Source organism: Muscardinus avellanarius (genome assembly GCF_963383645.1).
Source record: "Muscardinus avellanarius genome assembly, chromosome: 12".
NCBI classification, from domain to species: domain Eukaryota; kingdom Metazoa; phylum Chordata; class Mammalia; order Rodentia; family Gliridae; genus Muscardinus; species Muscardinus avellanarius.
In genome coordinates, this window is record NC_137798.1 from 40,972,279 (window position 1) to 41,044,367 (window position 72,089).

The following is a 72,089-nucleotide window of genomic DNA, read 5'->3' on the forward strand; positions in this document are numbered from 1 at the left end:
TTTCAGCATCGTGTAGACATTGTTATAGAATATGCCTAGACAAACCCAGATGCTACCTGTAGTCGGCTACACACCCAGGCTTTACGGTGCACAGAGGCCCCTCCACCACCACGCACGGTGACGGTGTAGCCTGCTGTTTCCAGGGCCACGATGAACAAAACGACATGGGATTTAAATGAGAACAAGAGAAAAATGACAGGAACCAGAGATAAGAGATAAATGATAAGCGGGCGCGGTGGCACGTGCCTGCAATCCCAGTGCTTGGGGGGCCGAGGAGAGCACGTTTGAAAATAGTCTCAGCAGCTTACTGAGGCCTCAGCCACTTAGTGAGACTCTTTCAAAGTGAAAATGAAAGCCGGGCGTGGTGGCGCAGGCTTGTAATCCCCGCACTTGGGAGGCTGAGACGGGGATTGCGTAGGTGTGAAGCCAGCCTCAGCTACTTAGGGAGGCCCTTTGCAACTCAGTGAGACCCTGTTTCAAAATAAAGAATTAAAAGATAGGGCTGGGGGTGTCGCTCGGAAGTGATGGGAAATTTTCAGCCTTGTTATAACCTCGCGGGCCATCATCCTATAGGGGTCTGATGTTGCGCCCTCTGTGGGCTGTGGCTGTTACAGTGACATGGTCAGCCGTCTGGGTCCTCAGAGTCGTGTTGGGAAGATTCACTGTTCATACATTAAAAGCAAGGAATGAGCGGGCGTGGTGGCGCACGGCTATAATCCCAGCACTTGGGAGGCTGAGACAGGAGGATGGCAGGTTGCAGGTTCGAGGCCGGCTTCAGGTCAACTGACTGGGTCCCTCAGCAACTTTTTATTGTTTCAAAGTAAAATAGGGGTGGGGATGTCGCTCAAAAGTAGAATGCCTCTGGGCTTGACCTTCAGTGCAGAAGGAAGGAAGGAAGGAAGGAAGGAAGGAAGGAAGGAAGGAGAGAGAGAGAGAGTGTGGAATGCAGTGTTGCATCTCTTTCAGGTGACCAGGGATCAGAGGAGGCTGGCGAGGCAGGCTCTCACCGAGGTCACGCGACTGCATAGTCAGGACTAGACTCCAGATCTCTAGACATTTGCCCGCTGCCCTTTCCCTCAGGCAGTGGCTGGTTCTCAGACTTCAGTTTGAAGCTCAAGTTGGAGCTTTCAAAATGTCACAGACTGGTTCTCACTCCTCCTCCCCAGACATCTGGGCAGAGGCTTTCCCTCGGGGGAAGTTCATGTTCTTCCTTTTTCTGAGGGGGCTGGGTGCTGTGATTGAGGCATGCTATCTTACAGCTGCACCTCCAGCCCTTTGATTTTTTTTTTTTTTTTGAAAAAGGGTCTCACTAAGTTGCTGAGAGCCTTGCTGAGTTGGTGAGGCTGGCCTCAAGTCTGAGATCCTTCTGTCTCAGTCTCCCAAATCCTGGGATTATAGGCATAAACTCACTATCTTAGTTCCTTCTTTGTTAGCGTTACCTAGAGAGCTTGTTAAAGCACAGATAGCTGGCTGGGTAGTGGCTTATGCTTGGTATTCCAACTACCTAGGAGGCTGAGGAAGGAGGGTCCCAAGTTTGAGACCAGCCTGGGCAATTTAGTGACAGCCTGACTCAGAATAAAAAAAATAAGAAAGTTCTGGGCTGTTTTTCAGTAATAGAGTGCCTCTAGTTTCCCTCCCCAGTACTAAAAGAAAGAAAAAAAGAAGAAGAAGAAAAGAAAACACATGGTTCCTACCCCAGAGATTTTCATTCAGTAAATCCAGGTGGGGCTCGATAATTCCTTTCTTCCATCCATCCATTCATCCATCCATCCATCCATCCATCCGTCCGTCCGTCCGTTCGTCCATCCATCCATCCATCCATCCATCCATCCATCCATCCATCCATCCATCCTCCCTTCTCTCCTTCCATACTGGGGGTAGAACTCATGGGCATTCTACCTCCGGGCTATACCCCTAATCTTATTTTATTTTTTATTTTGAAACAATCTTGCTATGATCCTCCTGTCTCAGCCTCCCAAGTACTGGGATTACAGGTGTGTGCCACCACGCCTGGCTGAGAGGGCATTTTTAACAAGTCCAGTACCTATTGTTTATAGCCCTGGACCACATTTTATTTATTTATTTATTTTTATTTTTATTTTTTTTGTGTGTGGTACTGGGGTTCCTGGAAGCCCTTCTACCTCCGGGCTACACTCCCAGACCTATTTTTTTTTTTTTTACATTTTTATTTGGAAACAGGGTCTCCTAAGCCAGTGCGCGCGGCTGGCTTCGAACCTGCGCGATCCTCCTGTCTCTGCCTCCCAAGCGCGGGGATTACAAGCGTGCGCCACCACGCCCGGGCATTTTTTTTTTTTTTTTTTTTTTTTTTTGGTGGTACTGGGGATTGAATCCGGGGCACTGTACCACTATCTATATCCCTAGTCCTTCTTATTTATTTATTTATTTTTTATTTTGAGACAAACTCTTTCTAAATTGCCCAGGCTGGCCTACAACTTGAAATCCTTCTGTCTCAGCCTCCCGAGGAGCTGGGATTACAGGCACACAGCCCATGCCAGCCTGGGAGCGTGCGGCGAGAGCCACTGGCCTAGAAGCCTGGCCTCACACGCACCTCAGGTTTCTCAAGGGCAGACGGTGCTCCTGGGCGGCTCCATCCGTCTCTCAGAATTCCTCCTTATAATATTATTAATTTGCATGAAAAACATTTTCTTCATGCAAATCGGAATGTCCTTGTGGAAATAGGGATTATGACTATGGATCTGAACTTTTTAAATTAAATTTTATTTTATATTTTGTGGTACTGGGGATGGAACCCAGGGGCATCCGACCTCCAAGTTACATCTCCAGCCCTATTTTTCATTCTTTATTTTGAAACGGTCTCACTGGGTTGCAAAGGGCCTCACTAACGAGCTAAGGCTGTCCTCAAATGGCGATCCTCCTGTCTCAGCCTCCCAAATACTGGGATTACAAGTATGTGCTGTCATTCCCTGTGAACCTGAACTTCTAAATTCTTTTTATATTTATTTTTAATTTTTATTTTATTTTTTGCAGTGCTGTGGTTCAAATTCAGAGCACTGTGAGCCTGCCAGGCAAGCGCTCCTCCATTGAGCCACCCCCTTCAGCCCTGGATCTGAACTTAATTCATTCAAAAGTTTGGAGCTGAACTTAGTGGTGCACAACTGTAATCCCAGAACTTAGAGGCTGGGACAGGACGGTCGCAGGTTCAAGGCCAGCATTGGGTAACTTAGATCCTGTTTCAAAATAAAAAATTAAAAGAGCAAGGGTGTAGCTTAGAGGTAGAATGCCCCCTGGGTTCAGTCCCCAGTACCAAAAATGAACAAAATTCTGTTTAGGGCATTGGAGATAAAGTACAAAACTGCCCTCAGAGAGTTCACCTTCTACAGGAGGGACAAACGTACAAGATAAATAAGTAAAGGAATAGCAAGAGAAAAACGTTTGTTTGTTTTTTTGTTTGTTTTTTGGTGGTCCTGGGGGTGGAACCCAGAGGCCTTCTATACTCCCAGACCTATTTTATATTTATTTGGAAACAGGGTCTCACTAAGTTGCTGAGAGCCTCACTAAGTAGCTGAGGCTGGCTTCGAACCTGTGTGATCCTCCTGTCTCGGCCTCCCAAGCACTGGCAGGAAGAGGTTAATGGGGGGAATTGTTATGGAAACGTAGAACCGGTGAGCAAGTGGACGTTTTAAGTGGGTGGCCAGGGAAGAAGAGGCGGCAACACTGAAGCAATGACTTGGGCAGTACTCAGTAAGTGCAAAGGCCCTGTGGGGGCCTACCTGGGGCCAGCGGGGGCCAGCACGGTGAGGCGGTGTGAGTCAGGGCAACAGTATAGGAAGTGAACTCAGAGGTAACAGAAAGCCAGATCCATGTTGGGATCTTGGGAACTGATGGTTGAAAGGTTTGAGCCGCTGCCCCGCAGGGGGCGGGGCCGGAAGCTAGGAGGCAGAGCCCTGTGATTCCCAGAGGAGACCACGCCCCTCAATTTAAGAGAAGCCCAATAAAGACAGACTGGCGTGCTCTCCCCCACTAGCCCCCGCGAGCTCGCGGTGGCTGGAGGCCGACTCCCCACGAATAAAGGCATCCTTACCACCTATAACGGATTTCCGCGTGTATCTGTGCGCCAATGGGACCCGCGCATCTTTATTTATTAATCATATTGGTGCCGAAGGCCGTATCGAATTAATGGGGCCTTAACCTGGACCTGCCTAATGGACCTGCGCTTCTTGGACCCTCCATCCGCTCTGCCTGCAGCTGACTCTATCTGCGCACAAGCTCGGACTTTGCACAAAAGCACCAGCCCGCGCGACCTGCCCCGGTGCAAGTTGGTTCCTCCATCTGCCAGCCCCCACGCCACCTTCGCGGTGCCCGCCGACATGGTGGTGCCAGCGGGCTCCTCCATCTGGGCAGCCGCCGCGCTGCTGCCTCGTGCCTGCCTGGACCGTAAGCCTTCTTCCCCAGCCCCACACTCTCCGGGAGAGCCCACAGCCATCTTTCCGGCCCCGAGCCAGCCTCCTTGGGTGATGCTGGCACCTGCTCTGCCTGCCGACTGCCTTCGCGGGCCAGGACCTCTGCCTGCTGCTTGGACCTCCTAAAACCACCATTTCAGCCCGGCGCTCTGGTCACCACCGGGACCTCTGGCCGGTTTGCCCCGCCCGCCCTGAGCCAGGCTCACTGGGTGGCGCACAGCCGACCTCGGTATCCGCCACAGTCACCCATGCCAGGCGTAGCTCTACTTGCTGCTGCTGCTCCGTTCCACCCGCTCAAGCCAGGCTAACTGGCAGTGCTCCTTGGGGCCAGCCTCAGCGTCTGCCGTGTGCCCGGAAGCCATTTTGTCTCCACGCCACGGGCCCAGCAAGCCACGCTGCCTGTGCGCCCCCACTGATCCCACCTGTGCCAGCCGCCAGCGCCGTCCACACCAGCCACCGGCATCCGTGCGCCCCAGCTCCACCGCGCCCCCAGCAGCTTCTCAGCGCTTCTGTCGCAGCCAGCGCTGGCCGGCAACGCTTCATTCCGGTAAACTGCCTCCTTCCCTTGGTTAGCGGGTTCTGGACTTGGGTCTTCCAGTCCACTGGGACCCCAAAATCCAAGCGCTTGGTGACCCATTGTCCCCCGGTCCACTGGGACCACCCTCCGGATGACCAGGTCATCCTCCGTGATAAGTAAAATTAAAAATTATGCTAGTAAAATAAAAAAATAATGTGAGTACGGCGGAGTGTGAAAAACACGAGAGAGGTCTGGTACACATGGCATGTAAAGTTTTAATGGCACGGCTCTCCCGGGGATCAGGGCAAGGCACCGTGGGGCCCGCGTGCCTGTCCGAAGCTTGAGGACGCGGGCTCTCCTTTTCAAGGTATGCATCTCGCGAGATGGGGGTTTACTCGCGGGAACACCCAATTCTCGCAGGGGTTTCAGCCCCTCCCTTGCCCTGCAGAGGTCATGTGACACAAAGTCACATGAGTGCAGGACCCAACTTATCATCCCGGCCTTTTGATGGTAGGGATAACGGATGACGATTGGACCCTCTAGCTTCTTCCTGCTGTGAAGGGGCGTCATCAGGGGCCCCAGGCCAGGAGGAGTCAGGAGTCCAGTCCCCCAGAAGGGGGTGCAGGTGGGTGCATAGCTGTAGTGCAAATTGGAGGTTACCCTGGACAGCTTGGTGATGTGCGCTTGAGGAGGCTTGAACAGGCAAGGGCTATTAAAGAAAAAAACAAATCATGAGATTGAGCAGGCGACCAAAAAGGAGACTGGCTTACTCAGTACCTGGAGAGCTACCCCGAGCTGGCAAAGAGGATAGAGGTTGAGGGATCCAGGAGCCATCAGTCTTCAGCCAGGCTGAGTAGGGCCAGCAGTGGGGCCTGGTCTAGAAAGGTGCTCCCCCTGTGTTGAAGCACCTGGGGCTCACCCTTTTCCAAGGGCACTGTTCCAGTGGCCCTCCTGGCCACACGCTGGGCACAGTCTGATTGGTGGGCATGGCTTCGCCCCACTTCAGGCAGGCTCCTGGAGGTAGCCGTTGTTGCAGTCCTCCACACCTAGGTGGCGCTCCAGAGGGCTGAGCCGCCACCGCCAGCCAAAGGGCAGCTACCAGGGATCTGCTTTTTGGCAAAGTCAGAGTGTACGCTCCATCTCCGCCTGTTTCTCTCTGGAATTAAAACTTTAGATGCCATGTTAAGGTTCTGTCAGCTGCGACGGACCTACACTCACACACAAAAAGCGCGTCCCGGGGCGGGTGTCTGGCGAGAATGGCAACGCAGACTCCCCACGGGCAGAGGGTGTCTCCCCAGCCCTGGTCTGGCGTTTCCCGCAGCACCTAGGGCGTGCCTGAGCGGGCCGCTCAGCAAAATTGCAGTCTGGCATGGGCCAAGATGGCGACTGTGACATCACCAGGCAGTGACTACGCGCCATCACAAAATGGCAGCTGGCAGGAAAATAAATGGAAGCTGATGGGGGAGAGCATTTGGAGGGATACCAGACTGCTTATAAAAGTTCCTAACTATTCCTGGGCCACCACAACCCATTTCCCAACTCGTATCAAGGCAGACAGGCTCTCAGGGCATCTGCTAGTATAAAGGTTCGACTCCCCATAATTGGTTGGCGGGCAGAAACGAAGAACAGGAAATGGGCGTCCCCGATTTCCCTGCTCAATCGGTCAGAAACAGAGGTTAAGAGATAGGGAAGAACGTCTTCATCCCTTCTCAAAACTGGAGGATGACCTGGTCATCCGGAGGGTGGTCCCAGTGGACCGGGGAACAATGGGTCACCAAGCGCTTGGATTTTGGGGTCCCAGTGGACCGGAAGACCCAAGTCCAGAACCCGCTAACCAAGGGAAGGAGGCAGTTTATCGGAGTGAAGCATTGCCGGCCAGTGCTGGCTGCGACAAGTGCTGAGAAACTGCTGGGGGGGTGCAGTGGAGCTGGGGTGCATGGATGCCGGTGGCTGGTGTGGATGGCACTGGTGGCCGGCGCAGGCAGGATCAAACAGTGGCACGCAGGTGGCATGGCTTGCCGGGTTTGCGGCGTGGAGACAAAATGGCTTCCAGGAATGCGGCAGTCACTGAGGCTGGGCCCTGAGGAGCACCGCCAGTGAGCCTGGCTTGGGCGGGCGGAACGGAGCAGCAGCAGCGAGTAGAGCTATGCATGGCGCGGGTGACTATGGCGGACACCGAAGCTGGCTGTGCGCCGCCCAATGAGCCTGGCTCGGGGCGGGCGGGGCAAATCGGCCAGAGGTCCCGGCGGTGACTGGAGCGCTGAGCTGGAACGGCGGTTTTAGGAGGTCCAAGCGGCAGGCAGAGATCCTGGCCCGCCCAGGTGGTTGGCGGACAGAGCAGATGCCAGCATCACCCAAGGAGCCTGGCTCAGGGCGGGTAGAACTGGCAGCCTGGTGGCCTGCGGAGCCTGCACACCCCGGTGGTGGTGGCCGCAGCCGCGTTGGCAGTGGAAGATGGCTGCCGGCACTCCGGAAGAGAGCATGTAGGTGGAAAAAGATGGCCACCGGCTCTCAGCAGAGAGCAGGGCCGGAAAGATGGCCGCAGACTCTCAGCAGAGCGCGGGATCAGAAAGATGGTCACCGGCTCTCAGCAGAGCTCGGGGCCGGAAAGATGGCCACCGGCTCTCAGCAGAGCTCGGGGCTGGAAAGATGGCTGCGGACTCTCAGCAGAGCCCGGGGCAGGAAGAAGGCCGCTGGCTCTCCCGGAGAGCGCGGGGCTGGGGAAGAAGGCTTACAGTCCGGGCAGGCACAGGGCGGCAGCGGCGGCAGTGGTGGGAGCAATGCCTGCAAGCGGAGCGCTGGTGTGGGACCTCACAGTCGAAATGCTGGCGGGTCGGAGAGTCTGGGGGCTCAAAAAGAGAGTAAAAATAAAAAGAGAAAAAAGAAAAAAATAGAAAAAAATGGGGAGGGACCCAAGAGTTCTCCCGGTTCGGCACCAAATGATAAGTAAAATAAAAAATAAGTGAGTACGGCGGAGTGTGAAAAACACGAGAGAGGTCTGGTACACGTGGCATGTAAAGTTTTAATGGCACGGCTCTCCCGGGGATCAGGGCGAGGCAACATGGGGCCCGCGCGCCTGTCCGAAGCTTGAGGACGCGGGCTCTCCTTTTCAAGGTATGCATCTCGCGAGATGGGGGTTTACTCGTGGGGGTAGTTGTTCTACCTTTGAACTACACCTCCAGCTCTTTTTATTTTTAATTTAATTTATTTATTTATTTATTGCAGGTCTGGGGATGGAACCCAGTGGCATTCGACCTCTGGACTACAACTCCTAATTTTTTATTCTTTACTTTGAAATAGGGTCTCACTAAATTGCAGAGGGCCTCACTAAGTAGCTGAGGCTGTCCACAAACTGTGATCCTCTGGTCTCAGCCTCCCAAATGCTGGGATTATAAGAGTGCGTCACCATGCCCGGCTTATGTTTTATTTTGAAATGGCCTCACTAAGTTGCTGAGGCTGGCCTCGAACCTGTAATTACATGTACCTGGGATTACATGTGCCACCACTCCCAGCTTCCTGCTTACTTTCGAGGGGACATTGGGTCTCTGCTGTGACCGGGACCCAGGAGCGCCTGCAGCCGTGGGTCTCCCACCACTGAAGAGTAACAGGAGTCCCTTCTACAAAGGGACTGAGAAATGTGCTCAACTGCTGGTTTCAAAACAACTGAACACAGACCGGTCTGAAGAGACAGATACGGAGCTGTGCTCTTTGGAACACACCAGTAATCTGGGTCCTTGGGAGGCTGAGACAGGATTGCAGGTTTGAGGCAAGCCTCAGCAACTTAGCAAAATCCTGTTTCACAATAAGTAAATAGAGCCAGGTGTGGTGGCACACATCTGTAGTCCCAGTCCTTGGGAGGCTAAGACAGGAAGATTGCAGATTTGAGGCCAGCCTCAGCAAGTAGGCTAGTGAGACCCTGTTTCAAAATAAGAATAAAAATTGGTCTGGGGGCATACCTCAGAGGTAGAATACCCCTGGGGTCCATTCGAGTATCCAAACAAAACAAAACAAAACCCAAAAAACCCCAAACACAAATAAAAAGGGCTGGGGGTGTAGCTCAGAGGTGGAATGCTCCCCAAATCCCCAGTACACACACACACACACACACACACACACACACACACACACACACCAGCAATCTTTATGTATTTATGTTCCTGGGCTGTCTTTTTTTTTGGTGCTGGGGATGGAGCCCAGGGGCACTTTACTTCCAAGCTACACCCCCAGACCTAGTTTTTAGTCTTTTGTTTTATGAAAGAGGGTCTCACTGAGTCGCAAAGGGACTCACTAAGTAGCTGAGTGAGGTTGTCCTTGAACTGAGATCTTGCGGTCTCAGCCTCCCAAATGCTGAGATTACAAGCACGTGCCACACGCCCGGCTCTGGGCTGTCTTTATGAGCATCTGGACACCACCTCATCCTCCCCTCCCCATCCCTACCTCCCACCCACAGCCTTCTCTCTAAATTCCAAGAGAATCACCCTGGCAAAGTGGACCACATTTTTTCTAAATTACAAATTACATTGTCTGAGCTTCTTGGAAAAGTGGACCCCACCCTTCTGCACGCAAAGGCTCAGACCTTGGCTTCTTTTTATGGTCAAAAGCTTGGGTCCCGGCCCACCCGGCAACCACCTGTAACAGTGGTTGTAATAGGGGGGAAAAAAAAAGACTCATTAACACGTTAAATGTCAGACATGATGTCTGTCTTTCTGGAAGATGACTAAGCCAATAGAGATCTTAAATGTATAGTATTTGTCACAGTTAAAGTCAGTCTACCAACTGGACTGGGTGGATCCCTGGTCTAAGAAAGTTCTGCATGTTTTAGCTTCTGCATAAGCAGTGTACGACCTGCGAGCAGGGCGTAGTGGTGTGCACACCTGTAATTCCAGTACTTGGGAGGCTGAGACGGGACGTTCCTTGCTCAAGGTCAGTGCACAGTAACTTAGTGAGCCTCTGTTTCAAAAAAAATAAATAAATTAAAAGTTCTGGGGGTGTAGGTCAGTGGTAGAGTGCCCCTGGGGCTCGATCCTCAGTACCACAAAATCAAAACAAAACAAAAACCCCTGTCTAACCTGGGCTAGAACTGGATCTGCAGTCGAGGGAGGCACTTGTCTGTGTGGAGCCAGTGCGATCTGGGACTGCAAAAGATGCCATCCTGGATTCTAGGTTCTGTTCCAAAATAGAAAGGCTCTAGGAGACCTCCGAGAATGAAGACGTTTCTGTGAGAGTTTACATTTTCTCACTGGCACAGGAGAAAGATCTTCTAGTATAACAAACAATTGTCAGCTCCCCTCAAAGTCTGCTTTCCAGCCATCAGAGACTACCTGGACTTTCTCAAACAAAAAATAATTCTGAGGTCATATTGACAAGTTAACAGCATTTATTTATTCATTTATTCATTTATTGTACTAGGGATGGAACCCAAGGGCCTTCTACCTCTCTGGGCTATACCCACAGACCTATTTTTATATTTTATTTGGAATCAGGGTCTCACTAAGTTGCTGAGAGCCTCACTAAGCTGCTGAGGCTGGATTTGGACCTATGATCTTCCTGTCTCAGCCTCCCAAGTACTGAGATTACAAGTGTGCAACACCACGCCCGGCCAATTTATCTATATTTAAAACTCTTGGGCCGGGTGTGGTGGCACATGCTTGTAATTCCAGCATTCAGGAGGCTGAGACAGGAGGATTGGGGTTTGCAGCCAGCCTCAGCTTCTTTTTTTTTTGTTTTTGGTTTTTTTTTTTTTTTTTTTTTTTGGTGGTACTGGGGTTCCTGGAAGCCCTTCTACCTCCGGGCTACACTCACAGACCTATTTTTGCATTTTTATTTGGAAACAGGGTCTCCTAAGCCAGCGCATGCGGCTGGCTTCGAACCTGCGCGATCCTCCTGTCTCTGCCTCCCAAGCGCGGGGATTACAAACGTGCGCCACCACGCCCGGCTAGCCTCAGCTTCTTAGTGAGGCGCTATGGAACTCAGTGTGACCCTGTTTCAAAATAAAGAATAAGGAAAAAAAACAAAAACAAAAAGGCCGGGCATGATGGCGCACGCTTGTAATCCCAGTACTTGGGAGGTTGAGACAGGAGGATCACACAGGTTCGACGCCAGCCGCAGCTACTTAGTGAGGCTCTAAGCAACTTAGTGAGACCCTGTTTCCAAATAAAATATAAAATAGGTCTGGGAGTATAGCCTGGAGGTAGAAAAGCCACTGGTTTCCACCCCCAGTACCCCACCCACCCCCACACACACAAAGGGCTGGGAGGTATCTCTCAGAGGTAGAATGCCCCTTGGTTCCATCCACAGTACTGCAAAAAAAACAAAACCAAACCAAACAAACAAAGAAAAAAAACCCTCGAGTTTTCATTGGTCTTTTTTTTTTTTTTTTTTTTTTTTACCTTTTTCTTCTTCAAACTTGAACTAGCTCCTGGTGGTCCACGTACAGCAGGGGGGCGACTTTCTACAGCCCAACTCTTTAGACCCCTCTGTTCAGGACATCACATGTGGGTTACTTCCACATCCCAGCTTCTTCTGTTCCTAGAGTCTGAGGGACATTTTGTTACTGATTTTGGTCTTGGACTGTGGGAGCTGGAAATGACCTTTACTATCATCACTTTTTGCTTTTTTTTTTTTTTTTTTTTTTTGCTCAAAGCATGCCTTCAACATCCTTGCCAAGTGGTCTAGCAACACTGAGCCAACATCTCGAGCATTTGCCCTTAGAAATAGTACTGGGTGAGCTGGGTGTGGCGGCACACACCTGTAATCCCAGTACTTGGGAGACCAAGACAGGAAGATCGTCCTTTTAAGACCAGCCTTGGCAAGTGGGTGACATTCTCAGCAACTAGTGAGATGATGTTGGTGTATCCCAGAGGTAGAGGACCCCTGGGTCCAATCTGCTATATCACACAAACGCACACACACGGGAAAAAAAAAGAAGAAAAAGAAATAGCATCACGTAAGCTGGGCGTGGTGGCGCACACTTGTAATTCCAGCATTCGGGAGGCTGATACAGGAGGATCGCAGTTCATGGACAGCCTCAGCTCCTTAATGAGGCCCTTTGCAACTCAGTGAGACCCTGTTTCAAAATAAAGAATAAAATATAGGGCTGGGGGTGTAGCTTGCAGGTAGAATGCCCCTTGGGTTCCATCTCCAGTACAACACACACACACACACACACACACACACACACGAAGAAATAGTTTCAGGTGAGAAGGTGGACCCTGATTCCATGGAAGGCCTTTGTGCAGAAGATAAGTTTGGGTGTGGCTAATATGTTCAGTTTAAATGCAATTCAGTTCACTTACGGAGTAGGAAAAGGAGACTTGGCTAATGCCTCTTTTCTTTTGCCAAATGAAACAATCCTGAGGATGGAGACTCAAGAATATCTCTTTGGAGCACAGCTAACTGGCAAACACCCTCTACTTGTATTTCCCATCCTAATGAAAACAATCCTAATGCCAGACCAAAATGGCAAAGTGCTTGCTAGAGGCCCCGGGCCTGGAAGCCTCCGCCCCTCGTCTCCAGCAACACAAACACATTTTATGGCCCAGTCTTTACATGAATCACTCTGTGAAAATGATAGCAAATGTAATAACCCCAGACAGCTGCAATTGTCTAAATGTCTTCCTATTAGCAGTGTGAATGGCTAAAGTTTTATAATCAAATCAGAGTGAATGCTAATTGAAATCGAATAGAGCTTACATCATTGTGATTAGGTATCAGATTTTTTCCCAATATTGTTAAATTACAGATGGGGCCCATCAAGTCACACTAAAAATAAATATTGCAATCTCAGTAGCAAAAAGATGGATGCTCTCAATAAACAGAAATCAAACTCGAACTGGTTTGTGTGGTATTACTGCCACCTACTGGGACTTAGTGAAACAGCAGGAACACTCTTTTGCTTTGATTTGGGTTTGACTATGTATTTGTTTTTCTATCTTGTGTAAGAAAAATGCCCGTGGACCACGCTTGTAATCCCAGCATTTGGGAGGCTGAGACAGGAGGATCGTGGTTCGAGGACAGCCTCAGCTACTTAGGCCCTTGGCAACTCAGTGAGACCTTGTTTCAAAATAAAGAATAAAAAATAGTGCTGGGGGTGTAGCTCAGAGTTAGAATGCCCCTGGGTTTCATCCCCAGTACCGAGAAAAAAAAAAAAAAGAAAAAAAAAAGCCTGCCAATCTGATCGTGACGGCCCACGCTTATATTGCCAGTACTTGGGAGGCTAAGACAGGAGTATCACAGGTTTGCAGCCAGCCTCAGCAACTTAGTGAGACTTGTAGCTTGAGATAGAATCCTCCTAGGTCCGATCCCCAGTACCTAAAGATCTGTAATTTTCTTTTTGTGTGTTGCTAAACTACACTGAATTATTGAAGAACAAAGCACGAATATAAACATTTAAATGAAACTGTTTGAATAGAGTTGGTAGGAAAAGCAAAGAAAGGTTATACTACATCAGGAGCGTATTAAAGATTATTTCAAGCTGGGAGTGGTGGCGCATGTCTGTGAACCTCAGCCACTGGAGGGGCTGAGGCAGGAGGATTGCTAGCCCTGGCAACTCAGCGGGGCCCTATGTCAAAATAAAAAGGTTCAGAGATGTAGTTGAATACGAGTGCACCACTGGATTCAACCCCCAGTATCCCAAATATTAAAATAAATTTAAGATTTATATTGGTGCTGGGAATGAACCCAGAGGCATTCTACCTCTGAGATAACTCCTTCCAAAAAACTTCTCTTTGGGAAACAAGGTCTCACTAGGTTGCTGAGGCTGGATTTTTTTTTTTTTTTTTTTGCAAGTCTAGGGGTGGAACCCAGGGACATTATACCTCCGAGCTACACCTCTATCTTTATTTATTTATTTATTTATTTATTTATTTATTTATTTATTTATTATTTACTTATTGCTGGTCTGGGGATGAAACCCAGGGGCATTCAACCTTCAAGCTATACTCTCTGTCCTATTTTTTATTCTTTATTTTGAAACAGGGTCTCACTGAGTTGCAGAGGGCCTCACTAAGTAGCTGAGGCTGTGGCTGGCTTTGAATCTGAGATCCTCCTGTCTCAGCCTCCAAATACTAGGCTTACAAGCATGCACCCCCACACCTGGATATAAAATTATTTCAATCCGATAGGCAGAACAATGCTTCCCCCACCCCACCCCACCCTAAGGTGCAAGCCCTAATTCCCGGAGCCTGTGTTAGGCTCTGTTAGCTTACTTGGCAAGAAGTCAAGGCTGCAGGTGGAATTAAGGTTGCCAATCACAGGACCTTGAGGTGGGGCGTCCTGGAGAGGGGTCTTGAACGGGCCAGGAGACCCCAAGTAATTCCCAGCACCATCATGAGTGGAAGAGGAAGGCAGGAGAGAAGCAGAGGGAGGCGGGAGAGGGCCTGGGCTGGGGACACAGCCTCCTGGGGAGCTGGAGAAGGGCGAGCAAGCCCCATCTCTAGAGCCCGCAGGAGGAGCCTGGGAAGACTTGACTTCTGGCTTTAAGAACCGTGAGCGCACGCAGCCACTAAGCTTGCGGCATTGACTGTGTCCGAGAGAGGACAGAGCATGCCTGGGGAGACGGGAGGGGACGCTGAGGAGGCAGCGCACCGCACGCCAGTCCTTCCCGGATCGCTGATGGCTGCTGTGTATCCCCGGTCCGTGGATAAGAAGAGAAAAATAGGAGTCCCTCCTCCCAGTGGCTGTCAGGCGGGTGAAATGACACGATCCAGGCAGACCCTTCCCCAGTGCCTTGGGTAAACCCCAGCCCGAGGAGGCCCTGTCACTAACAACTGCTGTGCTTTGATGGTTGTGTTGTGAGTGGTCGTTGTTTATTTACAAGTTTATCTGTACGACATATACATAGGCAACATTCTCGTGTGAGGTAATGCAGATTAAAATTACATTAGAATTTGGTAAGCGGCCGGGCGTGGTGGCTCACGCTTGTAATCCCCGCGCTTGGGAGGCTGAGACAGGAGGATGGCATGGGTTCGAAGCCAGCCTCAGCTACTTAGTGAGGCTTTCAGCAACTTAGTGAGACCCTGTCTCCAAATAAAAAAGAAAAAGAAAAGAAAAGAAAAAAAGGTCTGGGAGTATAGCCCGGAGGTAGAAAGACTATGGGTTCCACCCCCAGTACCACCAAAAAAAAAAAAAAAAAAAAAAGAATTTGGCAAGCGAAATTGGGTTTGAACACCAGCACGGCAAAAATAAATAAATAAAAACTAAAAATAAATATAAAATTAATTTAAAAGTTCAGATTCACGGGGCACGGTGGCACATGCTTGGAATCCCAGTATTTGGGAGGCTGAGACAGGAGAATCCCAGGTTACCAGCTTCAGCTACTTAGTGAGGCCCTCTGTTACTTAGCGAGACCTTGTTTCAAAATAAAGAATAAGGTTCTGGCTGCGCTGATCCGCAGAGGCCGGGCTCGTGGGGGTCGGGGCTGTGGATCCCGGCGGCGAGATGAGGAACCTGGGACCATGAGAGGTGGAATGATGGGTTACCCAAGCCACATAGCTAATTAAGTAGCAGAGCTGGGATTAGAACTCAGGGTTCCTGCCTCCCAAGATTGGTAAAGTGAGTCTGCGGAAGCAAACCCCTAGTGACTTCTTAAAGTAAATCACCGGACGGCCAGTTGTGGTAAAATTAAATTCTGGAGTGGATTATCGAGGGGTCCTGGCTTGCCTGGATGGCTACATGAACACAGCCCTGGAGCAGACAGAAGAATATGTAAATGGACACCTGAAGAATAAGTATGGGGGTGTGTTTATCCGAGGAAACAACGTACTGTACATCAGCACGCAGACGAGAGGGAAGTGAGACGCCAAGGGAACACCGCCTCTCATAGCTGAATACATTTTTTATAAATTTTTTCTAATTTTTGCTTCTTTGTGGTAAAAGTATCCTCTTTTCATAATAGTTGCTGATTTTTCACTGACATATGAGTAAGACAAATATATAAAATTGTGAATTGAATTGTAAAGCATTTTTCATATTTAAGTTCAGTTCTTTTACTTCTGTGTCAGTATAAGAGTGCTTAAAAATTAAAAAAAGGACAGAAAACAACAACAACAACAACAACAACAACAACAAAACAAAATAAAGAATAAAAAAATAGAAGCCGGGTGTGGTGGCGCAGGTTTGTAATCCCAGCATTTGGGAGGCTGAGACAGGAGGATCGCGGTTTGCGGACAGCCTCAGCTACTTAGTGAGGCCCTTTGCAACTCAGTGAGACCCTGTTTCAAAATAAAGAATTAAAAAAAAAATTAGGGCTAGGGGTGTAGCATGAAGTAGAATGCCCCTTGGTTTCAACCCCAGTACCATAAAAATATAAATAAATAAAAGGATTTGGCATATAACAGGGCTGTCATTTTCTTTTGTGTGTGGTACTAGACATTGAAGGGGGTCACTACTGAGCTATACCCCACCCCTGTTTGTTTGTTTGTTTGTTTATTGTGAGACTGGGGGTTGAACCTAGGGAAATTCTGCCTTTATGTGTGTGTGTGTGTGTGTGTGTGTGTGTGTGTGTGTTACTGGGGATAGAACCCAGGGACCTTCTACCTCCATGCTACACCTCCAGATCTATTTTATATTTTATTTGGAAACAGGGTCTCACTAAGTTGCTGAGAGCCTCACTAAGCTGCTGAGGCTGGCTTCGAACCTGGCTCGGAGTTCTCCCTTCGAGCTGGTTCTTTTGTTTGGTTTTGGAACAGGGCCTCTCTAGGTTGCTGTGCTGTGGAGGCTGTCCTCTAACCTGTGATACTCCAATCTCAGACTCCCAAGTACTGGGATTACAGATGTGTGCTACCCTTTCTCCCATACCTCCTTATAATAGAATTTTGAGAGAACATCTCTTGAACATGGCCCCTCTGATCACATTTCAGATGAGGCAATTTCTCTGTATATGACAGGCCTCGGCATCCAGAGAGTAAAAACAGACCATTTTATTTAAGTAGTGAGTCTTGAAACCTTTATTGGCAACTGTGGCTCAGGTTAGTAAAATTAAATTTGCTTCTTATTAATCGTGATTACCAGGTACTAATTTAGAGTGCTATTTATTTATTAAGTTTTAGGAATGGCATGGTGGCATACACCTATAATCGCCATATTTGGGAGGCTGAGACAGGAGGATTGCAGGTTTGAGACCAGCCTCAACAACTTAAGGAGACCCTGGAGTTTAACTTAAGGAGTTTAGTTTTTTAAACAAAAACTAAAGCCGAGCGTGGTGGCACACGCTTGTAATCTCCGCACTTGGGAGGCTGAGACAGGAGGATCGCACAAGTTCGAAGCCAGCCTCAGCTACTTAGTGAGGCTCTCAGCAATTTAGTGAGACCCTGTTTCCAAATAAAATATAAAAATAGGTCTGGGAGTATAGCCCAGAGGTAGAAAGCCCCTGGGTTCCATCCCCAGTACCACAAAAAAGAGAAAGAAAAAACAACAACAAAGAAAATCAGGCTGGGGGTGTAGCTTAGAAGTAAAATGCCCCTGAGTTCTATCCACAGCACTGCACATACACACAGAAGTTTTATTAATGATTCAGAATTTGAAATACAGCCTCTAAAGTTTGCAGATGAGAATCCCAATGTAAATTTTTTTTTTTTTCCGTACTGGTGATTGAGCCCAGGGGCATTCTACCTCTGAGCTACACTCCCAGGCATATTTCTTATTTTTTTTTATTTTGAAACAGAGTCTCACTGAGTTGCAAAGGGCCTCACTAAGTAGCTGAGGCTGTCTGCGAACAATGATCCTCCTGTTTCAGCCTCCCAAATGCTGGAATTACAGCGTGTGCCACCACGCCTGGCCCAATGTAAATTTTTTACTTGCTAGTTCTTTTAAACAAAAGCTGGTCACTTCACATTAAACATATTTGATTTATACAATTATATATCATTTGAAACTTTATTTAGAAATAGTTTTATGCTCACAAAGACTTGCAGAATGGTGTCGAGTTGCCCTGGAGCCCCGCCTCGGCTTCCTCTGGGGATGTTATCAAAACCAGCAAGCTGACATGGGTGATGTTCGTGAAAACTAACTGCAGACCTTGTTCAGGTTCTGTGGCTCTCACGTGTCCTGTTTTTTTGTCATTGGTGTTGTATTTTGGAGTACACTGTCATATCAGATGTATAGATTGTGTAACTACGACCAGGAGCGGGATACAGAGTTGTGCCGTCACCCTGGGCCGCCCTCTGCAGTGACACTCTCCCTGTCCCTAACCCCTGCCAAGGCCCGTTCTGCTCTCCATCATGAGACTGGTCACTCCGAGATTGTTAGAAAAATGGAGTGACACAATCAATATGTAAACTTTTTTTTTTTTTCGGGTCTGAGGATGAAACCCAAGGGCATTCGACCTCTCAGCTATACCCACTGCCCTATTTTTTCATTCTTTTTTTTTTTTTTTTTTTTGGTACTGGGGATGGAACCCAGGGGCATTCTACCTCTGAGCTATACCCCCAGCCCTATGTTTTATTCTTTATTTTTTGAAACAGGATTTCACTGAGTTGCAGAGGCCCTCATTAAGTAGCTGAGGCTGTCCATGAACCTGCAATCCTCCATCTCAGCCTCCCGAATGCTGGGATTACAAGCGTGTGCCACCACGCCCAGCTAATATGCAAACTTTTGAGATTGGCTTTTTTTCTCATTTCAGTGTCCCTGAAACCCATCTGAATTGTCGTGTGTGTTAATAGTTTGTTCCTGAGCCAGGCGTGGTGGCGCACGTTTGTAATCCCAGCCTTCAGGAGGCTGAGACTGGAGGATCATGGTTTGCGGACAGCTTCAGCTACTTAGTGAGGCCCTTTGCAACTCAGTGAGACCCTGTTTCAAAATAAAGAATAAAAAAATAGGGCAGAGGGTGTAGCTCGGAGGTGGAATGACCCTGGGGTCCATCACCAGACCCACACACACAAAAATAGTTTGTTCCTTTTTATTAATGCCACAGTCTGTCTATCACCTGTTAAAGGATATCTGGGCTATCTTTAGTTTTTAGCTCTTACAAAGTTGCTATAAATATTCATGTTCAGGTTTTTGTGTGAACATGAGCTTCATGTTTACCCAGTTTTATAAGGTTTAAAGGTTAAATACTTTGTAGATGGCAATGTTCAATTAAAATTTAAGGTAGATTTTTCCAAGTTATATTAATAATGATAAATAGTGATAAAAGGATAAACAATGATGGGAGAGGCTGGGCAAGGTGGCGCACGCATAGAATCCCAGTACTTGGGAGGCTGAGACAGGAGGATCACAGGTTCACGGCCAGCCTCAGCTACTTAGCGAGACCATCTGCAACTTAGTGAGATCCTGTTTCAAAATAAAAAAGAATAAAAAATAAAGCTGGAGTTTAGCTCAGAGGTAGACTGCCCTTTGGTTCAATCTCCAATGCCACAATAAATAAATAAATAAGCCAGCCGTGGTGGCACACACTTGTAATCTCGGTACTTGGGAGGCTCAGACACGAGGATCGCAAGCTCACGACCAGCCTCAACTACTTAGCCTCAGCCCCTCCACAACTTAGTGAGACCCCGTTTCAAAAATAAAGAATAGCCAGGCATGGTGGCGCATGCTTGTAATCCCAGCATTCGGGAAGCGGAGACCGGAGGATCACGGTTTGCAGACAGCCTCAGCTACTTAGTGAGGCCCTTCACAACTCAATGAGTTGTTTCAAAAATAAAAAAGACCAAAAAATAGGACTGGAGGTGTATCTCAGAGATAGAATGCTCTGGGTTCAATCCACAGTACTGAAAAAAAAAATATTAGGGAGGAGAGGTGGTAAGAGTTGGTGGCAGAGGGGACCCGGTTTTTTAATTTTCTCTCCCTTTGGAGAAAAAACAAAATGCAGGAGATGGAGGCAGCCTTTTGTATAGTGGAAATTAGGATCAGATTAAAAACAAAAGATTGCTGTATCTTGGTGCTTGGCAGGACACCGGCCTCTGAATGATATACACAATTAGTAGAGAGAATATTAAAGAGAGACGGACAGAGACAGCAGGTGTGTTCATCTACGCGTGTTTATTGGGCGCCTACAATTGACCGTGTGTGTTTTAAAGCTCTGGGTGCCCAGTGAGTTACTAGACAAAGTCCCTGCACTTTAGAGAGGCTGAGATTAATATTATAACATAATGAACCAACAGAAAAAAGGAAGAAAAGGGAGAGACTGGAGTCCTGCTTTAAAGCAGTTAGGAAGCCCTCTCCAGGAGGGGCGAGAGTGCATACGTTTCAGGGGACCTGGGGACCACATGATAGGAAGATAAGGATCAGGCCAAGATTCAGTTCCGAGATTATTAGAGACATTCCCAGGGAGAAGGAAGTGTGTGTGTGTGTGTGTGTGTGTGTGTGTGTGTGTGTGTGTTAGTCATTTCGAGACACTATTGCATTCCTAACCTCAAGCATCTGTGTCCTGTGCTCACCTAGTAACACAGCTTGACAATGGACAAGTCCTGGGGAAAGTAAATGGATTTGGTTGTTACTGATCTCGTGTCTTCTGTTGTGCCCCTCACATGCCATTCTCTTAGGGGAATCGACACCTTTTAACAAGTACTGTTGTCATTTTATTTTATTTATTTATTTTTTTCGGTCCATGTAGGCAGGCACTGATGTCTACGTTTGCTGGGAAGACCAGGGAAAATAGTGAAATAGCGAGTGAGATGGTCCCACATCACTTGCTGGCAGAGGCTGGTCCCTGCTGAATGCGCTCAGCAGTGTCCTCGGCGGGACGATGAGCTCACTCTCCCACTTAGCCAGAGTAGGAGGGAAGGGCATTGGAAAGGGGTGAGCTCTAGGTCAGTTTTAAAGAAATAAGATATTGTGGATATAGTTAAAACTCCTTTTTTTTTCTTTTTTAGTGGTACTGGGAATTGAACCCAGAGGCATTCTACCTCGGAGCTATACCCCCAGACCGATTTTATTTCTTATTTGGAAACAGGATCTCCCTAGGTTGCTGAGAATCTCGCTAAGTTGTTGAGGACGGCTTTGGACCTGCGATTGTCCTGTCTCAGTCTCCCAAGTACTAGGATTAAAAGCATGCACCACCGTGCCTGGCTCTCAAACTCTTTTTTAAAATAATTTTTTTTGGCCGGGCGTGGTGGCGCACGCTTATAATCCCCGCGCTTGGGAGGCAGAGACAGGAGGATCACGCAGGTTCAAAGCCAGCCGCGCGCGCTGCCTTAGGAGACCCTGTTTCCAAATAAAAATGTAAAAGTAGGTCTGGGAGTGTAGCCCAGAGGTAGAAGGGCTTCCAGGAACCCCAGTACCCCCAAAAAACTTTTTTGGGGGTACTGGGAATGGAACCCAGGGGCATTCTACTCTGAGCTACACTCTCAGCCCTATTTTTTATTCTTTTTATTTTGAAACTGGGTCCACTGAGTTGCAAGGGGCCTCACTAAGTGACTGAGGCTGGCCGCAAACCGTGATCCTCCGGTCTCAGCCTCCCAAATGCTGGGATTCCAAGCGTGCGCCACCACGCCCGGCTTCTCAGACTCTCTTGGAATCCCTTCTCTGCCTTTCTTTTTGCAGTGGTGAGGATTGAACCCAGGGCCTTGTACATGCTATGGGAATGCTCTACTACTGAGCTACATCCCCAACCTTTTTTCAAATTTTACTTTGAGACAGGTTCTTCCTTAGCTGCCCAGGCTGGCCTCCAACTTGGGTCTCAGACCTGCCTGAGCCTCCAGAAGTTGAACCTTAGGACTCTTCACACTAGTCCCAGTGTCTAATGCAATGCTTAGCAAGTAGTAGGCATTTCATGAGTGTTGGTTCACATTGCAAAAGATGCTTACTACCCAAATTTCCAGATTCTCTGGCTTCTACCTAAGAGTGCTAGTTCCCTAAGAGTACTAGTTCTGCTGAAGAAAAGCTGAGATTTTTTTTTTTTTTTCTGTGATGATGGAAATTGAACCCGGGGGCATTCTACCTCTGAGCTATACCCCAGCCCTGGTTTTTAATATTTAATTTTTAGTTTGGAAACAGGTTCTCGCTAAGTTGGTGAGCTGTCCTCCAGCCTGCTGTCCGTCTGTGCACCACCATGCCCAGCTGAGATCATGCTATTTATATATGCCACAGAGCAACCGGGCTGCCCCTGCTGGGTTTTTTTTTTTCGGTACTGGGGATGGAACCCAGGGGCATTCTACCTCTGAGCTACACCCCCAGGGTCTCACTGAGTTGCAGAGGGCCTCACTAAGTAGCTGAGGCTGTTCTCAAACCGCGATCCTCTGGTCTCAGCCTCCCAAATGCTGGGATTACAAGTGTGCGCCACCACGCCCGGCTTCCCCCTGCTGTTTTAAATATTCACAAGTTTCTATAAACATACTGCTCGGGCAAGGTTTGTTAATATACAGTCTGCACTGTAATGTTGTTTGCATTTAGTTTACTTTGTGTTGAGTTCAACTCTGAAATGGTCTTGTGGACTTACTGTGTGCTTTAATAACTTACAAGGGACAGGGACAAGTGTAACATCCCTGTCGTACGACCTTCCCTCGCCTTATAAATATGGCAAGCCGGGTCTGATTTTCATCTGTCACTAATATTTAGGGAAATTGATGGAAATGTCTTGCAAGATTTTTCTTTTTTTATGGTACTGGGTATGAAACCCAAGGGCATTCTACCTCTGATCTATACCACCAGCCCTATTTTATTTTATTATTTTAATTTTTAATTTTTTGTGTGTGGTACTGGATGTGGAACCCGGGGGCTTTTCTACCTCCGGGCTATATTCCCAGACCTATTTCATATTTTATTTGGAAACATGGTCTCACTAAGTTGCCGAGAGCCTCACTAAGTAGCTGAGGCTGGCTTTGAACCTGCGCGATCCTCCTGTCTCAGCCTCCCAAGCGCGGAGATTACAAGCGCGCGCCACCACGCCCGGCTCAATGGGGATTATTCTAAGGGCCCCACTGCGTACTGCAGAGCCTGGGAGGGCTCCCGGCTGTGAAGCGGTGCTGCGGGAGCCTCGCGCGCTAGTCCGGACGACCTGTTCTTTAGGGAGGTCCTCTGCCTCCCTCCTGCTCTAGCTGGCGACCTGCTCTTGTTTTGCTTTGCCTGCTGTGATTCAGGGCCTTGCCATACAATGCCTAGAGGTTCCGTGCAGCCCTTGTCAGAAATAAATGAACCTAGAGGTTATTTGGTTTTAATTACCATCCATTGAAACAATCGATTAGAGGACTGAGTCATTGGAATGGTTGATGGTGGAACATTTAGGTAATTACGACTGTTGAAAATTCTCTTTTCTGCTAATTGTTTTTATTGAACACGATTTATATGCGGGTCTCAGGATTGTTGAGGTGGAGGGTATCACAGGCCAACGGGTTGGAAGGAAGTGATAGGGGAGATCTCCTGGCCTACCCAGCGAGCCCCACCGGCCTGGCCTCAGGATTCAAAGGTGACAGGTGGTTATATGAACAGACGGTCTTGTGGCCATCCTCAGAAGCAGGTAGAGTCGACCATAGCTTTGAGCTTAGTTGCTATAACAGCTCCTCCTCCCCCAGTACTGGGGATTGAGCCCAGGGCCTCACACATGCTAGGCAAGGGCTCTGTCACTGAGCTGTGTCCTCAGCCCAACAGACTGAGATTATGTAAACTGGGCATGGTAGCCTGCACCTGTAACCCCCGATACTTGGGAGGCTGAAACAGGAGGACTGCAGGTTTGAGGCCAGCCGCAGTAACTTAGCAAGACCCTGTTTCAAAGTAAAACATAAAAAAGGCTGGGTTATAGCTCCGAGGTAGAACGTCCCTGAGTTCAATCCTCAGTAATCCCCCCTCCCAAACAGGAGGTAGAATAAGGGCTGAAGGTGTAGCTCAGTGGTAGAGTACTTACCTGGCATGCTTAAAGCCCAGGAGTCAAAAGGAGAAAAAAAAAAAATTACTGTAAAATATGCATGGCCCTGAACGAAATTTTCTGAGTGTAGAATTTTGCTTTGCTTTTCGATGTTTTTCCTTTCTTTTCTTTTCCTTTCTTTTCTTTCTTTCTTTCTTTCTTTCTTTCTTTCTTTCTTTCTTTCTTTCTTTCTCTCTTTCTTTCTTTCGAGAGGGAGGGTCTTACTCTGTTACCCAGACTAGTCTGGAGCTCCCAGGCTGAAGCAGCGCCTACCTCGGCTCCTTCAGTGGCTGGGCTGTAGGTGTGCGGCTGGCCCTCAGATTCGTCTTCATTACTGTTTTTGGTCCCAGGGGCTGAACCCAGCGGCATGACACCGCCTGCCCCCTTTTGTTTTGTTTAGAAACAGGGTGTTGTTAGGTTTCGAGAGTCTTACTCATGGCTGGGACTGTCTTTGAACCCGCAGTCCTCCTGTTTCAGCCTCCCAAGTACTGGGATTGTAGCCCGCAGCCACCAGGCCCAGCTCAGTTTTTCACATACTCACATAATTTTACAATTCGAATCATTTAGTGCTGTTATGGCTGAAAACCTTTTTGTCTGCCCTCTTGGGCTCAGGGCCTCACACGTACTAGGCAAGCATTTGAATGAGGCTTGTACATTAAAACGACAAAAGATGGATAAACCGGAGTCAAGGTAGGATTTTTATGGATGTTAACATTTTTATTTGCATGGGAAATTCACAAAAATGAAGAGCAAATTTGAACTGCTTAGACTTGGGAGCTTATATACTTTAAAAAAAAATTCCCTCTAATCCCCATTATCTGCCCTTCCTAACCAGAAAAAAAATAGGCTTCTATGGTTGGTAAGTTGTAGGGAAATGAGTAGGAAATACATGAAGAAAACTAAGGGAAGGTAAGGGCACTTTTTTTTATTTTTTTATTTTTTATTTTTGGTGGTACTGGAGGTAGAACCCAGGGCCTTTCTACCTCCGGGCTATACTCCCAGACCTATTTTATACTTTATTTGGAAACAGGGTCTCACTAAGTTGCTGAGATCCTCACAAAGTAGCTGAGGCTGGCTGTGAACCTGCGTGATCCTCCTGTCTCAGCCTCCCAAGCGTGAGGATTATAAGTGTGCGCCACCACGCCCGGCTAAGATAAGGGCATTTTAGAATGGTTTGATTTTACAGATTCATCTTGATGTGACATCTTTGTTACCAAAGTCACTCTGTTTTTGGTGAGAAAGAGTGCCTTCCTCAAAGCAAAATTTATGGCCTACCATTAGGCAGGAAAGGCAGACCAGGGGCTTTGTCTCTGCTTATGTTTTCGGTTGCTTAGTTCAAAATCATCCTCAGAGCCGGGCGTGGTGGCGCAGGCTTGAAATCCCAGCATCCGGGAGGCTGAGACAGGAGGATCGCGGTTTGTGAGCAGCCTCAGCTACTTAGTGAGGCCCTCCGCAACTCAGTGAGACCCTGTTTCAAAATAAAGAATAAAAAATAGGACTGGGGGTGTAACTCGGAGGTCGAATGCCCCTGGGTTCCATCCCCACACCCCAAAAAAACAAAACAAAAAAATTCATCCTCAGGCCAAGGTAGTTATTGGGGGTGGCTTATCTTGATTTCCTTCAGTATCTAATCTCTTCATTTTTTGAACCGGAGTGAATTCAGTCTAAGGCCCTGGATTGAATCCTCAGTAGTGAAAAATGAAACGAACAAACAAACAAAAAAAAAAAACTGACGATCTAGTGGGGTAAAAGGATTGTGGTTGAGCTGGAACCAAAATCCTAATCCTGGAGCCGGGAGGTGGCGCATGCTTGTAATCCCCGCGCTTGGGAGGCGGGGTCAGGAGGATCGCGCTGGTTCGGAGCCAGCCTTGCTGGTTTAAGAGACCCTGTTTCCACATAAAAAGTAAAAAGAAAAAATAGGTCTGGGAGTGTAGCCCGTGGGAGTGTATCCTGGAGGTAGAAGGGCTTCCAGGAACCCCAGTACCACACACACACACACACACACACACACACACACACACACACACATCCTAATCTTGTGACCCTCTTTGCTTTTCCTGGCTGAAGTTTGGCAGTCAGCAGGAGCCTTGACTGGGGGCAGAAGCTTAACTCAGGGGAGGCAGACAGCAGCGGCCAATTCCTCCTATGTCAAAAAGCATTTATGCTTTCAGTGTCAATGACAGTTTGGTTTTAGTATCTAATTACACTAAAGATCTTCATATTTCCTCTTTTTCTTTATTGAATAAGAAATAAAAAAATTTACCATTCTGAAATAATACAGTTCTCATTTAAATAGATTTTGGGGGGAGGAGTCCTGGAGTTGAACCTAGAAGAATTATAACTCCAAGCTATACCCTCAGCTCTTTTTATTTTTTAAATTTGAAACAGGGTCCCCTAAGTTGCTAAAGGTCTCACTAAATTGCTGAGGCTGGCCTCAAACCTAAGACCCTTCTGTCTCAGCCTCTCAAATATTGGGATTACAGGTGTATGTCACCATGCCTGGTAAAATAGATATTTTGAAAATATCTTTACAAGGAATTTTTTTTGCTGGTTTAATGATTTCTTCTCCAATGAGATTTTCTCTAAAACAGGATTTACTTTTCCAGTGACATCTTCCCCCCCGCTTAAACATGAAAATTCTAAATACTCTTTCATTAAAAAATTAAATATTAATCCCAGTACTTGGGAGGCTGAGACAGGAGGGTCCCAGGTTCAAGGCCAGCCTCAGCTACTTAGTGAGGCCCTCCGCAACTTAGTGAGATCTTAGCACAAAATAAAGAATAAAAAATAGGGATGGAGGTGTAGCTCAGAGGTAGAATGCCCATGGGTTCAACCCTAATACTGAAAAAAAAAAAATATTAGAGGGTCAGGGAAGTAACTCAATGATAGAACACTTGCCTAACATACACAAGGCCTTGGATTTAATCATTTGCAGTGCCCAAACAAACAAACAAAAAAGCAAAAATAAGCAAACAAAAACAAAATGCTGGGTTTGGTGGTGCTTGCCTGTAATACTAGTACTTGGAAAGATAAGACAGAAGGATCACAGGTTCAAGACCAGCTTCAGTAATGTAGTGAGACTCTGTTTCCAAAAAAAAAAAAACTGTTACAGAAAGCCAGGTGTGGTGGCGTATGCTTGTAATCCCAGCACTCAGGAGGCTGAGACTGGAGGATCATGGTTCGCGGACAGCCTCAGCTACTTAGTGAGACCTGTTTCAAAATAAAGAATAAAAATAGGTCAGGGGGTGTAGCTCAGAGGTTGAATGCCCCCTAGGTTCCATCCCCAGGCCCACAACAAACAAACAAACAAACAAATAAAAAAACAAATAAAAAAACAAATAAAAAAACCTGTTACAAGCCGGGCATGGTGGCGCACGCTTATAATCCCCGCGTTTGGGAGGCTGAGACAGGAGGATCGCACAGGTTCGAAGCCAGCCTCAGCTACTTAGTGAGGCTCTCAGCAACTGAGTGAGACCCTGTTTCCAAATAAAATATAAAATAGGTCTAGGAGTATAGCCCGGAGGTAGAAAGCTTCTGGGTTCCACCCCCAGTACCACCAAAAAAAAAAAAAAAACCCCCAAAAAAACCACCTGTTACAGACATATACAACATGGTTGTTGGCAACATATCATCCTTATTCCTTTCAGATATAATCACTGTGAGTTATATAGTTTATCTCTTTCCAGGTTTTCTGTGTACATATATTAATAAATATTGTCTTCTCCACAAAAATGGAATCAGGTTATTCATACTATTTGATAAAATCGAAGTAAAATTCTTATCACATGAAACTTACCATTTTAACCATTTCAAACTACAGTCCAGTTGGTTTGAGTACGTTCACAGTGTTGTGCAATCAATACCACAATCTAATTACAGAACCATTTCAATCCCATAAACACCCTCCATACCGCTTTCATCTTGCTTCCTGACGGAATGCCTCCTAGGTGAAGAGATGGAGCGCATTTTAATAGCTCCATGGCTTTCCATTGTTAAGTACCACAGTTATTTAAGCAGCACCAATTAATGGATGGTTGGGTTATTTTAGGCTTTTTTTCAGTATTATAAACAATGCTGTGCTGAACATCCTTGGATACGTAATATTTAGGGTGTGTGTGTGTGTGTGTGTGTGACTAGGGATTAAACCCAGGGGCTTTCTGTCTCTAAGATACACTCTAGTCTTTTTTTTTTTTTTTAACTTTGTGATACTGGGGTTTGAACTCAGGGGCATTCTACCTCCAAGATATATACCCAGCTCATTTTCTTTTTGTTTTGTTTTGAAGCAGGGTCTCGTTTGTTTGCTAAGAATCTCACTACTAGCTGAGGCTGTCCTTGGACACGTGATCCTCCCGTCTCAGCCTTCCAAGTCCTGGGATTTAGGTGTGTCCCACCATGCCCGGCTGCCTTTATTATTTTAAGACAGACTCTTGCTGAATTACTGAGGGCTGGTCTTGAGACTTTTGTAAGATAAATTATTAGAAACAAATATAGAATAAAAAAGATGAACATAAAATATGTAAGCAAAATTGTGATGTTTGCCTCCAAATAGAGTTGGACTATGACAATTCTAACAGGAGTATTTCCCCAGTGTTTTCATCGTCTTTTTTTTTTTTTTTTTTTTCCTGTGGTGCTGGGGATGGAACCCAGGGGCATTCTACCTCTGAGCGACACCCTCTGCCCTATTTTTTTTTTTTTTTTGCGCATATCCTTTCACTGAGCCTACCAGCCCCTTGGTCAACCTTGAATATTACCAATATTTATTTATTTTTGTTGTACTGGGGATTGAACCCAAAGGCCTTCAACATCTAAGCTAGACCCCCAGCCCCATTTAATTTTTTTATTTGAAAACAGGGTCTCACTAAGTTGTGATCACTAACCTGTGATCCTCTTTCTTGTCTCAGCCACCCAAGTACTGGGATTACAGGGATTACCAGTACACAGGCTACCAATATTAAATACTGGCCAATTTGAGAGGCAGAAATAATCATGATATTGGTTTATTTATTTATTTTGTACTGGGGATTGAACTTAGGGGTGTTCTATTGCCAAGCTACACCCCTGGCCCTTTGTATTTCAAAACAGGGCCTCACTACCGGGGTCGGAAACTGCTGTGAGGCAAGGATGGAGCTGGGACTTGCGAGACCTGGACAGGAGCCTGCCGAGGTGTTAGGCCGGTGCCAGGGTCAGCGAGGCCGGGATTGGAGCCTGTTGTGAGGCTAGGCCGGTGCTGGGGCCTCTGAGGCCGGGAGAGGAGCCAGCGGAGGGGTTAATTCGGTGCGGGGGCCACCGAGTCCAGGATCAGGGCCTCCCCATGAGGCAAGGCTGGTGCGGGAGCCAGAGAGGTCGGGATCAGAGTCCTCCGGGTGGCCAGGCCACTACTGGGGCCATCAAGAGTGGGATCAGAACTTGCAATGCTGCATGCACAGAGAAATAGCACAGAAAATAAAATCCAGATGCTTCCCCTAATTAGCAAGAACTAGGAGGAAAGGGGTAACAGAAGGAGGTCGAGTAGTAGAAAGGGCCCTATTGAGAAGCAATTAAGGTGACCAATTAGAGGGGAGGGGATGGGGGAGGATGGAATCTCTTTAAAACTCATGAGGTGCATAAACAATTTTATCAAAGATAATCACCAATTAAGCATGGGATAAAGGGAGGGGGAGGGAATGGGATGGGGATTGGATGAGGGCTTATTGGATGATATGTGCTTGTATATCCTCTCAAGTCTTGTATTCCAAAGTGATGTATGATTACAAAAATAATAATAAAAAATAATTGCCACAAAAGAAAACAGGGCCTCACTAAATTGCTGAGGCTGGCCTCAAACCTGTGATCCTCCTGTCTTAGCCTCCCAAATCCTGGGATTATAGATGTGTGCCCACCATGCTGGATTAACACACTATGATTTTAATTTTTACTTAATTAATGATGAGGGATGTTGAGCATCTCTTAATGTTTCTTAGCAACTTGGTGTGTGTGTGAGAGAGAGAAAAAAAATAGTCTTGCCTGTTCATACTCTTTGCCCATAGTTCTCTTGAGTTGTTTTATTTTTCTTATTGATTTTCAAGTAGTTAATAAGAAGTTCTTGTTTTGAAAGCTCTTTTTGGCTCTCATTTTCCATCACCTTTTTTCCTTTCCTGCCCCGGAAACACGTTCTCTCTGATTCATCTGTGTTAAGAGCTTCCAGGCCATTTAGTTAATGAAACCCTTGCCTGCTGGAGAGGCCTCGGCCTGTGATCGTCAACAGGATAATAATACCCGATTTCCTCTTCCTTCAGAGCCGCCACCCCCCTTTCCTCTCACATTAATTGCTTTGTGTTTTCCCTGTTTGATGTATTTGACCTTAGGTTTTATGTAGTTCTTTCTAGCTAATACCCAGCTGCATTCTATCAGAAAATTAATTCCTTTGGATTTTGGAAGTGCTGTATAAGGAAACGCCATTGCATTACCTTTTAAGACTCCTCTAAATTTTTTCTCAACCAACCAAAGAGTTCTCTTTGATTTAAACCTTATTCTTTGGAATACACTTATTATTTTTTTTTCTTTTGATGCTGAGAATTGAATCCAGGGCTCTTCTATCTCTGAGCTCTCCCCCTCGCCCTTTGAAACAGGTCACTAAGTTGCTGAAGGTCTCGCTAAGTTGAGGAGTCTGGCCTCAAACCTTTGATCTCCTGTCTCAGCCTCCCAGGTTCTGGGATTACAGGTGTGTGCCCCCATCCACCATGCCTGGCCACTTATTCTAAATGTTGCTTTCACCAAGACAACCTCACCTCGATGCCAATGGGCAGCCTTTTTTTTTTTTTATCTCTTTGCCAGGCTAACAAGGGCCCCTGAAATTCCAGGTTAGCTGGTCACATGCAGTTTCCTTGAGCTGCCTATAGCGGGAACCCTTTTCTGCTGAATTTTAAGGGCTGTCCTGGGTTTCTGAGCTGTCAGGCAGCGCTTTGCCCCAGAAGCAGCAGCGGTGACCTGTGGGGCTCGATTGAGAAATTAATGAAGCCCTTTGGGACCCTTCACAAAAGAAGAGTTGGCATACACGGGAGGTGTGTTCTAGCTGGTTCTCAGGGGAGTTGAAAACAAACCAAGGATGGAAAAATGCTGCCGCAGCTGCTCTGGCCTGCGCGCCATGCGCGGGTGGGGCGTTGACAACACACGGTCCCCAGAGGAGGCTGGGGCGAGGCGGTCACAGCGCCACCGTGCTTTTCTTTATGGTCCCCGCATTGATTTTCAAATAACGCATTCACTTAGAGTCTAATCTGACGCTCTGCGCGGAGGGATGGTGCGTATGCCAGGCCTACAGAAGCTTTATCATCTCCACCCCGAGCGTTCGTGTGGGAACGAGCCAGGCGCTCTCAGACCTTTTCAGCTCCCAGCTGGTCAAAAGGCTTCGTGCGAGATGAGCTGAGAGAGGCTGGCCAGCAAGAATTGTCCCTTCCACGCCTTTGACAATGGACCGAATGAAGTTTTGTCTTTCAGAGTGAGCCAGCACAGCAGTCCTGAGCCACCTGTCTGCAGGAGCCGCCGCTCGCCCTTGCAGTGGCAGAGTCCAGGGCTTCCGTGGTTTTTGATGTGGCGCCTTAGGAGACTCTAATCACAATTCATTCATTACTTTCTGGCCTCTGGAATTTCTTTGTTTTAATTTTATTTTTATTATTTTATTTTTATTTTTATTTTTTTGGTGGTACTGGGGTTCCTGGAAGCCCTTCTACCTCCGGACTACACTCCCAGACCTATTTTTACATTTTTATTTGGAAACAGGGTCTCCTAAGCCAGCGCGCAGGGCTGGCTTCGAACCTGCGCGATCCTCCTGTCTCCGCCTCCCAAGTGCGGGGATTACAAGCGTGCGCCACCATGCCTGGCTCTTAATTTTATTTTTGTGTGGATCATATTGAAAATAGCATACATTCAGACTGTGCTTGGTGCCCTCTGGCCTCTGAAATTTCTAAGGCCTTACTTGGCATGATCTATTTCTCGGGTTTTACAGTTATTTTGTGTGTGTGTGTGTGTGTGTGTGTGTGTGTGTGGGTCTGGGGATGGAACCCAGAGGCATTTGACCTCCAAACTACACCCCCTGCTCTATTTTTTATTCTTTATTTTGAAACAGGGTCTCACTGACTTGCAAAGGGCCTCACTAAAGGTCCACAAAGGTTCACTGTCCGCAAACCGCGATCCTCCTGTCTCAGCCTCCCGAATGCTGGGATTGCAAGTGTGTGCCACACACTCCCGGATTACAGTTATTTTACAACTAAGTGTTCTTCATATACATATTTATATACATATACATGAACATGTGTATATGTATATGGTGCATGTTAGTGATGAAAAAATATGGATAAGTATAAAAAATTTAAAGTCAACCACAATCTTGGTACCTCATTGCCACTCTTAGTCAGGTGTGGTGGCGCATGCTTGAAATCCCGGTACTTGGAAGGCTGAGACAGGAGAATCGCAGGGTCATGGTCAGCCTCAGCAACTTAGCGAGACCCTGTTTTAAAATAAAAAAGAGCCAGGCGTGGTGGCGCACACTTGTAATCCCCGTGCTTGGAAGGCCGAGACAGGAGGATCGCTCAGGTTCAATGCCAAACTCAGCTGGTTTAAGAGACCCCATTTCCAAATAAAATATAAAAAAAAATAGGTCTGGGAGTATAGCCCGGAAGTAGAAGGCCCCTGGTTTCCATCCCCAGTACCACCAAAAATAAAAAAATAAAGATAAAAAAGAGCTGGGTGGTGTAGCTCAGAGGTGGAATGCCCCTGAGTTCGAGCCTCAGCACACACACTTGTTTATAGTATGAAACAAGAAGGGAGTCTGTGCGGCGGCCTCCGGTGCGCGCTGTGTCTTTGACATGGGAGCCGCGGTTGGTTTCAGCGTGTATCTGCTTGGTGGTGGCTCTCCTGGCTCTGAGGATGCGAAGCTTAAATTTGAAGAGATCGCCAGCAGCGTGATCAACCCAGCACTGGACACGTATTTTCCATCAGACTCTGGAGTGAGAATCGTGGCCAAGCCAGGCAGATATTATGTTGCCTCCGATTTTACACTCCTGGGTAAATCATTGTGTGGAAGGAGCAGACGGGTTCCATGACTAAGTCGGAGCGAACTAGCAGACATTTACGTCCACCGTGAATGACACAGTATATGGATCACTTGATTGCATCCTTTAGGATCACGCACACGTGAAGTTCCCGCTGCAGAAGAGACCAAAGCCCGATGGGCAGGATGACTCACCCAGCATCTGGGGACCAACCTGTGACGGCCCTGACAGGACGGTGGGGCGCCACGGCCTGCCCGAGATGCACATGGGTGACGGGGTGCTTTCTGAGAACGTGGGTGCACACACTGTTGCTGCTGCTTCTACTTTGAATGGATTTCAGAGGCCGACCATCTCTTATGTGATGTTGGGACCAACATGGCAACTCATGCCGCAGATCTGGAGCCATGGCTTCCTGCACGTTGGGCTTGGACGCTCTGCCCGTGTCCTGTGCTCAGGAGAGCAGAATGAGGGGTCACCTGGCAGCATGTGCTTCCACTAAGATCAACGTGTACATACCATTCTTGTAGCTGTTAACTCAAGTTTAGCTTGAAGTAAGGGGATTGGGGGGACCGTTTAACTTAATTACTGACAGTTTTTTTTTTCTGTGTGTGTGTGGTGCTGGGGATGGAATCCAGGGGCTTTTCTACCTGGCTACACCGCCAGACCTATTTTATGTTTTTTTTTTTTGGGGGGGAACAGGGTCTCATAAGTTGCTGAGAGCCTCACTAAGTAGCTGAGGCTGTCTTCGAACCTGTGCAATCCTCCTGTCTCAGCCTCCCAAGTACTGGTATTACAAGTGTGCGCCACCACGCCCAGCAATTACTGCTAGTTCTGAAATGTCTTTGTAAGAGTAGAGTTGGCACAGATGCAGCAATATGGAAAACTAGAAGTTGGGGGGTCACACTTATCTGCGTTCTAATGGAAACTACTTGAATATTTGTTTAATATGGATTTTTATTCACTTTTCAAATATGCTACTAAAGAATGCCCCTCAGCTGCTGAGCAAGCATTGCAGCTTGTACAATGGCAGAATGGGCCAAAAGCTTAGTGTTGTGACCTGTTTTGAAAATAAAGTTTTGTTTTGTTTTGCTTTTATTTATTTATTTATTTATTTTTTGTGGTACTGGGGGTGGAACCCAGAGGCTTTCTACCTCCGGGCTATACTCCCAGGCCTATTTTATAATTTATTTGGAAACAGGGTCTCACTAAGTTGCTGAGAGCCTCACTAAGTAGCTGAGGCTGGTCTTGAACCTGTATGATCCTCCTGTCTCAGCCTCCCAAGCACGGGGATTACAAGTGTGCACCACCACGCCCGGCTAAAAAATAAAGTATTTTGAAATAATAATAATTTTTAAAAAAGACATACTGAGCCAAGTGTGGTGGTGCATTCCTGTAATCCCTGTTCATGGGAGGCTGAGACTTGAGGATAGCAGGTTTGAGGACAGCTTCAGCAAGTAGTGAGACTCTCTTCAACCTAACAAGACCTTTTGTTTTGTTTTGTTTTGTTTTGTTTTGTTTTGGTGGTACTGGGGTTCCTGGAAGCCCTTCTACCTCCAGGCTACACTCCCAGACCTATTTTATATTTTTATTTAGATACAGGGTCTCCTAAGCCAGCGTGTGAGGCTCGCTTCAAACCTGCGCGATCCTCCTGTCTCTGCCTCCCAAGCGTGGGGATTACAAGTGTGCGCCACCACACCCGGCTAACAAAACTTTGTTTGAAATAAGAAATAAAATCAGGCTGAAGGTATAGCTTGAAGGTAGAATGCCTCTGGGTTTAATTCCCAGTACCACAAGAAGAAGAAGGAGAAGGAGAAGGAGAAGGAGAAGGAGAAGGAGGAGAAGAAGAAGAAGAAGAAGAAGAAGAAGAAGAAGAAGAAGAAGAAGAAGAAGAAGAAGAAGAAGAAGAAGAAGAAGAAGACAGACTATTGCTTTGTTTAACTTTAGCTGGGAATGAGCAAGAGGGGAGAGATTTCTGTTTCAAATCAGCAAATGACTAAAAAATGCTTTAAGTATTGATTTTGGCATCACAAATAAGTTTTAGACAGTGCGTGAGTACACAAATAACTGTGGATCACGTGGACCGGGTACCTATAGTGTAGCATTCTTTTCACATCCCAATATATGTATTTTAAGAAGTGAATCCACCATGAGTTATTTTTACCATTTTCTTAATCTTGAATACTGAGTTTGTTTTCAAATTTTTGTTCTTTTACTGTCAACTTTGAATATAGATCTTTGTTCATATCTGTTATTTACTTGGGATTATTCCTAGAAGAGGAGCTGTGGCTGGAGCTAGCTCGGTGGTGGAGTGTGTGTCAAATGTGCGTGAGTCCCTGGGTTTATCTACTGGCAGCAGCAGCTCTGCCATCAACAAGAAAGGAATCTTGATTCTTGGTGTGTGTGTGTGTGTGTGTGTGTGTGTGTGTGTGTGTGTGTTGCTGGAGATTGAAGCCAGGGGCATTCTACCTCCAAGCTACGTCCCCCACCCTATTTTATTTTCATTTTAAACAAGATCCTGCTAGGCTAATGAGTCTCACTCCTTGCTGAGGCTGCCCTTGAACTGCAGGTCCTCCTGTCTCAGCCTCCCAAGCCTGCCTGAGACCAGCTCTGGCCAATCCAGGGGTTCTCAAAGGTGGTGAGGAGTCGGCGACTTGAGGGAATGAGAGACAGCCTTTTTCAGAGGCATGACTCCGCCATTCAGAGTCTATGCTTTATTTTTATATGCTTTTACAGGGAAATATTTGATATTAACAACTTTTGGCAAAACATGTTTTTACACAAATTTCTCAGCACATTTGGGTACAAACAACTTTTTTTTTTTTGGTGGTACTGGGGTTCCTGGAAGCCCTTCTACCTCCGGGCTACACTCCCAGACCTATTTTACATTTTTATTTGGAAACAGGGTCTCTTAGGCCAGTGCGGCTGGCTTCGAACCTGCGCGATCCTCCTGTCTCTGCCTCCCGAGCTCGGGGATTACAAGTGTGCGCCACCGCACCCGGTGCACAAACAACTTTTGGCAAAACATATTTTTCCACAAATTTCTCAGCACACACCTACCCTGATGAGGTCATATATCATAGTTGGAAACCATCCAAATTAAGATCATACAAATCATTCTGCTCATCTAGCCACAAAAATCAATTCTATTTAACATTAACCTAAATGACACTGTAATTCTGCGTAGTTGCAGAACATGTCCATGCCCAAGGCTGAACCAAAAGTACAGAAGACACAGGGTGCTTTTCCATTAGAAAGGACAAAAAGATGTTAAGAGCTCTTTAAGGGGCACAAGGCATTTTACTTTTATACTTCATATTCAAAATACAAAGTACACAACTTATTTTCTTAAATTCTTATAATATTTGGTCAGAAAAGACCAAAAGATGGGGGGGGGGCTGGCCAATCTCTCCGTCACTCATAATAAACTTTAACTAAACTTACCCTTAACTACTAAAAGCTATACTTACTATTTCTACTTCTAAAACTCACTGCTAATTTTACCTGCTATTTTTGACCACTAGGTATTCTATTAACTTATTCTGATCCAACCACCAAACCCATACTGAACTTATTCTATTTCTCTAACATACGATGTCTATACCTATTTTTCTATAATACCTACTAAGTCGTTTACTAAGAGAACTCTTTTGTGCTTTAGTGAGCAGGCACCAAGGAGGTCCTGCCTGCCCAGCCCTCTGTAGGAATGGCAAAGTCTTGATGTCAAGCCATTTCTCCTTAACCCTTACTACCCATTCTCCATTTTTATTATTTCTCTACAGGGTGGTGAGGGGCTATGTACTGATTAGCTCTGGCTCCCTGAAGTGGCAACCATGGGCATACTTTAATCATATAAGCTGGCCTAATTAATTTTGCAGGCATCACGTCAGGCTTTTCCTCAAAAGACTCAGCTTCTATGAACAACTGTAATTGTTTCAGTTTCTGCTAGCTAGATTCTTACTATCTGGGACTTTATGAATTTCTGAGCAATTTCCAGGATTCTTAATACCCTTTTTCCTGTAACATCTTCATATGTAAAAAACAGCCTGTCTCATTAAGACCACCCGGATCATTTGGCCTGATTAATAATCCATTTAGGACACAGAATACAAAACAGGGTCCATGTGAGCTAGTTGTCATTCTCCTCTGGCTGGGACCTTGTCAAACAGCTCAAGGGCACCGGGCGTGGTGGCACACACTTGTAATCCCCGCCTTCCAGAGGCTGAGACTGCAGGATCGCGGTTCGCCGACAGCCTCCGCTACTTAGGCCCTTTGCAACTCAGTGAGACCCCGTTTCAAATTAAAAAGAATAAAAAATAGGGGCAGGAGGTGTAGCTCAGAGGTCAAATGCCCCTGGGTTCCATCCCCAGATTCGCCAAAAACAAAAAAAACAAAACAAAACAAAAAAACAAAAACAGCTCAAGGGACCCGGGCCTCACCGTAAGTACGGGATTACAGGTGTGCACCACCACATCCAGCTTGATTCTAGTTTTTAAAGATAATATTAACAGTTTTGCTTTACATGAGTAATCTTGATGTGGTCCTTATTTTTATGTGCATGAGCACTAGAAAGGTAACTCAGCAGACATAGGTATCCAAATTCCGTGCATTCCAAAGGTCTTCGGGACTGAACTTTGAAGAAGTCTTGGGAGATCGCCTCCAAGCTCTTGGAATGGCCTGCCTGCCAAGGTGTCTTTGTATAGTGACCGTGCTCCACGCCAGAGAGCTTATGTTGACAGTGTGATTTATGGTGAACGCTCTTCTTGTTTTCCTGGGGCCCCGCCACACCCTGTCAGTTACAGCTCTGGGGGGCTGGAGACCGAGTAGCTGGGGTCATCACACAAGTGCTCCATGTCTGTGTGGCTGACTCCTTCCCCTCCCTCAAAACCTTGGAAACCAAGGCTCAGGTGAGTGAGTGTTAACAATCGTTTGTGGTATTGTCGAACACTATAACACGTGACAGAGTTGTACCGTCTGTGTGATCTGTTGGGAAGGAACAACTGACAGACAGCTTGTGCTTGGTTTCTCCTGGACTCTGTTCTATTCACTTTTTTGGGGAGATTTCTCCTACAGTTCAAGGCGGGTTGGATTGGTTTTATCTACCTCTCCTGAATACTGGCCACCGCTGCCGCCGCTGTCTCCGCCATCTTGGTCCGTCTCTTCTTTCTTATATTTTAGTTAGGAAGCCATGGCTATAAATGTCTCTATATATTATCCCGATCAGATATTAAACCAAAATCTGATGTCCAGGGTTTCTCAGAGGAATACCTGTCCTATTTGGCTGCTGCCAGCTATTGTTGCCGTGAAATAGGGCATCATGAGGTTGCTGAGGCCGTCCTCAAATGCCCATCCTCCTGTCTCAGCCTGCAAACACTGGGAGTTGACTGTTCTATCCATTTTTTTCCATGCCGATTTTAATCCTTTTGCTGAGGCTGGCCTTGAACCCGCGGTTCTCCTGACTCAGCCTCCCAGCTATTGGGAATACAGGCATGGAACACTGCCGGCTTGCTGTCATAAACCCTAACCATGCGTATCATAGCGTTGGGTTCTGTGAATTCATCTGGTGAAAGGCTGAAGCTGAGGATGGTTTGAAAGAGGCCCCCCCCACCCAATCCATTATATATTTGTACATACATGCAGGATTCTGTGCACCAAGGCATATATACTTTATTTTATTGAAGACTTACGAGGGTTTTCAAAGGCTATTATACTTGATTTTTGCTTTACATTTCCGTTTGTAGAAGCAGTCCTTATCGGCTTTAATTCCACTATTGAACATCTTTTCAAATGCTTATTGGCTATTTGACTTTCCTCCTCTGTGAATTGTTTATTTGGGTTCTTTATTTCTTCACTGAGCTGTCCTTGAATTTAGAAAACAGTAAGCCCATTCACGTGTACACAAAGGAAATCACATTTTTATTTCCCTGTTGGTGCCTGGAGCTTAGTGCGTTCTAAGTGATTTGCTTTGTCTAAATAATCCCTAAAATTGCTCACCCCCAGGAGTACCAGCTCTCCACTGTCTACTTTTCTGCCATGCCTCTATTGTTAAGACATGTTTATCCTATCCTCACTCTCTCTTAGGGCCTTTTTTTTTTTCAGGGCAACACTTTCATTCACTGAGCTTGGTTTTTCTTTCCTTAATGTGTATCTTCCTTTTTTTTTTCATTATTATTATTATTATCATTATTATTGTTGTTGTTGTGTGTGTTGCTGGGGATTAAATCCAGGCCTTGCATATGCTAGGTAAGTGCCCTGCCCCTGAGACATACCCTAGCTCCTATGTCTTCCGTTTTTTTTTTTTTTTTTTTTTTTTTTTGGTACTGGGGATTGAACCCAGGGCACTCTATCCCTGCGCTACACCCCCAGCCCCATTTTATTTTTTATTTTGAAATAGGGTCTTGCTAAGTTTCTGAGGGCCTCACTAATTGCTGAGGCTGGCCTCGAACTTGTGATCTTCCTATCTCAGCCTCCTAAGTACTGGGATCACAAGCATGTGCCACCACACCTGGCCTGTATCTCCCTTTATATTACCACTTTGTAAAATCAAATCTATAGAATCTCACATGGTATTACATAATTACCTTCCCATGAGTCCAGTAACTTCTACCCTGTCTATCCTACAGAGGCCAGATTAACCTTCTTAAAGCACCAACAACATCTTCCAAGATTTTCCTGTAGTTTCTTTTGCCAGACACGGAACCTCTAGGCCAGACTTGGGGCTCTGGGGGTGCTGGACCCTGAGTTCTTGGCTTATGTATGGAATCAACTCCCAAGAGAAAGTTTCTGCAACAGAGCAGGCTTATTATGCCTGGCAAAGGTGATTCTGAAGCAGTTAGGGTCTTGGCTGCTAGAACTGAGCTTGTCAAGTGTGAGGACGGTGTGGTCCATCACAGTGGGGTTGTATGCAACAGACGCCAGAGCCTTACGGCACTGAGGGGCAATGCTGGGGACCGAAGGCAGGAGAATGCTCATCACAGCTACCGCCGGCCACGTGTGCCTTATGTGTGGCCTCTGCCTCGAGGCACTTCACTTATATTCTCAACTCAGTCTTTGGGAATTGGGGGTAGATTCTGGGCTTCTCCAATTCATTCATTCATTTCTTTCTTTCTTTCTTTCTTTCTTCCTTTCTCCCTTCCTTCCTTCCTTCCTTCTTTCTTTTGTGGTACTAGGGATGGAACCCAGGGGCATTCTACCCTGGAGCTACACCCCCAGCCCTTTTTTTGTTGCTTTAAAACAGAGTCCCACTAGGTTGTTGAGAATCTCTCTACGTTGTCAAAGCTGTTCTTGAACCTGCAATCCTCCTGTCTCAGCCTCCCAGGTACTATTACAGGTGACATTTTTTTTTTTTTTTGGTGGTACTGGGATTCCTGGAAGCCCTTCTACCTCTGGGCTACACTCCCAGACTTCTTCTTCTTCTTCTTCTTCTTCTTCTTCTTCTTATTATTATTATTATTATTATTATTATTGGTGGTACTGGGGTTCCTGGAAGCCCTTCTACCTCCGGGATACACTCCCAGACCTATTTTTACATTTTTATTTGGAAACAGGGTCTCCTAAGCCAGCGCGCGCGGCTGGCTTCGAACCTGCGCGATCCTCCTGTCTCTGCCCCCCAAGCGCGGGGATTACAAGCGTGCGCCACCACGCCCAGCTTTACCGGTGACATTTTAAGCATATATATGTAATTTTCTTTTGCAGTACTGGGAATTGAACCCAAAGGCATTCTCTCACTGAACTATGACCCTAGCCCATTTATTTATTATTTATTTAGCCTCACCAAATTGCTCAAGCTGGCCTTGAACTTGTGATCCTCTTGCCTCAACCTTCCCAGAAGCTGGCGTTACAGGTATGTGCCACCAGACTCAGTTTTGTTTGTTTGCTTTGTTTACAGTTTAAAGATGGGCTTTCACTATGTTGACCAGCTTGGCCTCGAATTCCTTAGGGTCAAGCCTCCCAGTCACTGGGACTGCAGGTGAATGCCACCTGCACCCAGGCCTTTTTTTTTTTAAGCTTCTTTACTAGCCCGGTGTGGTGGAATATTTATAATCCCAGTACTCGGGAGGCTGAGACAGGAGGATCTCAGGTTCGAAGCCAGGCTCTGTAACTTAGTGAGGCCCTCTGCAACTTAGTGAAACTCCATTTCCTAATAAATAAAATTGAGCTGGGGTATGACTTGGAGGTGGAATGCCTCTGGGTTCAATCCCCAGGACCTAAACCCTCACCCCTCCAAACTAAACAAAACAAAAACAAACAAAAAACAGCTTCTTTACTCCTTTCTCTCCCTCTCCAGAACAACATATTCCTTAATATTTTTTTTCTTTTTTTTTTTTTTGTGGTACTGGAGATGGAACCCAGGAGCATTCTTCCTCTCAGCTACACCCCCAGCCCTATTTTTTATTCTTTATTTTGAAACAGTGTCTCACTGAGTTGCAAAAGGGCCTCAATAAGTAGCTGAGGCTGGTCATGAACCACGATCCTCCTGTCTCAGCTTCCCAAATGCTGGGATTACAAGCGCGCACCACCACGCCCAGCTATATTCCTTAATCTTACGGGAGCACCTGTACCTCTTTCTCTTATACCCCAGGGTCTCTGTCGTCAAATATTTTTCAAAGAAAGTTTTTCTTTTTTACGATTCTGGTGCTCTCTCAAGAGAATAATACACGTTCTCTTGTAATAAGAGGAGAGATAAAAAAAAAGTGATACATATACATTTAAAAATTTTGTATTATAGCTGGGCATTGTGGTGCACCCTTGTAATCCCCGTGCTTGGGAGGCTGAGACAGGAGGTTTGAAGCCAGCCTTGCTGGCTTAAGAGACCCTGTTTCCAAATAAAAACATGAAAAATAGGTGTCTGGGAGTGTAACCCAGAGGTAGAAGGGTTTCCAGGAACCCCAGTAACACCAAAAAAAAAAAAAATTGTATTATAAAATAGTTTCATGTTCATTATGAATGTTGGGAAGAAAAAGCAAAATCTGTACAATGATCAAAAATTTGAAAGTTTAGGAGAGTTTATATTATAACTAATCTAAAAACATGGAAGTGCTGCTAATATTTTATATATATTCTAAAACTTTTTTTGTGTGTGTGGTACTGCAGATGAAACCCAGGGGCATTCTACCTCCAACCTACAGCCCCAGGCCTATTTTTTATTCTTTATTTGAAAACATGATCTGAGTTGCACAGGGCCTCGCTGAGCAGCTGAGGCTGGCTTTGAACCTGTGATTTTCCTGCCTCAGCCCCTCAAAGTATTGGATTACAGGCATGCACCACTGCTCAACTGAATACTAAAGTAGTCTTTTATTTGTATGTGTGGTACTAGGGATGGAACTCAGGGGCTTTCTACCCCCAGCTACAGACCTATTTTATATTTTATTTGGAAACAGGGTCTCACTAAATTGCTGAGAGTTTCACTAAGTAGCTGAACCTGGCTTCGAACCTGAGCAATCCTCCTGTCTCAGCCTCCCAAGTGCTGGGATTACAAGTGTGCACCACCATGCCTGGCCTAAAGTAGTCTTTAAAAATAAAATTTTCAAGCTGGGCATGGTGGCGCATGCTTGTAACCCCACATTTGGGAGGCTGAGACCATAGGATCGCGGTTCACGGACAGCCTCAGCTACTTAGTGAGGTCCTTCATAACTTAGTTAGACCCCGTTTCAAAATAAAGAATAAAAAATAGGGCAAGGGGTGTAGCTTGGAGGTCAAATGCCCCTAGGTTCCATCCCTGGACCTGCAAAAAGAAAAAAAATTTTTTTCAGACTGAGCATGGTAGTGCACGCTTGTAATCCCAGCATTCTAAAGATTGAGATGGAGGATCATGGTTTGCGAACAGCCTCAGCTACTTAGGCCCTCTGCAACTCAGTGAGACCCTGTTTCAAAATAAAGAATAAAAAATGTAGCTCGGAGGTCAAATGCCCTTAGGTTCCATCCCTAAACCTAAAAAAAAAAAAAAAAAAGAAAAGAAAGAAAGAAAGAAAGAAAAGAAATTTAGAAATGTAGAAATTTAGAATGTTCAGCCAGGTGTGGTAGTTCATGTAAACCCAGTACTTGGGAGGCTGAGATAGGAAGATTGCAGGTTTGCAGCCAGCTTTAGCTACTTAGCGAGGCCTCCACAATTTAGTGAGACCCTGTTTTAAAATAAAGAATAAAAAATAGGGCTGGGGTATAGTTTGGAAGTAGAAGGCCCCTGAGTTTCATCCCCAGTGCTGGAAAAAAAAAAAAAAAAAAAAAAAAAGAAAAAGAAAAAGAAAAATTTTCAGCTGGCATGCTTTTTGGCTGCATATTTTGGCTACAAAAATGACAATTTCTCTGGATATGGTAGCATGAGTCTGTAATCCCCATATTTAGGAAGCTAAGACAGGAGGATCACAGGTTCAAGGACAGCCTCAGCAAATCAGCAAGCCTCTCCGCAACCTAGCGAGACCTGTTACCAAACAAAAAATAAAATAGGGCTGGGAGCGTGCGTATGCCAGGGGTAGAATGCCCCTGGGTCCAATGCCCAGTCCCACACCACACAATTTCCTACATATACACAGGAAAGTTTATTCTGTGTCTTGCAACTCCAAAGCCTTCGCCATTTGCTTCTCTCTGTGCCGTGTGAATTATGTCTGAAGCTCCTGCGGCGCCTCCTCCCCAGGCTGCCTCTGAGTCCTCTGCACAACGCTGGGCTTCTCAGAGAAGGCTGGAGAGCCAGCCCGGCCCGGGCAGCCTGGGTGGCGGGATGGCCCTGTATCTCCACCTTTGCTCTCACGTTCTCTGCGGTAACCCCGACTGGCTTAGAAAAGTCAGAGGCAGCGGTGGCTGAATCCCGCTGAAGGCTCAGGCTCCTCTGCGGCCTGGGATTCTTGCCGTCCTCTGGGAGACTCTCTTTAAATGTGCCTGAAGTGTGTTTTTTGGCAGATTGTTACAGTAGAATATTGACTCGCTGATCTGAAGCCAGGCTTGTCCCAGAGATTGTCTGCTTTTCTAAGAGCTAATAATGAGAATTGATCAGCAGTGGGGGTGGAGACGAGCGGTGGAGGAAAGAAGAAAAATCCCTCATCCCTCCTCAGAGGATACTGAATCCTGAGACCGCTCGCCAATTTATCTCCGTCATTTTGCCTTATTTTTCTCCTCATCAGCAATGAAGTGAGTTTTTAATGGATGTTATACAATTGAATGAAGGCGCAGGAAAGCAGGCAAAGCAAGTGGAAAGGCTGCCTTTCCTTCTGTGAATCTCCTACGCTTCAATCTCCTCGTCTTCACACCCAAATAGGTCAGGTCTGAGCGGAGCCAGCCCCGGGGATGGCATCATGTCAGTGTAATGGAATCTCATTACTGCCGTGGAAGCCGGGGAAGATGGAGGAGTGGGTCCCGACTCATCCCCTGGGTAAAGAAAGAGAAATACCTACCATTTTGATTAATTATTATTTCTGAAAACAATCAAAGAAAATCTATACACATGAGAAAGAGACAGGATTACAAGTGTGTACCACCACGCCCAGCTTATTTTATTTTTTAGTTTGGTAAGTTGCTGAGGCTGGCCTTGAGCCTGAGTCCCCATCTTAGCCTCTTTTTTTTTTTTTTTTTTTTTTTTTTTTTTCGTGTGTGGTACTGGGGATGAAACCCAGGGGCATTCTGCTTCTGGGCTATACTCCCAGACATATTTTATATTTTATTTGGAAACAGGGTCTCACTAAGTTGCTGAGAGCCTCACTAAGTAGCTGAGGCCGGCTTCGAACCTGCACCATCCTCCTGTCTCAGCTTCCCGAGTACTGGGATTACAAGCGTGCGGTACCACACCCGGCTTCATTTTAGCCTCTTAAATATTGGATTACAGGCATTCACCACTGTGCTTAGCTGAATTCCGAAGTAGTCTTTAAAAATGAATTTTTCAGCCAGGCGTGGTGGCGCACGCTTGTAATCCCCATGCTTGGGAGGCGGAGACAGGAGGATCGCGCAGGTTTGAAGCCAGCCACGCTGGCTTGAGAGACCCCGTTTCCAAATAAAAAAGTATAAAAATAGGTCTGGGAGTGTAGTAGTCTGGAGGTAGAAGGGTTTCCAGGAACCCCAATACCACCAAAAAAAAAGAAAATTTCAGGCTGGACATAGGGGTTACATGCCTGTAATCCTAATACTTGGGAGGGTGAGAAATGGAGGATCACAGTTTTGAGGCCATCCTCAGCAATTTAGTAAAACCCTGTTTCAATATAAAAAAGGGCTGAAGAGCCGGGCGTGGTGGTGCACGCTTGTAATCCCTGCGCTTGGGAGGCAGAGACAGGAGAATCGCGCAGGTTCAAAGCCAGCTGGCTTAAGAGTCCCTGTTTCCAAATATAAAAAAAAATAGAAAAATGGGTCTGGGAGTGTAGCCCGGAGGTAGAAGGGTTCCATCCCCAGTACCACCAAAAAAAAGGGGGGGGGGCTGAAGATATAATTTGGCGGTAGCTGTATGTATTCTGTAAAAATGAAGTTAACAGCTGGGTATGGTAGTGACATCTATAACACCAGTATTGGGAGGCTGAGATAAGAGGACCACAGGTTTGAGGACAGCCTCAGCAATTTAGTGAGGCCCTTAGCAGCTCAGAAAGACTCTGTTTCCAAACCAACCAAAAAAAAAAAAAAACTTAAAAAAAGGGCTGGGGGTATAACACACACACACACACACACACACACACACACACACACACACACAATGAAGTTAATAACCTGCTCTATATTTGACCAAAAAATACCATGAAGAAAAGTGATTGTGTAGTGTTTATGGGGTTGAAGAGAAAGGTTACATGAGCATTAGCTACCTTTCAAACATTGACCAAGCGGGGAAGCAGCGGCCGAGTCGGCGTGCTAGCGGGAGGCTGGACGCCCGTCTTTACTGGCACGCCAACCTTGGAGGCTGAGCGGCCGGCCCGCTGACCCGAAAATGCCCGCCTCGAGCCACCGCAAGATATGGCTAATTGACTAATCACAGGAAGAGAGACCCAGATGACTTTTTAGACTAATTCAGATCAGAGCGGGCATCGACAGGGCGGATGGCGAAAGGCGGACTTTATTTACTCTTTGTTTTTTAGTTTTTGTAATTTTAATTAAAACGAATAACAATAAGATCTTCCTAAGCATTTTTTTTTCTTCTCAGTACGAAAGGTGTTGACACTTCATATCATTGAGTTGGGAAGAGAAAGGCAAGGATTGGAATCTGGTGTGAATTAACATATCACAGGGTCTCCTGTCTGCGAGGTGAGGAAGCAAACACATGTGTTAATGCGACTCCAGCTGCGGAGGGAGACTGTCAAGGCATGTGGGTTTGCTCGGCCAAATGCTGTCGCTTCCAAAAATGTAATTTCATTTGATGGATTTCATTGTAATTAACACAGGGAGTTGCACCAACTCAGGACTCTTAGCTTTAGTGTCTGGGGAGAAGAGCGATAAAATTCGTGCACTTAGGAAAGCGGATTCAGCTTTTGCAGAGGGCTTAGCATGCTAATAGTTCTTGGGAATCTTCTGGGATTGTGTCCTCTAGTTTACAGTGAGGGTTTCTGCTTTGCCATCTCAAGCATGGTTTACCCGGAACGCTTTCTCTTAAGTGGTATTTAATAGAACTTGGGAGCTCTTCAGAGCGGGGACTTCGATTAGTTGTTGTTACCTGTTGTAGAGCATTAAATTCACTTCTAGGAAAAAAACAAAAACAAAAAAACAAAAACTAGCAGCCACTTTTTATTTTCATGGGCTAGAAATTGAACCCAGGGCCTCGTGCATGCTAGACAAGTGTTCAACTACCGTATCCTCGGCCCTTTCTATTTTGAGACAGGGTTTCGCTCAATTGCCCGGGCAGACCTCCAAGCGTGAGCCTCCCACCTCAGCCTCGGGGTCATTGGGATCATCGGGATGTGCCTCCCTCTCCAGCCAGGCAGCCACTTTTTTTGTGTGTATATCTGGTAGAGATTGTCTCTAACGTTTCACAATCCACCGAAGCGTAACGTTGACATGGGTACATTAATGTGTTGAGGGGGTTGGCTATCTATTTTAATAATTAAGAAAAATCTTTGAAGCCGGGCGTGGTGGCACACGCTTGTAATCCCCGCGCTTGGGAGGCGGAGACAGGAGGATCGTGCAGGTTCGAAGCCAGCCGCGCTGGCTTAGGAGACCCTGTTTCCAAATAAAAATATTTTTAAAAAAAGGTCTGGGAGTGTAGCCCGGAGATAGAGGGTTTCCAGGGACCCTAGTACCACCAAAAAAAAAAAAAAAAAAAAAAAATCTTTGAAGATAAGGTAGACAAGATAAATAAACAACAGGAAGACTTACTCAGGGATCTTTCAGCAGCAGACAGGAACAACTCACTCCCGGCGGCATCTTAGCTCCAGAAGAGGGTACCTGGCTACAGGGCGCAGGCTCCCCGGGTGGCATCCACTACCTGCAGGTCTGAGCTCAGCACAGCTTGGCTCCTCAGTCTGCCCCTCCACCCTCTCCTAGGGAAACTAATTACAGAATAATAAAAAGGCAAGATCAACTCTTGTCTTCCTTGTTGGGGCTATAAAAAACAGTAGTTCTAATTAGCAATAATTAAAATTTAATTAAGAAGCTTTTTGCAGTCCCCCCTCCTCCTCTGCCCGCGGCCGCGCGCCAGCTCCGGGCTGTGGAGCTGTGTTTGCTCCTGGCGCTGCACCAGGGCTTAATCACGGCCCCAGACCACTAATCTGCCAGAGCTCTGTGGCCGGCGACAGCGACAAAGGCGCAGTCCAGATCTTTCATAACAGAATGACGACTTTCTTCAATTTTATAATCATCAGTCTTTCCCCTTCTTTATCAGCTGATTACAAATGTCATTGCTTTACTTTTACTTTTATTTTATTATTATTATTATTTTTTTGGTGGTACTGGGGGTGGAACCCAGAGGCTTTCTACCTCTGGGCTATACTTCCAGACCCATTTTATATTTTATTTGGAAACAGGGTCTCACTAAGTAGCTGAAAGCCTTACTGAGTAGCTGAGGCTGGCTTAGAACCTACGTGATTCTCCTGTCTCAGCCTCCCAAGCACGGGGATTACAAGCATGCGCCACCACGCCTGGCCTTTTATTTTTATTTTTAACTTTTTAATCTGTTCACACAGTTGGGACAGAGGACAATAGGAGACCTCAAAGAGGTCTTAATATTCGAACCCAAATGTCAACCTCTGTGCTTCAGAGGAACACAGAAAACTACTTAGAATAAAAGACTGAAACGCTGACGGAAGCCCAGGTTTAATAAACAGTAGTTTTGACTATAGAGGGACCAGGCGTGGGGCTGGGGGTTTAGCTCCATGGCCGAGCACTTGCCTGTGTGAGGCCCTGGGTTTGATCCCCAGCACCTAAAAAAACAGAACAGCACAGTGTAGACAGGTCAAGGAAAGCACGCGTCGTACTGCAGACGCCTTACAAAGTTGACATGATATTCTGAGTATTAGCTTGAATTCAGGATACTTCAGATTGCAAAAGGAGCTGAATGACTTGCATATTTTTAATTTGATTACAAGGGTGAGTTTTATGTGAAATAAATTTTTATCTCAATGGAAAAAAGAATTCAAATTCTAACTTTGTCCTAGTTTTGGGCATGAGGATTAATCACATAGTTTACTGAGAGAAGGCGGGGGGGGGGGGTGGAAGCCTGATAGTTCATTATGAGCAAAAGAAAAAGGAAATAATCAAGAACAGAGGGAAATTAGTTTTTAAAAAGCCACTGGACTAAGAAATATAACCCCGGTTCTTTAATTATTAAGGAAAGGGCTCTGAATCTGCTCCATTATCTTAATTATGTTTCTGGAGCAAACATTATTTCAATGTGATAAAAGATGACATGACACTAAAGGTAAAGCCCGAGCAGATGTTACATGAGGAACAAGCCAACGGGCCACATTCTGGTAATTTCTTCCCCACTAGACATGTTCTCATTAATCTGTGATTAATAGGATTTGAGTATGGTAAATGATGATGATCTATTGTCTGTCTTTGTCGAGCACCATGGAGGGAGTAATTTGTCAGCTCAGCTTTTGTGCGACTATTTAATAGCAAAGAGGGAGAGAGAAAAGACGCTAATCTTCTAATTGGCATCCGTAGAGAAGAGCTGGGAGGAAACTGCCTGTATGGAAAGAACCCGGTGTAATTCCTATGCCCGAGGAAAGCAAATGCAGCTCTATGTGCCTTCTATGTAATTGTGCGTTAGAGGGGAAAAAAGGATGGGGTGGGATACAGGAAAAAAAAAAAAAGCAGTAAGATAATCTTAAGGGATAGTAAAAGTGTATAACCCAGTTACGTAGGTTTTTTTCCCCCCTCCAACTGTAGTGACTTGCTAAAAAAAAATGGGCAAAAGAAAAAAAAAAACAACTTTTGGTTAAAAAAGCAGGTAATCAGAAAGATAAAAGTATGATATACAAAATGAAAAGCCACCACTATCATCACACAGGATACCCTGGTCTTATGATAGTAAAAAGTTTGAATGAATCAGATATTTTAGCTGGGTATGGCGGTGCACACCTGTAACCCCTGTACTTGAGAGGCTGAGACAGGAAAATCACAGGTTCGAAGCCAGCCTCAGCGACTTAGCAAGACCCTGTTTCAAAATAAAGAATAAAATAGGGCTGGGGTGTATCTTAGAAGTAGAAATGCTCCTGGGTTCAATTCCTAGTAACACACACACGTGCACGCATGTACACACACACACACACACACACACACACACACACACACGATATTCTGGACTAAAATAACTTGATATACCCCCAGCCCGTTTAATTTTTTTTTTTAGAAACAAAATCTCCCTAAATTGCTGAGGCTGGCCTCTGATCTGTGATCCTCTTATCTCAGTCTCCCCAATACTGTGATTTTATGTGTGCTCCACCACACCCAGCTCTTTCTTGTTAAGTTTAAAAACATTCTGTACAGCCGGGCATAATAATACAAGCTTGTAATCCTAGTACTTGGAAGTTGAGACAGGAGGATTGCAGGTTTGAGGACGACCTCAGCAAGTAGTGAGACTCTCATTAACCTAGTGAGACATTTTTTCAAAATAAAAGCAAAATATCTGGGAGTGTAGCTCAGAGGTAGAATGCAGCTGGGTTCAAACTCCAGTTCCAAAAATAAATAAATAAATAAATATAAAAACATTCCGTATAGCTGGGCATGATGGCGCATGCCTATAATCTCAGCACTTGGGAGATTGAGATAAGAGGACCACAGGTTGGAGGCCAGCCTCGGCAATTTAGGAAGCTCTTGTTTCTAAATAAAAAATGAAAAGGGCTGGCAGTATATCCCAAAGGTAGAACAACACCCCTGGGTTCAATTTCCAGTCTTCTCTCTCCCTCTCCCTCTCTCTCCCTCTTCTCGCCCCCTCACCCCACACCCTGCTCTGCTCTGCAGTTTTCTGTATATTAGGTCCTTTCAGGTACTTTCCTATTTGCTGGCAAATGAATAGGACACAGTCTCACTGAGAAAAGATATTTGTGAAACTGACAAATCATTAGCAGATGCCAAGCAGAGAAGGGATTACTGACCATCGGCCTCAGACAGAACGTGGCAAAGAATAAAAACAGGCAGTGGGCTGGGCGTGGTGGCGCACGCTTGTAATCCCCGTGCTTGGGAGGCAGAAACAGGAGGATCGCGCAGGTTCAAAGCCAGCCGTGCTGGCTTAAGAGACCATGTTTCCAAAAATAAAAAAAAAATAGGTTTGGGAGTGTAGCCCAGAGGTAGAATGGTTTCCAGAAACCCCAGTACCACAAAAACAAAAACAAAAACAAAAAACAAAAAACCAGGCAGTGGGCGGAAGAGGAAGTCTAATATGAGCAGTGAACGAACATAGGAATGCACTTGATATAACTAATAATCAGGAAATTGTAAGTCAAAACAAATCCACACCCATCACATGGGCCAAAGTTTAGAAAATCTGACTAGACCCAGTGGAGATGCAAACTTTGGGAATGAAAAAACAACCATCTGAGAGGGCTGTCAGTATCTAGTAATTTGTTATCAACTTGTCAATGTTTATAGTGAAAGGTTGAAAATAGAGTTAAGGATTTTAGGAGGGAGGTAAAAACACCAACTGGGTTATCAGAGACGGCTGCTTTATTCGGACCCAGCACCCTCTGGGGAGCCAGCTGGCCAGGGGTCAAGGGACCGACGGGCCACACATCTGGAGAGTTGCGCATAGTCCTGATGGGCCAGCTGAGACACGTGGTGGATCGGAGGCACTGATGTTTTATAGGCATGCCGATTCTCGCGCGACATCTGTAGTCTCGCAATCTCAAGTGTGTCTCGCAGCACCTGTAGTCTCACGATATCTCCGCTTCTGGCTTCTGGGGTGCCTCCTGTTCCCGCTGCGAGGTCACATGGGGGAGGGACCCAACTTATCATATAGCAATTCTACTTTTGGAACTATATACCAAAGATCCTTTGCACATGTGCACACAGGAAATATCTAGAGAAATATCAATTGCAGTATTGTCTATAATAGTGAAAAAGTGAAAACTGCCAACATATTCACCACACACTGGAATATAGTCACACAATGAAATATTATTCAGTAGTATAAATGAATGAATGATTGCTTGTACCAGGATGGATGGGATTTAAAAGCATTAGAGTAAATGGAAAATTAAAGCAAATTTCAGAAGGGTATTTAGGGTATATCATCATCAATATAAGATGTGCTGAACAATAAAATGAATTTATATTGAAACATGTGGCAAGACTGTAAAAACATGGTATGGATGATATAACATCAAATCTAAGACACTGGTTATCTCTGGAAGGTTTCACCAGTGTTTCTACTATTTCCTTAAAAAAACAAAGCCTAGCCGGGCATGGTGGCGCATGCTTTTAATCCTAGAATTTGGGAGGCTGAGACTGGAGGATTGTGGTTCTCGGACAGCCTCAGCTTCTTAGTGAGGCCCTTTGCAACTTAGTGAGATCCTGTTTAAAAAAAAAAAAAGACTAAGCCGGGCATGGTGGTGGCGCACACTTGTAATCCCTGTGCTTGGGAGGCGGAGACAGGAAGATCTCGTAGGTTTGAAGCTAGCCTCACTGGCTTAAGAGACCCTGTTTCCGGGAGTAAACTAGGGCTGGGGGTGTGGCTCAAAGGTAGAATGCCCCTGGGTTCCATCCCCAGTATTGCAAAAAAAAAAAAAAAAAAAAAAGGGTGAATTCGTTCGAACTACCCCCTCATGCTTTAGCTTGGGGCTGTAACTATCTTCTGTATTTCTATCTTTTTAATCAACTCCTTTAAATCTTCAAAAAAAAAAAAAGATCTGCAGATAGGTTTTTTATAATAAGAACTTCTGAGATAGGTAGAAACATTTAAACATTTTGTCTTGTCCATGAAACTTCCAAACCTAACAGAATTCTGCATGGGGTGGTTATTTTTAGATCAGACAAAGAGTGGAGCTTCTTTGATCGCCCATGCTGAGCTGCAAATATACCCCCTAGGGACTTATCACTTAAGTGACTCTGCTCAATGATGATAATCTTGTAGTAAGTCCTTGGTCTGTAGCAATTCTGGACCCATGAGGATGTTAATTCCTGGTTGAAAAAATGATTCTCCTGCAGGACCAGGAGTTAGAGAAAGACAGAATCTTCAGTCCACAAGTGGAACTTGGACGTAGATGATCTCCCAGTTCTCCTCAAACAGTGCACTTTTGTTTGCTGCAGCCTGAAAGGGAACTTTTCCTTTTCCTTTAGTTCAAAAGTCTTTTCCTTAGATTTATTTATTTATTTACTTATTTATTTATTCATTTATTTTACCTTGGCTGAGCATTAGGCTTTGAACATATGAGGTAAACACTAACACTGAGTATATCTCCAGCCCTGCTTTTTCCTTTTTGGTTGGTATGGGTTATAATGTTAAGAAAATACTGTGGCTGGGCCTGGTGACACAAACCCATAAGCCTAGTACTTGGGAGGCTGCGATAGGAGGATCATAGGCTTGAGGACAGCCTCAGCAATGTAATGAGATTCTCAGCAACCTAGTGAGACTCTGTTTAAAAAATAAAAAGGACTAAGTTATAGTTTGTAGGTAGAATGACCCTGGGTTCAATCCCCAATATTATACACACAGAAAAAAAAAAAAGAAAAAGAAACACTGTGGATTGGGGGAGTAGTTGGAAAGAGAGGCTATTTGCCATCAATTTCCTTCTTGTTTTTTGACTTTTGTCCGCACCACTTTACAGAACATATTCTAAAACACTGCTCCTGGCTAAGCCTAATAACTCCCCCATTCCTACACAGCGTCTCCATTTTTATTCTGAATAAATATAGGTTCAGAGAAGGTTATGAAAAATAGTAGAGAGAGGTCCTGTATACTCTCGCCCAGTTTTCCCGATAGTGACTTGTTACATAGTGAAATTTTATATAAAGAAATTGAGATTTCATCCCTTTAAGAATATAATAGTAGCTGGGTGTGGTGGCACATGATTGTAATCCCAGTACTTGGGAGGCTGAGACAAGAGGATCACAGATTCAAGGCCAGCCTCGGGTGATTTAGTGAGGCTTTGGCAACTTACTGAGATCCGGTTTCAAAATAAAGATTAAAAAGCCAGGCATGGGAGACTTCCAGGAAGATGGCAATGGAGAAAAGCGGGATTTACGAGCCCCGCTAACAACCAATCTCTATTACCACAAAATCAGCGCCTTTCATAGCCAGAAAACACCATCAGCAGAGAAACAAAAAATGTAAATACAAGGGACAGAGAAAAAGAGGGCTGGAAAAATGAGACACCAGAAAGAAACCAGACTGCAGTGCTGCAGCTGGAGCCACGGTGCAGAGCGGTGGGCGCCATCTTCCCTTTCCGCTCCAGGCCCCAGAGAGGAGGGGAACTCAGAACGGAGCTCAGAGCCACAGAGGAGCTATGTCGCCCTCACGCCCGAGGACGCGGCAGCAGCACCTTATGGCCAGCGGCAGCGGCGAGTTCACCAGATGGCACCAGAACAACGCACTCAACAGCCCATCAGGCTCCAGAGAGGAGCGGCGGACAGCGAGCCGAGGTGAGCCACTGCGGAACAGCCAGGCGGAATTTGGCAGATTTTTCGGCGCAGAGAGCATCTAAAGCTCTCAGTGGCTGGGCTCAGCACACTCTGTAGGGACTCAGAGCGGAGTGCAAAACCAGAGAAGAAATACGCCAGCCTCATGGTCAAGGGCGTGGCAGCGCCATATTGCCACTGGTGGCAGCAGCAGCGAATTCACCAAGTCCACTACAGCTCCATCAGCGCACTCAACAACCGTGAGTCAAATTGCGCCCCCTAGAGGAGAAATCCCAGTACTGCACTCCCAGGGACTTGACCCGGGGGGGGGAGTGGTGGTGGCAGAGATATCATACCATAGGAGAACGCCTAACCTGGCACTCCCCATGGTCTAAAGCAGCCTCGATAGACTCCCTGGGTCTGAGACTGCTATACAACCCAGTAAAGGAGTAGTGGGGACTGAGATACCACAGACTCGAGATCCAGAGCACCTTAAGTGAAGTCTTAGTGACCCAAGGGAAGAACCCAGAGAAGGCACAAACTTCTGAAATCATGGGAAAGAGGAATAACAATGGAGCAATGAATGCCCACAACCCCACAACATCAGAACCCGATAAAACAGAAATTCAGAGATTTCTAGAAGATCAAATCAGGAAAATAACTGTAGAAATAACAGAGGCGTTTTGAAAAGAATTCAGAGAGAGCCAAAAAGAGATAAAGGATGCAATTAATGAAGTAAAGGCCTCAATTCAAAGTACAAACAACTGATTAGACCACATGGAGAATAGAATCTCGCTCCTAGAAGATGATCACTCCAAAAATGAACGCATAGTTTCTAATCTAGAAAAAAATATCCGACAGCAGGAATCTGATATTGAAGAAATATGGGCCCATTTTAAGAGAGCTAACCTAAGAATAATTGGAATAGAGGAGGGAAAAGAAGGTGAAACCAAAGGGATCAACAATCTCTTCAAGGAAGTAATAGCAGAAAAATTTCCAAACATAGAGCAAGAGGTCGATACACAGGTCCAGAAAACTTATAGAACCCCCGTTAGAGAGGATCAGAGAAGATGATCCCCACGCCACATAATTGTCAAAATGACCACTGTGGAAGCCAAGCAGAGAATCTTAAAGGCAACAAAAACAAAGGGCCAAGTGACATTCAGAGGCAAACCAATTAGAATCACTCCAGACTTCCCAAACCAAGTCATGAGAGCCAGAAGGGCCTGGAGTAACATATTACAAACTCTGAAAGAAAACAACTTCCAGCCAAAAATTTCCTACCCAGCAAAGTGTTCTATCAAATTAGATGGGGAAATAAGAAGCTTCCATGACAAACAGAAACTGAAGGAATTTATGTCTTCAAAACCAGCGCTAGAGAAAATACTCAAAGAGATTAATTACAAAGAAGAAATAGGTAACACACACCAGGACCAGAGAAACAAGATTTTTCCATCCAACAGACAACTAAGATTGGTTTTCTGTGGAGATTCACTATTTATATTAATGTTCTACATATCTCTAAATTGTATTGTTTGCTTTTATTGTTGCTAATTTTTAGGATTTCTAGTTGGAATATTAATATACCTTCAGATATAGCATTTGGAAATATTTTATCCCATTCTATCAGTAACTTTTAACTCTGTTTACATTGTCTTTGGATATACAATTTTTTTTTATTTTTTAGGGAGTTTGTTTACCCTTCTGTCACCTGTGCCATTGAAATCATATCCAAGAAATCACTGCCAATTTCAGTGTTGTGAGGTTTTATGACCCAGATTTTCTCCTAAAAGTTTATAGTCTTAAGATTTATATTTAGGTCTTTTATCTAGTTTGAGTTAATATTTGTATATGGTGTTAGGTAAGGGTCCAATTTTATTCTTTTTCATGTAATTATTATTTTCAACAATATTTAGTTAAAAGATTATTATTTCCACCACCAAATGTTTGTGGAAACATTGTCAAAAATAACTTGACAATATATGGAAGAATTCATCTCTAGGCTTTTATTTAACTCCAATGGTTTATATATATGCCTTTATAACAGTACTACACTGTTTCAATTATTGTAGCTTTATATGGTTTGAAATCAGAAAATATACATCTTCTAGCTTTGTTCTTTTTCGAGATCATTTTGGATATCTAGAGTCCATATTCCATATTAGGATAGATTTTTTTTCTGAAAAATAAATAAATAAATGTATGATAGTTTCACCTAAAAAAAAAAGAAAAAAATATTCTCTGGTAAGAAAGAAAACAAAAAGAAATGTTGAAATGTTATCTTTAAGTCATCAAAAGCTTGGTATCAGACAAATGAAACTGTTATGTGAGATTATCATTGTTAATTTTGGATAAATTGCTATAATACTAGATGTCAACCACTAAGCCAAGCATGGGAAGGAGGGATGGGGAGGGAACGGGGTAGGGATCGGGTAGGGGCTAATTGGGCGATGTGTGCATGTATGTCTACAAAAGTGTTTTTTTTTTTTTACCCCATTATGATGTATGAATACAGTGCACCAATAAAAAAAAAAAAAAGCGTGGTGGCACACACTTGTAATTCCAGCATTTGGGAGGCTGAGACTGGAGGATCTTGGTTCGCAGACAGCCTCAGCTACTTAGTGAGGCCCTCTGCAATTCAGTGAGACCCGGTTTCAAAATAAAGAATAAAAAATAGGGCAGGGGGTGTAGCTCGGAGGTCAAATGCCCCTGGGTTCCATCCCCAGTACTACACACAAAAATTATATATATGTAATATATACACATATGTAATATATATGCATATATAATATATACATATATAATATACACATATATAATATATATACATATATAATATGTATATATAATATACACATATATAATATATATATACATATATAATATGTAAAGAATTGAGATTTCAGCCATGTGTGTGCGTATGGATAGTTCTGTGCGACTCTATCACATGCGTAGGTTTGTGTTGCCACTGTCATGCTCACGAATCGTTCCATCACCACAAAGATCTCCTGTGCCCCCCACTTACAATGGTGCCTCCTGCCTTCCCGCTTCACGAGCCTGTACCCGCTAAGATGTTGGCCAGGTCTGTAATTTTATGTTTGAGAATGTTGCACAGATAAACTAATGATATAAACACGTAAGCTCTTGAGATTGGCATTAGCCTTGCTGCACAATCCTCTTGAGACCTACCCAAATGTTGCCTATATCACTAGCTCCTTACTTTCTGTTCCTGAGTGTTCAAAGGTTTAATCATTCGCCAACTGAAAGACGGGCTGTTTCCAGCCTTTGGGTATTACGAATAAAGCTACCGTGAGTGTTTATGTACAGGCTTACATGTGATGGAAAGTCTTTTGAAATCTTGAGTTCTCTCTATTTTTACCATCACTGACTATCCTGGTTTTTTTTTTCTTTTTTCTTTTTTCTTTTTTTTTTTTGGTACTGGGGATGGAACCCAGGAGCTTCCTACCTCCAGGCTATACTCCCAGACCTATTTTATACTTTATTTGGAAACAGGGTCTCACTAAGTTGCTGAGAGCCTCACCAAGTAGCTGAGGCTGATTTCGAACCTGTACAATTCTCCTGTCTCAGCCTCTCAAGCGCGGAGATTACAAGCGTGTGCCACAATGCCCGGCTTTATCCTGTTTTTAAAACAAAGCAAAAAGCCTGGTGTGGTGACGCACGCTTGTAATCCCCGTGCTTGGGAGGCTGAGACAAGAGGTTCGCGCTGGTTCGGAGCCAGCTGCGCTGGCTTAAGAGACCCTGTTTCCATATAAAAAAGTTAAAAAATAGGTCTGGGAGTGTAGCCCGTGGGAGTGTAGCCCGGAGGTAGAAGGTTTTCCAGGAACCCCAATACCACCAAATAAATAAATAAATAAATAAATAAATAAATAAATAAATAAATAAAACAAAGCAAAAAACTGGGCGTGGTGGCACACGCTTGTAATTCCCACGCTTGGGAGGCAGAGACAGGAGGATCGTGCTGGTTCGAAGCCAGCCGCGCTGGCTTAAGAGACCCTGTTTCCAAAGAAAAAATTATAAAATAGGTCTGGGAGTGTAGCCCAAAGGTAGAAGGGTTTCCAGGAACCCCAGTACCACCAAAACAAAACTAACAAACTAACAAACAAACAAACAAACAAAAAACAACAAAGCAAAACCCTCTTTTGGACACATATGCTAGTTTTATCAGTTGTTTCTCTTGGGCTTGCTGGCTCCCTGACCTGCGCCTGCAGTTCTCTAAGACCCAATTCTTAGTCCTCAGGGTAGTTGCTTTCTAAGCAAGGTTATGCACTCTCACTGCTTAAAGGATGCTGAGGCTCCCCTCCCACGCTTATCTCTCACAGATGGTGTCGGGCGTGTCCTCTGGCCCCTCTCTGGTGAGGGAGCAGGTCCTACAGGATCATTTATTTCACTCTAGTGCTTCAAGACTTGGACACCTTTCTCTGTAGCGTACCAAGGCAGTTCTAGGCATCAACTTCACTTAGTAAAGGTCCATGAATCTCTTGGTCCATCCATCCAAATAAACTGTTTAGAGCCGCTTCAAGATCCTCAAGTGAAGATATAGAACCCAAATCTGTGCTTAGGGGTCAGTGAAATATATAGTCGGCATCCATCAAAGAACAGAGTCCGTTTCCTGACGGAGGACTTCTAAAATCCTTGGAATCTCCAAAGTCATGTCTTCTTATATGTTGATGAGTCAGCTGATAGCTAGCCTCCCCGAGGTGGTTTTAGGGCAGGGGCTGCTGGTCTGGCATGATTAGAAGGCTGGGACTTTCAGCGCCTCCCTCCCCAGCCAGAGAGGGGGTGTGGAGGGGGAGAATGGCTGCTGGTCCAGTTGACCATCAGTGGTCAGTGACTTAATCAGTCACGCTTAGGTAATGGAGCTTATCTGTAAAAACCCAAAGGACACGGTCTGGAGGAGTGCAGGGCAGCTGAAGTTCCCAGGGGTTCTGGGGGGACGGCGGGCTCAGAGAGGGCATGGTAGCACCTTGCTGCTTGCTCCATAACCTGTCTCAGTTCACCTCGTTATCTGGGGGCTCATTGGTCTCTTTTTTCTTTCTTTTCTTTTTGGTACTAGGGATGGAACCCAGGGGCGTTCTGCCTCTGAGCTGTGCCCCTAGCCGTATTTTAGTTTTTATTTGGAAACAGGATCTTGCTCAGTTGGTGAGGCCAGCCTCAAATCTGTGACCTTCCTGTCTCATCTTCCCAAGTACTGGGATTTATAGGCATGGGCCACCACAGCCAGCTCTGATTTGCTTTGTTTTGGGCTGGTGCTAAGGATTGAGCCCAGGGGCATTCTACCTCCGAGCTATATTCCTAGCTTTATTTTATTTGGAGTTTCAAAACAAAAACTTCCTAACTTTGCTAAATTGCTTGAGGGTCTCGCCAAGTTTCCGAGCCAGCCTTGAACCCATGACCCTCTGGTCTCAGTCCAAGTCCTGAGATTATAGGCGTGTGCCACCACTCCTGGCTATGATTTGCTTTTTAATGTTGTAGCTTTGTATTTTCATTTGTAAGATCTACAAGTGGCTGAACTGCTGTCCAAGTAACTATGCCCTAGCTCTCCTTCCTACCATGTCCAAAGCCAAATTAACCCGGAGCCAGGGGTTATATGGGTGGTAGTATTAGCCCATTTGGACGAAATATCAAATACCTTCATGGAGTTTTTTCCCATGGGAATGGCACCCGGGGGCGGCATTGTACCTCCGAGCTACGTCCCCAGCCCTATTTTTTATTTTTTATTTTGAAACAGGGTCTCACTGAGTTACAAAGGGCCTCACTACATAGGGCTGTCCGCAAACCGCGATCCGCCCACCTCTGCCTCCCGAATGCTGGGATCACAAGCGTGCGCCACCACACCCGGCTTTGCGTGGAGTTTTTAATTTTCCTAATTCAGTGCAAAATAGTAAGGCGAAGAGCTGTACTCTTTTCTCAGAAATATCATTTAGTGAAATTATTGTCCTCAAAGAAGGATACATGGACTTTGTCAGTCTTTTTGAATATAGAACACAGATACGGCAAGGTCGGTTGATTGCTTGCCTGATACCAATTCTGTATTCTAAATCAATAACTATAATTTGGATTTCAGTGAACTAAGGTTTCAGGTTATAGGTTGATTTTTCTACTGTGGGGCTAAAGGGGATAGATATCATCACATTTAAAATGATCTCAAGCAGAGACCTTTGGAAGGAAGTGAAATTGGAAGAATAATCCTTAAATCTAGAATTAGAATCAAACTTTAAACTCTGGGGATCCTTTTCTACTGAAAATTATAGGATAACATTTTGATGGTTCAAATCAAATATAACACAGAAGCAATTGCTAAGTGTTGATGGGCAAAGGAAAGGAAGTGTAATTCAATCCACTAGGAAGATTTTGATTCAAAATGAAACGTTTCTCTTCCCGCTAGTCAGGCAGAAACCTAATTACTCTTGTCTGATCTACTATGGAGAAGTAAACCTGAGCGGTATAGATTATGGACAGTTTTATTGATTTTAATCTTAGAAATCAACAAGTGAAGGTTTTACACTTTGCACACAGTTACTTAACTAGTGTTAAGAGTAAAACCCAATCAATAATAATAATTTTTGCTTTACTGTGATTTGTTCTAGTTTCAGTTATGAAGCTGGTTATTTCATAGTCCCTATTTTCTTTCTTTTTTTTTTGGTGGTACTGGGGATTGAACTCAGGGGCATTCTACCTCTGAGCTATACCCCAGTCTCATTTTATTTTTTTGTTTTGAAACAGGGTCTTGCTACATTGCTGTGAGTCCTACTGCATTGCTTAGGCTGGTCTTGAATCTGAGATCCTCCTGTCTCAGCCTCCCAAGTACTGGGATTCCAGGTGTGTGCCACCACGCCTGGCTCATACTCTGTCTCTGTCTCTCTGTCTCTGTCTCTGTCTTTGTCTCTCTCTCTCTCTCTCTCTCTCTCTCTCTCTCTCTCTCTCTCTCTCTCACACACACACACACACACACACACTTGAGACTGAACCCAGGGGTATTCTACCTCTGAGATGCAACCCCAGCCTTATTTTATTTTTATTTTTTGCGGTACTGGGGATAGAACCCAGGGCATTCTACCTCCAAGCTACACCCCCAGCCCTATTTTTTATTATTTATTTATTTATTTATTTATTTATTTATTTATAATTTTTTGGTAGTACTGGGGGTGGAACCCAGAGGCTTTCTACCTCTGGGCTATACAACCAGACCTATTTTATATTTTATTTGAAAACAAGGTCTCACTAAGTTGCTGAGAGCCTCACTAAGTAGCTGAGGCTGGCTTCGAACCCGTGCGATCCTCCTGTCTCAGCCTCCCAAGCGTGGGGATGACAAGTGTGTGCCACCATGCCTGGCTTATTTTTATTTTTGAAACAGGATTTTGCTAGGTTGACTTGAGCCTCGCTATTTGCTGAGGCTGTCCTCAAACCTGCAAGCCTCCTGTCTCAGCCTCCCAAGTACTGGGATTACAGGTGTGCAGCTCCATACCTTGGCTTTCCTGTTTCTTTTGGAACATTTGAGGTGGGCTTTCACTAAGCTGCACAGGCTGGTCTTGAACTCCTGGGCCCAGGCGATCCTCCAGCCTCAGCTTTCTGAGCAGCTGGGGCTACAGGGCTACAGCTCCTGCCATCATAGCCAGCGCTCTCTCCCTCTGGGTGGTGCCAATTCTTGTTCCTGTCTGATGGCTCTCCTTGGTGAGGCTCAGGAATAAACCCAATGCAGATGGAGTCCTGTCCCTTTGTTTTTGTTTGTTTTTGTTTGTTTGTTTGTTTTGTGCAGCGTTGCACTGACAAGACCTAGGCTCCAGACCCGGATCCAGAACCAAGTAACCCGTGTTCCTTAGGAACCCAGTGACCGCTAGTGAAGGCCAGTGTGGCAGCGGCGGAGAATAAGTCTTTATCGATCCGCCATGCCACATTCTATCATTGAAACAACTCTGCTAAGTAAATGGAATTACCCCCCCCCCACACACACACACATACACATACACACAATTATTGAGGGAAACAAACTTCTGCGAGGTTAGGGACATGTCACAGGTAACACAGAAGAGAGGGATTCTGAGGATCAGATGAAATAATGTTTGAAAAAGACTTGCAAGGCCGGGCGTGGTGGCGCACGCTTGTAATCCCCGCGCTTGGGAGGCGGAGACAGGAGGATCACGCTGGTTTGTTGCCAGCTGCGAGCACTGGCTTAGGAGACCCTGTTTCCAAATAAAAAAAAAAATAAAAATAGGTCTGGGAGTGTAGCCCGGAGGTAGAAGGTTTTCCAGGAACCCCAGTACCACCAAAAAAAAAAAAAAAAAAAAAAAAAAAACAAAGTACAAAATAAGTCTGGGAGTGTAGCCCAGAGGTAGAAGGGTTCTATCCTCAGTACCACCAAAAAAAAAAAAAAAAAGACTTGGAAAGTTGTCAATTGCTGCATCCATTTTTTTTTTTTTTTTTTTTTTTTTTTTTGCAGTACTGGGGATGGATCGCAAGGGCATTCTACCTCTGAACTACACCCCCAGCCCTATTTTTTATTCTTTATTTTGAAACAGGTTCTCACTGAGTCAAAGTAGTAGCTGAGGCTGTCCTTAAACCATGATCCTCCTGTCTCAGCCTCCCAAATTCTGGGATTACAAGGGTGTGCCACCACGTCCAGCTCATTTTAATTTTTATTATTATGATTTTTTTTTTGTGGTACTGGGGGTAGTACCCAGGGCCTCCTACCTGCAGATTATGCCCCCAGCCCTATTTTATTTGGGAACAGGATCTCATTAAATTGCTGAAGTTGATTTCAAACCTGAGATCCTCCTGTCTTTCAGCCTCCCAAGTACTAGGAGTATAGGTATGTGCCACCATGCCCAGCTTTTACTTTATTGGTGTACTGGGGGTTGAACCCAGGGGCACTCCACCTCTAAGATACACCCCTAGCCCTACTTTTTTTTTTTTTTTTTTTTTTTTTGGTGGTACTGGGGATGGAACCCAGGGGCCTTCTACCTCTGGGCTACACTCCCAGACCTATTTCATATTTTATTTTGGAAACAGGGTCTCTTAAGCCTTAAACCATGATCCTCCTGTCTCAGCCTCCCAAATTCTGGGATTACAAGGGTGTGCCACCACGTCCAGCTCATTTTAATTTTTATTATTATGATTTTTTTTTGTGGTACTGGGGGTAGTACCCAGGGCCTCCTACCTGCAGATTATGCCCCCAGCCCTATTTTATTTGGGAACAGGATCTCATTAAATTGCTGAAGTTGATTTCAAACCTGAGATCCTCCTGTCTTTCAGCCTCCCAAGTACTAGGAGTATAGGTATGTGCCACCATGCCCAGCTTTTACTTTATTGATGTACTGGGGGTTGAACCCAGGGGCACTCCACCTCTAAGATACACCCCTAGCCCTACTTTTTTTTTTTTTTTTTTTTTTTGGTGGTACTGGGGATGGAACCCAGGGGCCTTCTACCTCTGGGCTACACTCCCAGACCTATTTCATATTTTATTTTGGAAACAGGGTCTCTTAAGCCAACCTCAGCTGGCTTAGAACCTGTGAGATCCTCCTGTCTCAGCCTCCCAAGTGCGGAGATTACAAGCATGCGCCACCACTCCCGGCAGCCCTATTTTATTTTTATTTATTTATTTATTTATTTATTTATTTATTTATTTATTGGTGGTGCTACTGGGGTTCCTGGAAGCCCTTCTACCTCCGGGCTACACTCCCAGACCTATTTTTATATTTTTTTATTTGGAAACAGGGTCTCTTAAGCCAGTGTGGCTGGCTTTGAACCTACACAATCCTCCTGTCTCTGCCTCCCAAGTGCGGGGATTACAAGCGTGCACCACCACGCCCGGCAGCCCTATTTTTTATTTTATTTTATTTTTAAGCAGGGTCTTGCTCTGTTTATGAGGCTGTCCTTGAACCCGTGATCCTCCCGTCTCAGCCTCCTAAGTACTAGGATTCCAGGTGTGTGCCCCGCTACAGCTGCTTCCATTTCCCCACAGGGCATCGGTGTCAGGTGTCCAGTGGCCCCTGTCACGCTGGTGGAAGCGGTCATTTTGGCGAGTCGCTCACAGCCCCAGGAGAAATCCAGGGAGGCCCCCTCTGCCCGCTAGTCCGTTAGGGTTTAAAACCACCCCGCTGTGTTTATCGATGGTGAACTTCACAGTGAGTGTGGGAATCGCTGTGTCACTTTCAGCCGCTTGGGCAGGACCACTCTTGCTCGGAAGGCTTTACTGCCTTGGCTCTCCTTCACACAGCAGCACACACAACCCGTTCCTCAACTTCACGGGCCCTCAGCCGTTCACAGCAGCGACCCCATCATCCCAATGGTTGGCGTGTCCAGGGAGGTAAGACTGGCCTTGCCTGCTGTGAGGCAAGGCTGGTGCTGGGGCCAGTGAGGCCAGGATCGGAGCCTGCCGTGAGGTATGGCTGGTGCTGGGGCCTATGAGGCCGGGATCGGACTCTGCTGAGGGCTAAAGCCAGTGCCGGGGCCAGCAAGGCCGGGATTAGAAACTACTGTGAAGCAAGGATGGAGCTGGGACTTGTGAGATCAGGATAGGGGCCAGCTGAGGGGTTAGTTCAGTGCGGAGACCAGCAAGGCCAGGATCGGGTCTCCCATGAGGCAAGGCCGGTGCTGGAGCCAGCGAGGTCAGGATCAGAGTCCTCCGGGTGGCCAGGCCACTACTGGGGCCGTCTAGAGTGGGATCAGAACTTGCAGTGCGGCATGCACAGAGAAGTAGCACAGAAAATAAAATCCAGATGCTTCCCCTAATTAGCAAGAACTAGGAGGAAAGGGGTAACAGGAGGAGGTCGAGTAGTAGAAAGGGCCCTATTGAGAAGCAATTAAGGTGACCAATCAGAGGAGAGGGGATTGGTGAGGATGGAATCTCTTTAAAACTCATGAGGTGAGTAAACAATTATATCAAAGATAATCACCAATTAAGCATGGGATCGAGGGAGGGGGAAGGATGGAGACTGGATGAGGGCTTATCGGGTGATATGTGCTTGTATATCCTCTCAAGTCTTGTATTCCAAAGTGATGCATGATTACCAAAAAAAAAAATAAATAAATAATTGCCACAAAAACTGCATATTTGAATATTGTAATGTGGTAATCAGAAATCAGATTATCTCCCCTTTTCCAGTGGTTTTTTTTTTTTTTTTTTTTTGTGTGTGTGTGTCTGTGTGTATATGTGTGTATTGCTGTGGATTTAACCAAGGGGCATTCTATCTCTGACCTATACCCTCAGCCCTTTTTTTTTTCAGTACTGAAGATTGAACCCAGGGGCATTCTACCTCTGAGCTATACTCCCAGCTTTATTTTTTATTTTTTGGTTTTAAAGAGGGTCTCACTAAGTTGTAGAGGGCCTCACTAAGTAGCTGAAGCTGGCCACGAACCTGTGATCCTCCTGTCTCAGCCTTCCAAGCCCTGGGATTACAAGCATGTGTCACCACGTCCAGCCCTTTTTGAAACAAATTTCTTAGAGTTTGCTTAGAGCCTTGCTAAGTTGCTGAGGCTGGTCTTGAATCTGCTACCCTCCTGTCTCAGACTCCCAGGTACTGAGATTACAGGTATGTGCCACCACACTTGGCTGTTGTCTTTTTTTGTTTTGTTTTTGTCTGGTTTTTTTTTTGTGTGTGTGTGTGTGTGTTTGTTTTAATTGTTGATGACTATATTCCTTGTCATGTGTGATCTGTGAAGACTGTTACTTCAGAGATTTCCTTGAAGATTGGGAATTAAAAAATAAAAACTAAGATATTCTCTTTCTTTTCCTTCCTAGAAAGGAAGGAAAAGAAAGAGAATAAGAAAAAGAAAAAAGAAAAGGAAAGGAAAGAAAAGAAAAGAAAAAAAAAAACTACTCTCCTAGTCCTTGCAGATTGGCTCTATGGCGGGAACTCTAACACTTAGGCTAGCACTGACCCTAAGGATTGTGGTATGAGCTTATGGTCTTCCATTGTGTGTGGCTTTATAATATCCCCTGTAGAGTCTCCACATACGCAGTGCTGCTTTTTTTGGTGCAAGGGATGGAACCCAGGGGCACTCTACCTCTGAGCTACACCCCCATCCCAATATTTTATTCTTTATTTTGGAACAAGGTCTCACTAAGTTGCAAAGGGCCTCACTAAGTAGTACAAGTGTGCTCTACCATGCCCGGCTTGCACAGTGCTTTTATTATTTTATTTATTTATTTATTTATTTATTTATTTATTTATATTTGTAGGTCTGAGGATAGAACCCAGGGGCATTCGACCTCGGAGCTATGCCCCCTTCCCTATTTTTGATTCTTTAATTTGAAACAGGGCCTCACTAAGTAGCTGAGGCTGTCCACGAACCGCTCTCAGCCTCCCGAAACAAGCGTGAGCCACCATGCCCGGTTGCACAATGCTTCTAAAAGGTCTAATTACCCAAAGAATATCCCACAACCTTTCCTCTTAGAGCTTGTGTGCTCTTGTATTGTTTATCCCAAGCATCTGAGGGCTTTTAGTTTGCCTTGAAGCTTTTTATTTTATTTTATTTACTTTTTGTGGTACTCAGGGGCATTCTACCTCCAATTTATACCCCTAGTCCTATTTTTTAATCTTTATTTCGATACAGGATCTCATTAAGTTGCAGAGGGCTTGAACCTGCAATTCTCCTGTCTCAGCCTCCCAAGTACTGGGATCACAAGCCCGCACCACACCAGGCTTTTTTTTTTTTTTTTTAATTTGGAAACAGGGTCTTGCTAAGTTGCGGAAGGCCTCACTAAATTGCTGAAGCTTCCTTCAAACTCCTGTCTCAGCTTCCCAAGTATTTCTGAGCTTAAGAAATCTCCTGCCTGCTGGGCGTGGTGGTGCACACTTGTAATCCCAGCCTTTGGGTGGCTGAGACAGGAGGATCGCGCAGGTTTGAAGCCAGCCTCAGCTCCTTAGTGAGGCTCTCAGCAACTTAGTGGGACCCTGTTTCCAAATAAAATATAAAATAGTTCTGGGAGTATAGCCTGGAGGTAGAAAACCCTCTGGGTTCCACCCCCAGGACCACCACACACACACACACACAAAGAAAATAAATCTCCTGCCCAACTCTCCCAGGTAGCTGGGACTATGGAAGTGTGCCACTTTTTTTTTTTTTTTTTGGTGGTACTGGGGATGGAACCCAGGGGCTTTCTACCTCCGGGCTATACTCCCAGACCTATTTTTTTATATTTTATTTGGAAACAGGGTCTCACTAATTTGCTGAAAGCCTCACTAAGTAGCTTAGGCTGGCTTCGAACCTGTGTGATCCTCCTGTCTCGGCCTCCCAAGCGCGGGGATTACAGGCGTGCGCCACCACGCCTGGCTGAAGTGTGCCACTTTTTAAACAGTGAATAGGTGTTAGCATTTTTTTTGCACAGTGTGTTGCTTTTTTGGCTTGAGTTCTGCATCGGATGAAACAGAGATAGCTCTGGAAATGGTCTTTCAGGGAGCTCCCAAATCTGTGGAATAGACATACAAAATAATTTGCAAAAAAAGACCTACTCTCCTCCCCTCAAGAGCCAGCAGCCGTGTCCGCACTGGGAGCACAGGCTGCGGCAGGTCCAACGCTCAGCAACCGGAGTGAGGCTGGAGAAGAGCCAGAGAAAACTCCACCGCCCCCCCTGTGGCCCCAGCACGACCCTTCCTGGTTCTGCACCTGTTTGCTCGCTGTAAGCTTTTGACGGGTTTCCAGGCTCTGACCGTTGTTCTTTATGCTTCTGCTTGTTTTTAATATTTCTGTTGGGAGAAGGAGGGACGGGAGAGCTTGGAGCTGTCCACTCCACCACTTCACTGATCGAGCTGCTGTGACCTCTAACTTTTTGATTTACAAAGCACTGCTTTGTAAAAGAAATAACTGCAGATAGAATTCCCTCTAGAGTTCAGTTATAAAGTATAATATATTTTTTACATTGAGTCAACTACTGTGGAGATTATTATAGTAAAATTATTCTTGAATGGTGGAATAAAATATGCTTATAGAAATTATAACATTTTTATTCTTAAGTATTTAGTGTCAATAAGAGTAGAACATGCTACTTAAAGTTAACATATTATTATTATTATTATTATTATTATTATTTTGTGGTACTGGTGATTGAACCTGAAGGTATCATTCTATCTCCAATCTATACCCCAGCCCTATCGTCTGTCTGTCTGTCTATCTATCTATCTATCTTGGGTGGTACTAGGATTAAATCCAGAGATGTCCTGCCTCTGAGCTCTACCCCTAGCCCTTATTTTAATTTTTTTTGAAATAAGGTCTTGAAAGTTTGCTGAGAGTCTTGCTAAGTGGTTGAGGCTGGTCTTGAACCTGTGTCTAAGTCTCCCAAGTACTGAGATTACAGGCATGCACCTCCATGCCTGGCTAGTTCTATTTTATTTTGAAACAGAGTCTCTTCAAGGGTCTCTGCTAAGGGTCTCACTAGGTTACTGAGTCTGGCCTTGAACCTGTGATACTCCTTTCTCAGCCTCCCAAGTACTGATTATAGGTGCCACCTTGCCCATCTAAATATTCCCTCTATTTCAAGAGCTTCGAGCTCTCCCCGTTTCTTCCTATTGGCTGGAGAGCAGGGATGGGAGTACAGAACTGGGACAGTCACTGCTTATGTGTACGCTTTATCTCATTAAGTGCTGATTGAGAGGAAGGCAAGCAGCCTGTCATGAAATTTGCCTTGCAAAGAATATAATAGAGAAATCGTATGAAGAGAGGCTGAACAGAAGGTAGGTTTAATCTGTTGTAATGATGGCTAGCCCGGGTTTCAGACCAAGAGTGATGATGACTGGGTGGGGCCGGGACAGGGAGTCTGCTTACAGGCAACATTTACGCCTGATATAGAGATTGCTACAGAAACCTACCCGTTGGAAGTTTTCAACATGTAAGTAAGGATTTATTAAAGAAATTAATATCTTTGAAGGCTCACAAAGCAATCCTATTTTCCTACAAGATGGATGAAAGGCATGGATTTCAAAACATTTGCTAGAAAACATCAATAGCCCATCCTGCTGATTTAATTTTTTCAATCCCTCTGGCATCAAAAGAAGTTGTGACTTGTCTACATTCGCCTCAGAAGCAAAGCAATATTGTAAATTAGAAATGACTGGAGCTTAGCTGGCTGCATTTCATTTTTAATTAGTTGAAGTTTCACAATATTTATGAACATTTCTTCAGTTCAGAAGCTAAACAACTCCCTCCTTACGTTTGTGGAGAACATACAGGGGGCATTTGGCGACATTCGCTTACCTACTGAAGGAGGTTCACAGATTTAGCTGCTTATCACAAATACCAAAAGAAAAGGTTTTGGGTCATCTCTATTTTATTCTGGAATAAGCAGTCATTTTTGTTCTTTTTTTTTTTTTTTTTTTGTACTACAGATTTAACCCAGGGGCATTCTATCTCCAAGCTCTATCCCCAGCCCTATTTTATATTTTATTTTGGAAAAGGGTCTTGCCAGGTTGCTCAGAGTCTCACTAAGGTGCTGAGGCTGGCCTTGAACCCAAGATCCTCCTGTCTCATCCTCCCACATACTGGGATTACAGGTGTGCGCCACCATGCCCAGATCATTTTCTATTCTTTTTCAACCTGCTAAGAGCTCATGAAACATGTCTGCACAAAGATTGATGCTAAAAATCAAATCAGATTCTGATGACATGAAATACCAAGATCACGAAAACACGCAAAAGCACCAGTCTCGCTTTAGGCATTTTGTCAGTGTTCATGGTGAATCCACAGGTGTAGCCCCAGATTCTGAAATTAAGGGCTTCCTAGGAGAATACAAATTTTAAAAGGTCAGGTACTACACAAGACTAGCCATTCATTCCTTTAAAATATATTTTTTTTCCAGGCATGATGGTACACGCTTATAATCCCAGCATTTGGGAGGCTGAGACAGGAGGATTGCAGTTTGTGGACAGTCTCAGCTATTTAGTGAGGCTCTTTGCAACTCAGTGAGGCCCTGTTTAAAATATATATATATATATATATAAATTATTTATTAATTTTTTATATTAGGCAGTATTTGAAACACTTGGGATAGAGTGGTAAGAAGTCCCTGACATTAAGAAACTTATGTTCATTCGTAGAAATATTTAGCTCTAAGCAATACCCAGTAAGTGGAGAGATGAGTTCTGAGGACACCTGAACTCTGTGTAAGGCAAAGGGAACATGTGTTCAAAAAGTGAAACTATACGCCGGGCGTGGTGGCGCACGCTTGTAATCCCCGCGCTTGGGAGGCGGAGACAGGAGGATCGCGCAGGTTGGAAGCCAGCCACGCTGGCTTAAGAGACCCTGTTTCCAAATAAAAATATAAAAATGGGTCCAGGAATGTAGCCCGGAGGTAGAAGGATTTCCAGAAACCCCAGTACCACCAAAAAAAAAAAAAAAAAAAAAAAGTGAAACTATATTAGTATATGACTTTTGCTACTGTGATGGCTGAATCGGAGTGTGGTTGAGGTGTAAAAAACAAGAGTTTCTCAATTCTGAGCTCCAGAATCAGACACACTTTTCTGCCCTGTCCCAGGAAGAATCAGATGACCGTCGCCCTCTTCTCTCAGGACAACCAGAGACCTCTCAACTTGTACAAGGCCCACAGCAGGTCAACCAGAAAGCAAAGCAAGAAGAGCTCTGAGCTCCCAAGACTTTGCCCTAACTTACCAATCAAAGAAGCCATTCTTTTTTTCTTTTTTTCTTTTTTTGCAGCACTGGGGATGGAACCAAGGGGCATTCTACCTCCAAGTGACACACCAGCCCTATTTTTTATTTTTTATTTTGAAACAGGGTCTCACTGAGTTGCAAAGAACCTCACTAAGTAGCTGAGGCTGGCTTCAAACCTGCGCGATCCTCCTGTCTCAGCCTCCCAAATGCTGGGATTACAAGCCTGCGCCACCACGCCTGGCTTCGAAGCTTCTAATGAGGGAGGAAAGAATGAGCTAGTAGGGGCTGGAAAGGGACCAGGACCATGGCTCTAACGGATGCTCCTTGAAACGGCGGGAAGGGGGCTCAGTGTCACCCCTGCCCAGCATGGTCCATTCATGGGGCCTGAGATGCACTCTTTCTTTCTTTCTTTTATGTTTTTATTTTTATTTTTTATTTTTTTTGGTGGTACTGGGATTCCTGGAAGCCCTTCTACCTCCGGGCTACACTCCCAGACCTATTTTTTTATATTTTTATTTGGAAACAGGATCTCCTAAGCCAGTGTGCGCGGCTGGCTTCGAACCTGCGCAATCCTCCTGTCTCTGCCTCCCAAGCGCGGGGATTACAAGCTTGCGCCACCATGCCCGGCTATGTTTTTATTTTTAATAATACTGGGGATTGATCCCAGGAACATTCTACTTCTGAGCTCCACCCCCAGCCCTTTTTCTTTTTATTATTATTATTTATTATTATTATTATTATTATTATTTATTATTATTATTATTATTATTATTATTTTGGTGGTACTAGGGGTGGAATCCAGAGGCTTTCTACCTCTGGGCTATACTCCCAGACCTTTTTTTTAATAATATATTTTATTTGGAAACAGGGTCTCGCTAAGTTGCCGAAAGCCTCACTAAGTAGCTGAGGCTGGCTTCGAACCTATGCGATCCTCCTGTCTCAGCCTCCCACATACTGGGATTACAAGCGTGTGCCACCACGCCCGGCTTTTATTTTATTATTTGGAAACAGAATCTTACTAAGTTGTGAATAGCCTCACTAAGTTTCTGAGGCTAGCAGTGAACCTGCGACCCTCCTGTCTCAGCCTCCCACATACTGGGTTTATAGGCATGTGCCACCACACCCACCTGACCCTATTTCTTGTTTTTCTGCCTTAATTGGTGTGTTGTGATTCTACACCATAGTGAGACCCAAAGTGACACATTCATACGTGCACCCAGCACTTGGTACATTAATCTTGGCATCCACTCTGCTCCCCCTCCTCTTCCCTGGCAACTGTTGGTGAGGTTGGTAGTGAGACCTTTCTATATGGACATAACATTATTATTATATATATTTTTGCGGTACTGAGGATGGAACTAGGGGCATACTAACTCCAAGCTATACCCTCAGCTCTATTTTTTTTCTCACCTTGTAGCAAGAGATTTATTGGAGGAGCCGGTATGAAAGGAAGAAAGAAAGAGACAGACAGACAGACAGACAGACAGACAGACAGACGGGGAGAGAGACCAAGAAGAATCCAGGAAGAGAGAGAGCATGCGCTGGGATCAGTGTTATATAGGGGGTTGGGATTACGGATTGGGGGCTAATTGGCTAGGAGAAATGCCCTTTGAATTAATTGGCTAGAGTCCCATGGGAGGGGGTCATGTGGCCAGGTAATTGGCTCGGGGTCAGTGGAGAATAGACCTTTCACTGATTGGCCAAGGGCACCAGGAGGGGACAGGTCTCCCAGGTAAGTGACCAGGTGCGGCCAGAGCTGGGGG

General features: G+C 45.4%; 1 pseudogene across 1 annotated transcript; it reads left to right on the plus strand.

Annotated features, from left to right (window-relative positions):
• Positions 1–3,704: 3,704 nt before the first annotated feature.
• Positions 3,705–33,287, plus strand: LOC308270989 (ornithine decarboxylase-like; annotated as a pseudogene). Its single transcript has 4 exons — positions 3,705–3,786; positions 4,228–4,416; positions 4,961–4,989; positions 32,533–33,287. The product of its transcript is annotated as an ornithine decarboxylase-like (transcript).
• Positions 33,288–72,089: the final 38,802 nt, after the last annotated feature.